General features: G+C 39.8%; 4 protein-coding genes across 5 annotated transcripts; 2 read left to right on the forward strand and 2 right to left on the reverse strand.

Moving 5' to 3' along the window:
* The first annotated feature begins 4402 nt into the window (after positions 1 to 4402).
* znf710b (zinc finger protein 710b) lies at positions 4403 to 32583 on the forward strand. Of its 2 annotated transcripts, none has more exons than XM_085264827.1 (5): positions 4403 to 4552; positions 24723 to 26294; positions 28776 to 28967; positions 29296 to 29467; positions 30777 to 32583. In XM_085264827.1, exons 2-5 carry the CDS (start codon positions 24765 to 24767, stop codon positions 30956 to 30958), a joined length of 2076 nt encoding a protein of 691 aa, XP_085120953.1. In that variant the 5' UTR covers positions 4403 to 4552; positions 24723 to 24764; the 3' UTR covers positions 30959 to 32583. The 2 variants fall into 2 exon arrangements, with proteins under 2 accessions (XP_085120953.1, XP_085120875.1); XM_085264749.1 differs by lacking the exon at positions 4403 to 4552 and adding an exon at positions 22614 to 23304.
* Positions 32584 to 33964: 1381 nt separating this feature from the next.
* On the reverse strand, positions 33965 to 37902 carry LOC146583048 (isocitrate dehydrogenase [NADP], mitochondrial-like). Its single transcript, XM_085264942.1, has 11 exons — positions 37645 to 37902; positions 36785 to 36876; positions 36486 to 36651; positions 36183 to 36343; positions 35944 to 36087; positions 35678 to 35814; positions 35213 to 35364; positions 34965 to 35077; positions 34765 to 34862; positions 34576 to 34668; positions 33965 to 34466 (listed from the first exon to the last, which is right to left on the reverse strand). Exons 1-11 carry the CDS (start codon positions 37763 to 37765, stop codon positions 34382 to 34384), a joined length of 1362 nt encoding a protein of 453 aa, XP_085121068.1. The 5' UTR covers positions 37766 to 37902; the 3' UTR covers positions 33965 to 34381.
* Positions 37903 to 39670: 1768 nt separating this feature from the next.
* tmed3 (transmembrane p24 trafficking protein 3) lies at positions 39671 to 42263 on the reverse strand. Its single transcript, XM_085265113.1, has 3 exons — positions 42009 to 42263; positions 41383 to 41628; positions 39671 to 40496 (listed from the first exon to the last, which is right to left on the reverse strand). Exons 1-3 carry the CDS (start codon positions 42156 to 42158, stop codon positions 40263 to 40265), a joined length of 630 nt encoding a protein of 209 aa, XP_085121239.1. The 5' UTR covers positions 42159 to 42263; the 3' UTR covers positions 39671 to 40262.
* A 1246-nt stretch (positions 42264 to 43509) lies between these two features.
* Positions 43510 to 56817, forward strand: LOC146583050 (retinol dehydrogenase 13). Its single transcript, XM_085265023.1, has 7 exons — positions 43510 to 43747; positions 44036 to 44176; positions 45987 to 46178; positions 47694 to 47855; positions 47931 to 48047; positions 48216 to 48420; positions 48620 to 56817. The coding sequence occupies exons 1-7, from the start codon at positions 43672 to 43674 to the stop codon at positions 48714 to 48716; spliced, it is 990 nt and encodes a 329-aa protein (XP_085121149.1). The 5' UTR covers positions 43510 to 43671; the 3' UTR covers positions 48717 to 56817.
* The last annotated feature ends 12599 nt before the right edge of the window (positions 56818 to 69416 follow it).

Below are 69416 nucleotides of genomic sequence, written 5' to 3' on the forward strand. Positions count from 1 at the left end.
TGAAATGTTCAGCCAGCTGCATATGAAGATATCGCTTTCCTTTCATGTCCTTCTGCATGCTCACACATTTTTAACACCACGCACTCCTGAGCGAGCCTAACTGGAGCCACATAGCCTCAAATAACCTCCAGAGCAGGGTGTCAAACAGGAGGAAGATGCCCCCGTGTTAATTACTGGTCTCTCACCAGGGGGCTAGAAGGACCTCGGCTATATTAAACTTTCTGAGACACTCTGACCCTGCTGCGGCATTCACACTGCTGTCAAAGTTCACATGCATCTCTTACATTTTTGTGGAATGTAGAATAAAACATGTTATTATTATGTGTACTTGGAGACGCCTCTATCATTTTCAGCTGATCAGAAACGCTGAGCTGAGCCTACATACCTGCACAGCTGCAGAGCAAAGAATTCTCTGTGTTTTAAATGTTTCGTGACAACACGGGATTTTTCTTTGAAAGAGCGTCTTACACAACAGCACATGCTTTCTCAGGAGATTTGGCTTGAATTTGAACATGTGAACTTCAGTTGCCCCGACACGCCGCTGCCTGTACATCTCAGGAAAGAAATGGGAGCTCGGAGGACAAATGAAGTAATACTGTTACACCCTAATAAAAACCCACTGTAAGTGAATGGGAAACCAGAGTACTACACTGCCTGGAATGAATAGCAAACACACGGCAGCCCCAAGTTAAAATGCACTTGTGTAACAAATTAAGCACGCTGGGCTCTTTCATTTTTATGAACATCTGTAATTTGTGAAATTAAATGTGTGTGATCGCTACAGTGTTGTTTTCCAGGCTGTACAGTTTAACAAGCGGCAAGAATGATTGGATTTTGTTTTAAATGATTATACAGCAAGGCTCACACTGGTGCTTATTCTAACTGAGTCACAATGATGATGTTAACTTGGTAAGGTTAGCTTAGCCGCCACAACTTCTACTTCCTCTACTTTGTTATTTTCACCATCACAAACTTGTTACACAACTGTCTCAAAGATGATCTCATCATTGGCTCTATGTGAAGTTTTAGAAGAAAATTATACTCGACGCAAAACAAGCCCCAGCTAGCTCAGCCCATAACAAGTAGCATATGGCAAAGTCTGACTGATGCATTTTCCCTTTAAGTCTGCTTCAGATTAATTATTGTGCAACTTGTTTCTAATCTTCAAATCATTGTAATGTTCTTGCGTTAGTTTGGAAATACTATGCAGGATGGACATTAGTTTGTAACATTATATGACAGTCATGAATCTACTTTAAGAGGTGGATTTCCTGGCAGAAAAAAAAGCTGCATTTGTATCTTAGATTTTTGTGTTTGTGGCTGTTTGTGTTTTGTGAGAGGGAGAGAGAGAGAGCTCAGCAAACAGTGGACAGTCCAGAGTGATGAAGCAGATGGTAATCACACAGTCTAGACAGGAGGTAGGCGAGTAGGAGATAGGCCGCACTGTTAAATAACCACCCACAGGTGCAACATTTTAAAGCCTCTTTTTTCCAGCAGACTCTACTGCACAGATTTCTGCAACATAATAAGCAGGCAGTAGCTCATCATGATAAACTAACAGGACAAGACTTGAATATTAATATGTTTGAATAGGGGGAAAATGGTCCTTTATACACCATCTTTTATTTGAACTGCACGCTTTGCTAACAGAAGACAAAAAAGCATATGCTAAAGCAAGGCTGTGAGAGAACCTCAGATGGCCAGCGTGTAGCAAGTATGAGTTATAACACCCCCACATTGTCTGTTGTTTGCTCCGGTACTGTTCGCTACCTGTGGGAAAAAGAGCGGATTTTCCCTCTGACATAGTGTGCAGTGCTCTTACCCTAGAGTCTTTTACATAGAAATCAATAAAAACTCATCTCACTCCGCTGACACGGTTTTAACCAAAGTTTTGAGACCACTGACCTGCAAACATTTAAAATTCGCAGCGCATCTGTATTCACGAACCTGTGAATAATGAAGGGCACAGCGGCATCTTTATGTAAAAGATCATATTCTGTCAATAAGACTGGATAATCACAGACTGCAGGGGCCTGCCTGCGCAGCCTTCTGCATAGACTGATAGCACAGAACAACAGGACTGGAGGCCACATCTGCACACTGCACACGAAACATCAGTCATTTCCTGATTGTCAGCAGCAAATTAACTTGGTCAAATGAAGATGACTTTCTTTCATGTTGTAAAATGTAAAGGAAGCGCTATTTCCCACTGGACAGACGATGATGTGTCTGTCATAAAGTGCTGTTACAGTGGACCTGCCTTGGCCTGTGTTGACACTTCATAAAGATTAACACTGATGTAGTTATTCACACATTAACAGCAGTGAATTAAGGAATCTTAATCAAATAACATGTGAAGCACTTAGACACAGAAAAAAACATGCTGTCACAAGAGCTCAGTGGAGTGCTTGTGCCCTCTAGTGTCAGTGTTGTATGTTTTCTCACAGCGAAACATTTCATGAATTTGTCACACTTTTTTAAAAACTAGAAAAGGCCTATTTTTGCCTTATGCAACACCTACTGAGATCATGTTTTAAATAACTTACCTTTTAAATTTATAACTCAAGTCTTAAGATTTTTAATTTTATTTCACGTGTGATTTAATTACATCAAGCACCTACAGTAGAAGGAAAACATTTCTAGAATAGTGTCAATATGATTGTCTGTCTCTGTGTTGACCCTTCAACTAGCTGGTTACCTGTCAAGGGTGTGCCCCCCCCTGTCCTATGGCACTGTAGCACCTAGGACAGGCTTCAGCTCCTGTACTATCATATCTGATATCATATCTCACAGTACAATAATATTGAATGGGTTGCATTGTTGTATTTTGTCATGTTTCTCAGGTCTTTGTCTGAATTTCTACGAACATTATTGCTAAGGATTGTCTTATTGCATTGGAGTCACACTGGGTTAAATATGTACACTTGGGTTTTAAGGGGTATTTATTATTTTCTTCTTTTTTTTGGGTTGTATGGAAGCCCCAAACGCAATTTCATTGTTCTTGACAATGACAATAAATAAATAAATACTAAATACTATGGATGGATGCTTTTGAAATCCCAGGAAAATATTCCAAATTATTATTAAATAATAAATTATTATTGTTTGTGCCAAACCTTGCAGTAACACAAATGGCCACTTGAGGCTGACACGAAAAACTACGCGAGTCACTTTACACTTTCCAATTTAACAACCTGCAATTTTAAAAGGGGTCCCTCTACTTTTTCCCTTTGTGTAGTTACCTGTATAAAATAAATGAATCTATGGTAATGAACCATTAGAGCTGTGGCCACTAGTGACAGATCAAATACACTGTTCAGTTATTTATTTATTTTTACATGCTTTTCCCCCCTCCTGGCCAAAATAACCATCCCATTTAATATCACAGCGAAACACAGATTCACCTTGCTAACCAAGTGAACTAACCAGTAATTACATTATTGGAATTTCAATTCAAATATGGTCCTATTTTTACATCCTATTTAAAAAGTAAGCAAACAAAGAAGTATGGTCACCTTAAATACCAAACTGGAGGCTTAATGTTAGTCCCAAAGCTATGGCTGCTGTCATGGTTGGACAGTGAGAAAAAATTATGACGCTACATTGACTTTGCCCACTGGGTCCATCTGAAACGTATAAAGACTAAAATGTACAACAATGGACTTATCGTTTTATTCTGTGTGAGCAAAATGAGTAGCTAAGGCAGTACAATCATCAGAGAAGTGTTTACAGGGTTCCTGTCAGAGAGGTGTTATCCCACAGGCTCCGGACCGGATACTTTTTTTGCAACTAGCGTATCGCCCCTTGGTGGCTATAATAATATTGCTGGTTTAAGGCACCAGCGTTGACTTACCTTTAGACCTAGGAGTTTATTATAGGTGTGGAAGGTCTGAGCTCATTTTATATACAGTCTATGTTCACTGCATACTTACTTCTGTTCCATATATACACATTTTCAACAGTAAATATTTGCATGCGGTAACAGTTCTGTTTAAAAAATCTTTACATCTAGAGGGTTAGGGTTATCTTTAAAGTGCCCGTGCATCATGGGCGATGCACTCCTGTGTTTGGGATGCAGACATAGTGCCACCTGGTGGACTTTGTTAAGCTCATACAATTGTGTCCAGCACAGTTTAAAAACTGTAAATAAATATGAAAAATAAAACTACCCAGTAAAACAGGTTAGTCCTAATAAGGGTTAGCCAAAAATATGTATTCTGAAATTCTGAAGTTAACATCTCACGTCTTTTGTAGCCTCTGTATATTATTGTAAAGGGTGTAAAAAAACAGCGCAGAAGTATTAATTCATGAAAGGTGCAAAAACATATGATGCTCACTGCGTGGTGATTAACTGTACCTATTAAAGTAGCTGAGCCAGAGTCCGCTGTGGCGTTGAGGAGGAGCTCAGTTGTTTATTCATTCACGTCAGCCCCTCTTCCCTTCCCTTCCCTCCTTCCTGCTACACACAACGGGGACCCACCGTTGTAACTGTTTTTCCCATATTAAAATTAACCACAGCCACGTCGCCACCATAAACCGATTTTGGAATCAGGTGAGTTGCGCTTTTATCTTCCTTTGGAGATTACAATTGGAACAGAAATGTATATGTGGCGCTGGCGCGTTGACTTGTCCGGCCCGGCGAGGCGGAGGAGGAGTATTTCAACCGTAACTTATTAAATTCCTCCTGACCAGGCTCGAAAATGTATGCGCGTTATGTGCGGCGATTTCACCGTCTGTGCGCTTTAGGCGACTGTCTTTCGGTGCGGCTTTTCACGCCGTGCCGAAAACAACCGCGCGATGTAGGTCAACAACTACAGCCAAAATGTCGTCTTTTCTTTTTTTACTTCCACATTCTCTCATGCCACAAACAGATGGCGTCGAGAGAGGGGGATGGAGAGAATGGGGAAAGAGGCGCATAAAGGAGTAGGGGCGACACCAGGCCACATTAGCCATCACTAATCTAGACCATGCACATGCAACATAACCCACCCCGTTCGTGCCAAAGACGTCTTGCAGGCCTGTCTTCAACAAAGTTTTTGCCGTTAAGTTGTCGGGTCTTTCTTTTTAAAGATGCGGTGGAAGTTCTTTTTTGGACCTGGGGATGATGGTTTATTTTCAGTAGGCTGAAGTGTCGGCAGTGCCAGCGTTAAGATAAGGCTGGCCACTTTCAGCTCTGGTGTATGTAACGCATAGTCGAGGCCACATTTTGGTCACAACCCTGCGCAAAGGGGGATATTTCGACACCGCAAAGCACCGGGAAGATGCACTGCAGTAACCTGTAGCCAAAGCGGCTTGCTGCTGCTATGGGAAAGACAAGCTACCACCAGTTGGCTGACTCCTCCAAGGGCTGTCAGAGATCAATGATAGGCCACACAGGTATCCTCCACTGCACTAATGAGGTCAGTGCATCTAACACTGGCTTGTCAAGGGATGTGAAGGTACTGTAGGGCTGTCCCATTTGTGGCACTCTGTGCCATTAAATGTAATGAAATGCAAAGCCAAAGCCAGTAATCGTACTGCTGACCCCTTGCATACCTGCCATGCAGTGTCTAATCATGTAATGAGGACGGTGCACTGCATGCAGCAAGGCAGCTGCATACTGTGCATACCAGTTGGCAGCTCAGGGCCTATAGATGTTCTCTGAGTCACTGCACTTCAGTGGCTGGCAGTAATTAAAAACATATCCTCCCATTGCGGTCTAAGGGTCATCTAATTGATGGTCATTTAGAGGGAAATATTTAAATGACTCAGCAGCGTTCACTAAGGTATCACTGCTGTGCAGATCCTAATTCATGCTGCAGAACTTGCCATTAGCCTCTTTCAAAGTGATGAATGAGTGTCCTGAAATCATGCTTTGACTTAAATGACTCAATCATCCCAGTGCCCACGGGAGAACAGGGCGTCAACCGCCGCCGTTCACCTCAGGCTTCTGTACTGTTACTGTAGCCATTTCGGCTGAGCATCTTCAGTCAGTTTTGTCTTTCTGTTGTTTCTGCACGAGCGTTAGGTGATGTAGGTTCAATGTTTTCAGGTCGAGGAGTCCACTTCCATTGTTGTCTTTCAAAGAGTTTATCTGTTGGCTCCTGTTGTACTTTTTCCTGAACTGTCAAGCCACTATAGTGGATGGCCAGTCATGGCCACATCGATTTCAGTGCTCTGCCTCCCTGAATGCAGTTTTGAGGCTCTTTGACTTCCCCAGTTTGATCATAACAACTCCCATCTTTTTGTGCAGTAAGGCTTTTCAGCCAAATAATTTTTCTTGCAAAGTTATTATCTATTATCTCTGAGCTGGCAGCACACAATTGTTTTGTTTGTTTTTCCTATTTTAATCCCATATCTTAAACTTATAATATGCATACCCCCAAAATGTCAACATCAACAAAAATCACAAGCAAGCAATCAACTTTTACCCGTAGAACTTAGGTCAAGTTTTAGTGTACTGATTTCACCAGTCACAAAATTGTAGCTCGTATTGTTTTCAGTGTGTGTGTGTGTGTGTGTGTGTGTGTGTGTGTGTGTGTGTGTGTGTTTGGCCAGGTGTTTCTTTGTCCATCTGGATGTAAGTGGTCAGATTTTGTCAAAATGATGTCAGTATGCACGATGGAGTCAAAATTTTAGAGGTGTGGTCAAACTAATTAGTACTGAGTGCTCATATCATAATGCAGTAATTAGAACACATTGACGAGCATTGTTACTGGTGTGATCCCATTCCATTGGGTTACGCAGTGATGAATTTCCCCAAGTTTGGATCGATAATGTGTTACTGCACTGCACTGCACTGCCGCTGCTGGTTTTCACAATCTGTATGTTACTCAGGGGATCATAAGCCGTTCGTTTATGGATCATCATCAGCAGGGTGATGGTTGAATCTAGTCCGGCCGGGCCAAACAGCAGTCTTATTCCCCATAATCCAGAAAAAAGACAAATCCAGTCATCTTATCAGAAAATTAGATGCTTCTCTGGCAAATTAAGATAAATGAAAAATAGGCTTTTTCTATTTTCTCCTTCCGCTCTTTATCACGCTTTGGGAATACAGCTGTGGTAAAAGGTTTAGAATAGCTGATGATGGTGTCAGCACATTGCAGCGCTTCGCTGTGCTGCAGGCAGGGTTAAAAAAAAAATGTTTCTCAAAGCACAAAGGCCTAATGTGTGGGGCCTGTTGGTAACAGCTGAACGACCTCCAATGTGCATTGCCTGCTTGTTTGTATGTCCTGCATGAGTGCAGTGTTTAGGCCTGTTTCACCACTACAATGCCCAGATCTTCTGGAAGAAAGCTTTTTATTTTGTAATTGTTAAAAATAAAACCAGATTTAGGGTAACTGCATTACCAAAGCAAGCTGACAAGTCATCTTTTAGGGCATAACTCATAACACAATTCATAACTTTGCATTACCAGACTGGTTGAAGTTTTGGCACGCTTGTGTTTAAATATTACACTTTAATGCAAGACGGTTGTGGTACCTAATCTGTCTGTTTTTCTCATGATTGTGAACGGACCAAAAACCAGTGCTGTCAACTGTTATTTTCACCAGAAACTTTGCTACACAACAGACAGAGAAAGGGGTCTGGATTTAACCCTCGACTCGTCTGTGCCAGAATAATTTTTTCCTCGTGCAAGTGGCATGGCTCGAGGGATCGCAGCATCAGTTTGTTAATTCAGCCTGAAATTTCTCTTGAATAATTGCATGGAATGCCGTGATTTATTTATTTATTTCTTTTTTTTTTTTTAACACATCCAGAATAGGGCTGTGCGATATGACCAAAATCTCATATCCCGATATAAGAATTCTATCGTCCCGATAACGACATAAATCACAAAAACGTAACATTTTCTGTAAATTCTGTGAATCTCGGGCAGCTCGACTTGCGGGAAGTGTTTCCAGCTGCGCGTCATGTACCTGGAGTCGAGTGTTTTAACCAATGCATGAAACTATACATTTTTAGACATAAGTTGTAACGGCCGCCGTTTTCTTTGTGAGTATTTATTACACGGCGTGCTGCGGGGAAAACACCTGTTATGACGTTTGAGTCTAAGGTTTATTTTTTAGCACCTGGCGGCTCTTTTTTTTAATTCTCATCCGTAAATAATCTGCTCTTTCAGTTTATTTTGAAAAGTCTCAACAGGATCTTGAGCTTTATTGTGAAAGGTTTATGTGGAACATAAACAAGCGGACACGCGATGCTGTTACCCTCGTTGTTGCTAACCACAACGCATAAAAACAGGCGCTTGTCCTTCAGTAGTGTGGTTATATTAAATATAAGAGAAAGAGATAACTTTAAGAAATTAATATAACCACTACAGTGACCATCAAAACGGTGAAAAAATATTGCCCTAAACAGTTTATTTTGCGACACCACGAAACAAACCATAGCGTAAAATGAAACGATAGACGTTTTTATATCGTCATCCGATATATATCGTTATATCAAACAGCCCTAATCCAGAATCTCTTAAAGTTTAATCCTACTGCAAAAAACTTTTCCTGTTGGTTGTTCCCTAGATTCATCTTGAGAAATACTGGATGCATTGCTAAGATAATATGGTACAAATATTTCTGTTTCCCTCAGGATGGATGTTACTGTGGTAATCTACTAACTTCTCATATACGACTATACTCAGGTCAAATTTTTAATGCCCTTCACTGCCTTAGTTTATAAACAGATTCCTGCAAAATGCTACTGTGCTAAAAATAAATGGAGAAGTTGAGTGTTTTCTACTAGTATGCCTGTTTAACATCACTGTGCCGATGTGCAGAGCCAGTAGCCCGGTTGAGGCTCTTGGTCTTATTAGAGGAACAGTAACTGTCTTAAGCTGATAAATGTGTTAAAACTTGGAAAAACAACAAAAGATACGGGCAATTTTAATGCAGAATATTTTTATCAAGATAATGCCTGTTTTATGGAGTGCCCTCTGAAGGAGTTTTTAATAGAAAGCTCCAGTATGTAATGCTTATTAGGTGCAAGTCATGCCTGTCAGTTTTGGTCTCGCTGCTGGTCTGGCTAAATGCTGTTCTTGCCAGCCTTTGCTGTGAAGTTGCTAAGAGTTGTCTGGTGAGTCTGTTTGGGCCTGCCAGTATACCCCCAATCATGCCAAATTCCCTGCATGAAAAAGATTAGCAGTGCTGAAGTTATTTTGCTGTACTAGGATAACATGCTATTATACAATCCGTTAATTATTTTATGGTTGAATTCGTTTTGCACTAGTAAGTCTTTCCTCCTCTTTTTTTTTTTTCTCTCCGCTTTCATTCTGATTGCATCCTGATTATTAGCCAGACATGAGCAGACCCATAATCATCCAGGCTGATGCTGCGCACAATCTGCAACTATATTCAGTGTTAGTGTTTACCATTCGGGTCTCTGCAAGCTTCTATTCGGTTTGCTAACCACCGCTCTTCAGCAATGCAGAGTGGTGGCCTAGTTCATGCCCTTTCAATGTAATTTTAGCTGTGTGTGAGTGTGCATGCATTGTGAACGCCGTCTATGTTTCCTGCTCCCTCATGCGCTTTTCTCTCTTTGTTCACTCCGTCTGTACGTCTTTAGTGATAGAACTGTAGTCATGACACACTAGCACAGCACTCTGGTCAGTGATGCTGTACTTTTACCTTTGGTGATGTATGTTTAGCTTCGCTGCACCTCTGGATGATGGTGTTGGCCTCAAGGGAGCTGGAGACAATACAGCCATTTTACAGTGTGGGTGTGATTGACACTTTGTGTTGCTCAGCCATTAGTGCAGATAAGTGGTTCAAACTGAGGAAATGTAGCTGGAGAACTGGATCCGAGAAGACAAGTTAAATGTCTTGTGGATTATGAAGAATGTTAGGCCTGCTGGGTTTAGTTTTTGTGGAGAAGACAAATTATTCACAAGTGCAAATCGAGCATAAATGTTACCATATTTTTTTTTCTCTACCTACTTGTTTATGGTGTTTATGGTAATTAATCAATTTTCTTAAAAGGAATTACAAATGAGTGCGTGACTCACACAAAAAGTGTGCAAGATGCTGTGGTTTATAAAGATAATTAATAATTCACCAATTTCCTGTCATTATTGATACTGTGTAAAGAGGTGAGTACTTGATAATGCAACAGTTCAACATAGAACTGCAGACATAAGCCATGATATTGCCTGGTCACAAAACAGTTGGAGTCAAATGTGTTCTCAATATTGGAAATGCTGTTTGGTTTAGGTGAGAGTGCACCAGAGAAAAACCTGCTGTTTCATATGGACACAACTGGATATCACAGTGGAATGTAATGGGGACCTGGCAGGTTAATGTCTGATTTGCCTGCATCTGTTACTTATGTTCTCACATGCAACTACTGTACACATGCACACACACAGACACATGCCTGGGGTTGAATAGAGTGTGTTTGTGTGAGTGAAGAGTCTCTAGACGGCTGCAGCTAAGTTTCTTTTCCTTGTTTTGATGTCCTCATCTGTTTCTTCAGGCAAAAGTCTCTGAAGCAAGGCCACAGCAGGAATCACATTTTCACTAAATCCTTAAAAAGTGCTAGAGGATATAGCATCTTTTCCAGAAGTATTTAGTGCCGAGTGGCAAAACTGTTGGAGCTCATTTATGAGATTCCTGTATTATCCACGAGTGACAGTGGCGGGGCCATCAAGAGCCTTGTATCGGGTAGGATGAATGTTAGCAGTCTGAAAATTGTTTGGATTCAGCAAAGCATAAAGTTTGAGACAAGAGGAAAGATGAAAAATGGCCTTTAAATTATTCTGATTTTATTTTTACAGACTCTAGGTGTCTCACTCGGTGTTTTTTGTGCTTTCTTGCTGCTGGTATTGGTAAACGTCCTGAACTCTGTGACATATTAATTCAAAAAATGTTTAACCAAAGCTCTTCCATTAAAGATATAATGTTTCACTCCTCATGACAAATTGGCAGAAAATTTGGACTGTGCTTCACTTTTCCCATCACTGCTTCCCCTAAAATATTTCTACACTCCCGACATCGCTCTTCCTTCAAATACCTGTTCATTTTTTGAAGTAATTTTGATTTGATTTTTCCTATGGGAGTAAAGGATAGGATAATTATAAGCCACAAGGCTTCAGCCTATTCCTTTTTTGGTTACTGTTTGATTGAGTACTTTTATGTAAAATGATAATCTGTTGTTGTTGACTGAAATAAATATTTCACAATATTAAAAAAAAAATGTTAGGGTGAAGCCTGAAAGTACACGAGGAAAGTGTTGGTGCATCCCTGCTAAAGACTAAACTCATCTGCCGCTCCCCGGGGTAATGAACAGTTTGAAAGCTTCATGTCTGATGGATTAGTTTCATGTATGTCCTGATGTATGTGGTGATATGTGCAGTGTTGTGCAAATCTCAGATGTTTGGGTTTTGATCAGTCATGTGCTGTCGTCAGGGAAGCGATTATCAGGGCCCAAAATTAATTCTGCAGCATGGCAGTAAGCCAGACGTACCCCCACAGCGAAAAAGATCCATCTTCAGGAACAAGAAGAACAAGTAGCTCTGCAGCAGATGCAACATCACAGTGTCAGTCTGGGATTGCATGAAGAGTGAAGACGGTGCGACCAGAGAACTGAGGCAACAATCTGCTTCCCAGGCACCTTAATAACTTCCACTCAAATGCACCAACTGTAGTAGAAAAACTGCTGCTGGCAAAGAGTGGTTGATTTGGGGGTTTTCAGTTTGTTGGACATTGTATGGGTAATAAATGCAATTTATTCATAGCATGATTTTTTTGTGACTAAACATTTGCACAACGCTGTATATCTTCACACTTACAAACATATTTCTGTCCCCTCGGTTGCCAGGTATCTCAAGACAGTGACTGGGACAGACAATGACTCTAACAGATGAATGTAATAATAATAATAATAATAATGACGATGATGATAAATTATTAAAAAAAATCGGATTACAGTTCCAAAATGTGCTGTTTAAGTCTCCGTTTTGGCAAGACCTTCTGAAGTGTCCTTGAGCAAATCGCTCAATCTCAGTCTCTTTTGTGGGGGCGCTGTTGTATCGGTAGCAGAAATTCACCTGGTGAGGAACAAGAGAAGAGAATTGACTTGAGGTTATCCATAGATTTTTACTTTCTTTATATTCCATTTTGTACTTTCACTCATGTCTGAGTGGGACGGCTGGATCCTGATCGCCATGCTGCTGTGTGTTAAAGGAAATCTGTAGCAGAGATGTTGGACAAAGATGACAAGGAAGTGATGAAAAAGGGGGGGAATGGCAGAGAGAGGGGTGTATCCATAGAAACATGAAGAACGCGTGATTTAGAGGGAGGGGAGGAGAAAGGAGGGATGTAGTTTGAAAGTGTTACAGCTACAAAACACTGGAACAAAATGGTAGGCCTGCAGCAGCATTTATCTAGCAGCTGAACTGATTGTGTTTTCCCTCACACTTAAGCTGGAAGTGCTGAATTATTTCACTGTTGTTAATTAAATTTGTAGGACAAAGGTGAAGTATAAAATGTAACAATAATGCTGATCTTTGCATGCGGGTTTATGTACCGGTTTTTCTGTCCATATGTAATATATAAACAGACAAGCAAACACGGCCACGTTTTTCTCCCTATATCACGTTTTTCTTTATTCCAGGGAACTTTTGGGTTAAAGGATCTTTGCTTGGGGTCGGTACAGTTTGACCTCTCGCAAATGGTGCAGGACGTCAGCGCTCACTACTTCTATCCTGCCATTTTAAAATGGATTTGTCAGGTTCTGTGCGGTGCTGTCGTTTAATGTGCTGCATGTGTGCGCCTGTCAGACTGCTGATTAAACGTGAGGTTGAGGTTGATGCCGATATTTGTTTGTGTGGGTTAATACTAACGTTAACCTGTGAGGTCAAATGTTCGATGCTGCTGTCACTGTGTTTCAAACATGTCTAAAATGTCCTTTTAGGAGCTGCAGGCTTCTTAAATATGTCACAAAAGATGACACATTGCATCTCACGACTCATTTGAAATTGATGCTGGGAGATGAACACCAGCACGAAGTGAGAAATTGATGACCTCAAATGACGTAAACATACAGCTTAAACCACCTCTGCTAACCAGCAATAGTATGATTTCTTCATTATGTCAGCGTAGGATTTTTAGATATAATAATAATAATAATAATAATAATAATAATAATAATAATAATAATAAAACTCCTTTCATTAAAACAAACAAAAAAAAAAAGTGTGGCTTCTGTATGAAGTACATTGCAACGGATTTACTTGTATAAGATCAGTGAGCAAGGACCAGCAACATAGTGTGTTGTCTTTGCAGGGTGCCAAGAACTGCAGTTCTGTGAGATGCCATGGGCGTCTAAAAGATGCACACAATGTGTCCTCTAGTTTGATGCCCATGGTGATATTGGAAAGCAACAGTTCAAGTTCAAGTGATGGTGCTGGAGCTTAGGAGTTTTTTTCATTTTGCTCTTTGTTTCTTTACATTGGCTCTCACTGGTTGGTTAGGTTTAAACACCAAAGCTAAGTGGTTACGTTTGGGAAAAGATTCTGGTCTGTGTTCTGTTTGCATATCAAATGAATAATGTTTATCTGGTGCTTTTTAGATGTTTTGGCAAGTGTCCCTTTTTAAGTGTTCCTATTTGATGTTGAGAATGAGACCCATGTTACTATTGTGAAAAATCAAGGTTTTGGAACCTTTTTATTTTTGAACTAATACTGATACCAGTGACACTTTTATATAACTAAAATTTTAAATAACTCAGTACTTCTCCTTGAAGTTTTTTTTTGTTTTTTTGTTTTTTTTAATTATTTACGTGATTTTCCACACCAGACCAGCTGCCTCGGTCGCTGTCTAATTGTGTCTGCCATGTTGATTTTATAGTGTTTACGTGCTACGATTTATTTATTTATTTAATTTTTTTTTAATGGTTATGTCAGACTATTATTAAATCCAAACAGATAATTCAAATTCCTCTTGTTCTAAAAGTTCTACTTTATTTTTCTACACTTCCCTGTGAAGACAAAAACACACAAACAACAAAAAGATGGTCAAACAGATATTCATACTCCGTGTACCTTACTGCCTTAATATCACTTCAGTTTATAATGTTAGCACATAGCAATTATTATTCCTGGATAAACACTTGTGCTGAAGAATGTAATGCAAAAGGTAGAGGTTCATAATTCTCTCAGGTTAGACGTGATGCACAGCCTTGGTTTTAATGTGATCTACACTTTTGGTGATTTTATTTTTAATTTTTTTTATTCAACAAAACAAACATTTGCAGCATTTAAAAAAAAAAAAAAAAATTTCTTTGCATTATTTCTTAAGTCAGGCAGTTTCATGGTATATCACACTATTATTAATGTTATTTTGGCAAAAGTGAACTTTTTTTTTTGGTAGGTTTACACTATTATTTTTCTTTTAGGACAATACAGAAAATGTAACATTTTAATGTCATAAAAAAGAAATGAAACCTTAAAAAAACACGCTTGTTTGAGTTGGCAGTTTCTAAGACCATGAACCTCAGTGGTTTGCATGCATTATATAGCTATAATTGCTAGACAGAATATGGGAACGGCTAAGGAAGACCTCACTCTGCACAGCTTGTGTGTCTATCTACTAAATATTGTCACACATCGTTAATACCTTCCTTGTCTCTTATCCATTCTTTCTGTGGGTTAGTTGCCCCCTCCCTCCTTAACTTTGAATCTTTCCCTCTCCCTTAATTGTTGGTAAAAATAGCATGTGACTTTTGAATTCTGCCATCTGTTGGACTGAACATCAGTTTTAGATTCACTTGTGTACCATTTTCCTTCAAATATGAAAATGATTTTGAGTTTTCCACCTGTTGAATAAACGTAAGTTGGCTGCTTGTATGAATCTTCTGTCATGGCCCCCGTCTTAAGTTTAGTTCAGCTCTGCTTTTCCTTCATCCAAAAAACCCAAAACTGCATTACTGAAAACCAGTAAAATGTGTGGCTTTACATTTTAGGTGGGGGGAAGCTATAGAACAGAGCCAGCTGTAGCACTTCTCACAGCATTGAGCAATCCATCCATGTCAATTATGCTCTCGTTCTGATACCCCCACCCCCATTCCAAATAAATTAACACTCCTGGCAGCAACTTTCACAGCTACATCAGGCACAAAATAAGGCATGCTTCTTATTAAATATGGTGCATTTAGCAGTAAATTGCCTGCCACAATATTTGAAAATCATGTATTATTTATTTAAATACTCTCCTCCCCAAACTTTGCATTCTCATAACTGTGACAGTCGTTTCAGTGCATTTGGGCATCACTACACCTATGCATACAATCAAAGCAATAAGCAGTCCACTCATGGTGACAAAAATTTGGCTATAGATCCAGTCCTTATGACGCTACATGCTGTCATGGGGTACAAGGTAGGCTACACCACAGACAGGTCGCCAGTCTGTCACGGGGCTTAGGGTTGGATATGACACTCCCATCCATCCATAAAGCCACTTTCTGTTTCCTCGTGTGTTGACTAAACGCTTGTTAGTGTGTCTACAGGAGAGCTGTGAAGTGTAGCTTTGTAACAAACTCAATTTTTGGACACAGATTATTCTGTTATCAGGAAAATTGTAGTTATTAGCCTATGTTGTCTGTTCCTCACCTGGTTACCCGTCGATATGGGTGAGCTTTGATCACAGGTAAATGAGGTCACGTGTCTTTTTTTTTTTAACCATAAAAAACATCTTGTCTTGGTCATAAGTTATTTTGGTTGATCTCTGCTCTTTTCTTCATCTGTTCTTTAATGTTATTGAAAGCAGCAGCAGAGCCCCTCTCAGCTGTTAGCACACCCTCATGCTACATGTCTAGCCAGTCACTTGAGATGTAATTGTTGTTGTGTTGTATTTGGTTTTGTATCATATGATTAGAATTATGTGCAATTCATACAGGTTCCTTTCAGTACCCTTCACAGTGCTCCATTTAATCCACTCACTGATATAACAGTATCTGAGAAATGTATATCATGGATTTGAGTACATTTCGTATACCGCTCCGCAGTACTGCGTAAAGACTTTTTTAGTAAGGGCTGTGAACACATCATGGCATACCTGGATGCAGCTGTTTTTACCCCACAGTGATTAACACAGGTGATAACTGCTGTCGGACTATTGTGCTACTGTGTGTGTTTGTGTGGCCTTGTGAACACCAACATGCCATTCTTTTTCTTCTTTTGCTGCAGCCATGTTTGTGAAACCACAAAACAGAGTGAGATGGGTTTTGTGCTCGTTCTCCCTCACTCGCTCCCTGTTTTTTTTTTCTACCTCTTTTCTGTTTTTCTCTTTCCAGCTCTCTTCCCCTCCCCCTATTTCTGTTCCTCTTTCCTCCTCTCTCTCTCTTTCATTCTCCCTCCCTCCTTGTCTCTCTCTCTCGCTCTCTCTTTTCTTCTCTCGCTCTGGGTTTCCATCATACTTTACCCCTCCCTCTCCTTTTTGCCTCTCTTTCTTTCTCTCTTCCTCTCTCACGTTGCACACTGCCCCTCCCTCTCTCACTCTTTCTCGCTCTCACGTTGCTCCCTGCCCCATCTCTCTCTCCCCCCCCCCCCCCCCCCATCTTTTCTCTGTCTCGCTCTTCTGTCTCTCCCTCTCTTTCTCTTGCCTCTCTTCCTCTCCCTCTACATCCTCCCCTCCCCCACTGGTGCCTCTCATTTTCTCTCTCTCCCCTCTCTCACTCCACCATTTCACTCACTCACTCACTCCCCCTCCCATCCCTGTTCTCTTTATCTCCTCCCCTCCCTCCCCCTTCAATCCCTCTTTCATTCCATGCAATCATCTGTTCTTTCTCTCTCCCTCTGCTTCCTCTATTACGCCCCCATTTTGTCCTCTGCCATTTCCCTCTCTCCCTCTCTCTTTTTCCTCCATGTTCTTTCTCTTTTGTTGTTTACCACACTTCCATGACATTTATGATACAAACTTTATAAAAAAACCATTTTTTTTCTATCACAGAAAAACGAACCCATTAGGCAGGGGAACAATTATATTTCTAGAATAAAACCTACACCTTGAACACAATACTCTCCTTCCCAGTCACACACATTTTGCACATTATCTTCTTATTTCACTCGTCCATCTGTGGTGCCATTTACCGTACTCCTCTTCGCGTAGTTCCTGTAATGACCTGGCCCGAATCTACCATTTTTACCCCAAACACTGTAGTGGTTGCTCTCTTCGGTAGCATTCAACAAGTGGCTTACTTGCTAGACTCCAAAACAACCCCAGCTGCCAGTCATCGTCCTCAATGGAACATAAAGTACATTAACCAGGTGCTTTCCTCACCTATCAGGTTTAGGGTGGCCTCATGAGATGATGTGCTCCTTCAGCACAGCTGGGAGCTGCAGCCATTGATGGTTTGCTGTGGTTTTATGGGACAACTGATCTGTTTTTGTTTATATAGGAGGAGGATATATTTGAGTACGTAGAAGCTATTTTAGTCTGCACCAGTTCTTTTTTTTTGTACATGAACGACATGTAGTGTTTGTCAAAGTTTAGAGGAGGAGTATTATTCTGACCTGGCTAAATCATCAGAATAAAACCTGTTAGAAAGCACATTAAAGACAAATGTTCAAACAATAATCCTGTTTACATAACCTCTCAGACAGTACACGTAGTAGTGGTAACAATAATTTTATTTTGGCACTTTTCAATACACTCAAGGTCATCTTACAGCATGAAATTAACAACAAAAGTAATATTAGGAGAAATTTAAAATCCTGAATGTAAAACATATTAAAAAACAAGCAAACATGATTATAGTTGATATGCTGATCTGAACAGGTAAGTGTTCTGTGATTGAAACTGTCAGAGTCCAGCTGATAGAGGTGAAGCGATGCTGTGTTCCAAAGACGAGGCGAACCTCAGCTTCTGGCACCCGTGGTGTTAAGTCTGATACATGGAACAGTCGGTAGAGTAGCTGAGCTGAGTATATGAAGGAGTGTGAGGATGAAGAAGGTCTGAGAGACACTGGGGTTGTCAAATCATTAAGCACTTTGAAAGTGAGGAGAAGAATCTGTATTGGATGCATTGGCGAATGGGGAGCCAATGAAGCTGGGTGAGATTATGTGTAATGTGATCGGTGGACTTGGTGCAGTTGATGATTCTTGCTGCAGAGTTATGTACCATTTGGAACCAATTAAGCAATTCTTTGGGGAGCCCAGAGAGAATGGCATAGAGGGAATAATCCAAATGAAAGGTGACCAGGGCGTGAACCAGAACTTGTGTGCTGAGTTGAGAAAGAAACAAGTGTAGTTTCGAAATGTTACATAGGTGGAAGAAGGCTGAACCTGAGACATTATTGGAGAGGGAAAAGGCTGAACCTGAGAGGAAGAGTATTTCAAGATGATTCCAAGACTTTTGACACTTTTTGCAAAAGTGTGGACTTAAGAACCACCTATAGAAACAACAAAAAATAGACTTTTGATTTAGGATCATTTCACGTTTACTGATGTCTAGTTTGAGCTGATTGATTATTTTCCCAGTGGTGATGGCCTGTAGGTCATGGCGAGGATAGAAGGGGGAAGAGAGGTGTTGGGTTTTGCAGAAATACAAAGCTGTTTGTCGTCAGCATAAAAATTAAACTGTTTTGTGAGATGGGGGGGGAAAATATTTTCAAGATAAAGAAGATAAATTCATTATTTGCACAGAAAGATACCTGAGGGATACCATGTGTGACAGAGGCTGATGAAAAGCCTTATTTGTTTTTGTAAGTCTTGCCTTGAAAAAATCATTTATGTCAGAAAGTCTCCTTGATTCCAATATTGACCAGTTGTTGGCCAATATTGGAATGCGGAATGTAAAAAGTGGCACTGAGGTCAAAGAGGAGGAGGGTATTAAGAAAGCAGGTTTCTAGTGTGAGGAGATCAGTGGTGATTTTAACAAGCTGCTCCAAATATGTCTAGAATGGAATTGAAATGGCTTGGGTGGGTCTGAAGATGTGATGCCTCTATGCTTTCCAAAACTCAGGAAATGGATGAAAGGCTGGAAATGGCCCTATAGTTATTAAGGTTGTTGGAGTCAGATGATGAGCATGTTAATTTAAGTTTTAAAATCTGCTATGACTTTACAGCTCGTGGCTCAAATCGGTCAACAACTGCTTCACTGGGTGAATGGGTTAAATGCAGAGGAACTATTTCCCTATGGGGGCTAACACATACACATTATTATTATTATATCAGTTTCCTTCTTACTGGATCTTTGGTTCTCTCTCTCTGTTTTTGTTTTGTTGTTTTTTTTAATTAATGAGATTGTCAAAAAATTAATGAAAATCACAATTCGTTTTTACGGTAGGAAAGGTATTGGTTTCACATTGCTTTAGTAAGAACACAGCTGTAGCTAGTGTAGCTACCAGTATTAACTGATTTGACAGCACTGTTATAAGTACATTTGCCAAAGTATCATATCATCGCAGGTAAGATGCATTAAAATTCTTAAAATGCAAACTTGTGGATCCACAGATTTGCAGCAGCAATGTGGAGTTGAGATCACTGCTAGCAAATATAGCCATGGCTCTTCAGTGGCTCTCTGACAGGCTCTGTAGGTCAAAGGCAGGGAGATCTGTCCAGTCCATGTTTGGCTCTGTCCCACCTTGTGTCTTTTATGTGAATATAGCCAGATCCACATCAAGTCTGGATACATTTTAGACAGACACCTGGCAGGATACATGGGAGAAGCCACGTTTGGTCAGATTTCACTTCCTGCTGCCGTTTGATTTTATCTTTAGGAAACTGCGACTGTTGCTGAACAGGAAAAAAAGTGTTCATTCGTTCTTGAGAATACAGCTTGCACATAAGGTTGGAAGATGCAGACTCTGCAACTCTTTCCCAAGTGTTTTGGCATTTCCAAATCTACATACCTTTGTGTTGTATATGTACTGCATCCTTTTTCATTTGTAAGTTTATTTGGCTTCACGGTTTGGTTTCTTATTATTTCAGGTCACAATTTCTCCTTAAGCATGTCTCCCTGCCTCTGACCATCTTGCTTTTAAATGCTTGAACTGTGAACAGGGCCCAAGAGAGTAGGAGTTCTAGCTGAAGCAGAAGTCACACCCCTCTGCATTTTGTAAAACTGCATTCAGAAATCATCCATTTAGTTTGTTCTTCATAGACAAATATGTATCGCTAATACTTTTCTTTGCATATGTAAAGCCAAAGTCAAGTAATTTTAAAGTAACTGATGGTTTTGTTTAAGTTTAAATGAGCAACACAATCTTGCATTAATTCTTACTGTGGAAAAAGTATGCAAAATGTTACATAAAGACTAGACTATATGCCATGATCCTCTCTGCTTGACTTGCGTTGCGTGACTGACAGGAAGTGTGCTGTAGTGTGACCAAAGGGAAAGTTAACTATTTTTGGAAAGTTTTATTTGGTAAATAAAAGCATGAAAATCAGTGAGGCTCAAAGTAGAGGCACCATAATACCTGCTCATTGAAGATTATTCTAAAACATAAATTGAACTTAAGGCAGGGAATGAATAATATGAAATCAGCTTATTATGGCAGCATATAAAAAAGACATACTTGAAGCATATCCACACAATATACCTTTTGCAGTTTACTTAAACAAGGGATAAGGGAAACAAAAATATGGGAAATGATGGATCGTCTGTAACTATTTCTTGTGGACCTTTTATGTTCTTGAGTAATCACAGAAGTGTTAAATTTGTTCATTTACAGAAAATTGTGGGAAGATTTGTTCCCAGTTCCTTTAGAGTCCAAGGTGACATTTTGCAGAGAACCAAAATATGCTGATTTTTATCAGGAACATTGTTGTAGTCTTGTTTCTGATTAATATTGTCTTGATTGCCTAATCAGTTAATAAATTAATCAAACCTAATATGTTTTGGGTTTTTTTCTCAACTTTGCATATTTGTGTCTTCATTAGAGCCTGACTGATATTTTGGTCCCCTGATATTATCAGCTGATATTGGCCTATTATACAGTATATACACTAGCCAGACACTTCATTAGGTACAGCTTGATAGTACCAGGTTTTACCGTCAGAACTGCTATAATTCAACATGGTGCTGTAAACATTCCTCAGAGGTTTTGGTCCAAACTGACATCATGGCGTTAATTGCTGCAGATTTGTCTGCTGCACATACGTGACAGCAATCTCCCATTCCACCACATACCAAAGGTGCTCTGTTGGATTGAGATCTGGTAACTGTGGAGACCGTTTAAGTACAGTGAACTTATTCTCATATTCAAGAAACAAGATTGAGATATTTTGAGATGATTTGAGCTTTGTGACACGTCATGTTATCCTGCTGGAAACAGCCATCAGAAGATGTGTGGTGGTCACAAAGGGATGGGCATGGTAACAGTACTCTTTAATACTGTTTAAATGATAATCGTTGGTAATAAAGGGCCCAAAGTGTATCAAAAAATATCCCCCACACCTTCACGTCACCTGGCCTGAACTGTTGATGCAGGGCAGGATGGATCTGTGCTGTAAATAGCGTTTGTGGATAGTTCAATAATTATCTGAACCAAAAAATCTAGTATTGGTCAGGCATCAGAATTTCTATCAAAGCTAAACTACAGGCATGAAAAGGGGTAACACTTTAGGTTTTCATAAAAAACACAGTAGCTGTACTTGGAGTGAACCCAGTCTCTGTAGACGTGTTCTGCGACAGGGGGGTGATGTGCGATTGATCTGATTGAAGGAAAGATTGTCACTTTTTATGGAAATGAATGTTGTGTACCCACAGTATGTTTTAGAGCAAACACTGCTTTGGCTCAAACACTCATTAATAATGTCTTCCAGTGTCTACAATTACAGTCATCTGTTGATTTATTTTTGGCAGCATCCACTGACTCACTCATGAGATTTTTGCATATTTTAAAATTTAAATAAATTCTTGGAAAAATGATTAAGTGATTGACAGACCCGTTTGTGTCTGTGATCAGAGTTTTATTGACAAAAACAGCGAGGTTGGTACCTTAGGCCCACTATTTACGTGAATCAGTAAAATAACAGATTGGTTGATAATAACACTAATAGTTTTTTGAGTCCTCAGTCTTTGTGGACTAATACACCAGTACAAAGTATTTCCTGCAAAGTGCATACAAGACACTATGCTGAATGTAGGTTTTTATATGTCTGTCGCCCTTTTTCTCATTTCGCTCCATAATTTGCAGCTTTCGCGTTGTCTCGCTTTCATCATTGGCAGGATATGCATGACCATTGTGGACCGTGAGGCCACCGTCTCGCCGCTCAACATCTATCTGATCTCTCCACGCATCCCATTTCACTGAAGGTGCCGTGGTCGTCAGATGACGTGAAAAGAGATGAAAGTTCTTCACACTTGAACTTTGACGTTTCCTCAGGCGTCAATCAGCAGCTCATTTTGTGTGTGTGTGTGTGTGTGTGTGTGTGTGTATGCATGTGCGTGTGATCCATGGGACTGTTTGATGCATAATTTCAAGCAGAATAATATCTCCGTGCTATTCTTTTACTTTTCATTGCTTCTTTTTCTTTTACCGCATTCTGCTCCCATCCCCCCGTCTCCTTTCTTTTTCTCTCTCTCTTTCTGTCTCCCCCCTCCCCTCTCTTTTCCTTGAGTATTCTTTCCTTTCAGTCTCTCCTCCTGCCCCCCCATCCATTTGCTCATCTCCTTGTCAGTCACCTTCCATCTCTTTCTTTCTCTCACCGTCTCTCTTCTTTCTCCTCTCTCATGTAACACGCTCTCATCCGAGACTGTGCACGAAACAATCTTCCAACACTTTCCCATACTCGTAAACCTCACTTGATCAATGAGAGAGTGAAAAGATACAGAGGGGAAGGCGCAGGGATGCATGGATGAAACACAGAGAAGAACTCAGCTGCAGATACAGGAAAAGAGACAGACAGGGATGTGCAGAAACAAAGATGAAGAATGACACACAAAGAAAGAAGAAAGGAGGGCGAGTTGCTTTGGTGGAGCCATAATTTCAGACGGATATGATGCTGATCTTGTTTTTGTTGTTGGTGTGTGCGTCTTTTGACTTTGATGTGACTTAACCTATTGATTACTGGACTGTCAAGGAACCTTGTGCATCAGTGCTGCGCCTGTGTATGCGTGTGTTTTTAAACCTACTGGCCACACGTGCTCATTTGGCTGCAAGAATATTTGGTTTGTTTAGTGTCTGCTCTGTGTTTGCGCTGGTGCGACCAGACTCGCTACCGAAACTGTGCTGAAGACTAAAGAGAAGGAGGCGGAGGGTAGCGTTAGCTCCGCCTCCTCACATCCCTCACGTATAAATAGGAGGCAAACATAGTCTATTCTCACTCAACACTCGCACTGAAGAATGAGATCCTTGAAGCACCTGAAACCTCACAGCAGGAGGAGCGTGGTGAGTTCACTGGCTCTCGCTTGTAGCATGTTAAGTGGTAGTTTGCTGAGGTGGTGGACAACGTGGGTTTGATCCCGGCAAAGCTGAAATGATACAGATAGAAAACTGCCATCAGAGATGCTTTGATTGTATCTGGTTTTCTTTTGTTTATAAAGTTCCTTTCTGTGGAGTCTTTTTTATTCTAAATGAAGAGCTGCCACTTGCATTAACTTATCGCAATCTCTGTTTGAGCTTTTAAAAAAAATCTTTCTCCCAAACTCTTCTTCGGTGTCATCGTTTTGTCTTCTTCACTTTTTGTTTTTATCTTTCATTGAGTGTCTGGCTTTCATTTTGGCATTTTCCTTTCTCCTTCTGTCTCCTGGTTGCTCACTGCCTCTCCCTCCCTCCCTTTCCCTCTGTCTCTACATGTCTTTCTTTTTCTTTCTTCCTCTTGCTCTCTTTTGCCTGCTGCCTCACACTCACCCTCTCACTCTTTCACTCAGCCCTCTCCTCCTCCCCCTCCCTCTCTTATGTGTGTGTCTCTCTCTCAGCCTTCCTCCTTCCCTCCTGCCCACCCCCTCCTTCTCCTTATCTCTCCTTCACTCTCCCTTTACCTTACATTTTCTCCTTTTTTTTCTTTTTTTCCTCTCCCTCCTCCCTTTCACTAGACTCTTGCATGCTCTAAGCTCTCACTCGCTCACTCTTTTTCCTGCTTCTCTCCCTCCCTCCCTCCATCTCTGTCTCTGCTTCTGTTCTCACTCTGCTCTCCAGTGTTTTTGTCTTATCTTGTGCTTTTCTATTCTTTTTTCATTTCTTAATCTTGCTCAGTTTTCATTCTTTTCTTTTCTTTTTTCTTTCTTGCACTTGAATGTGTGTTTGTGTGGAGATCAGTAGGCCATCTAATCCACCACCACACACACACACACACACACACACACACACACACACACACACACACACACACACACATCATGCATGGTTAGCACGTTGGATTAGGATGCTGTCTTTCATAGTTCCTGTCTCTCCAGATCTGAAGGTTTGTTTTTGGACACTGTTCATTCAGGTTGACTACTTGTACTAGGAAGAGTGATTTGGGGATAGATTTGCCTCAGTGGGAGGAAATGTCTGCTTTTGCGCATCCTTTCTAGTGATGTAATAAACAGCTCCTGAAAATCTAAATTGTTCTTACTTTTTCTCCTCTCTGTCAGCAACTAGCTCAAATAATCTGATCAGATGAGTCTCACCACCTTTTTTTCTTCAGTAGCTCATTTTTAATGGAGTGGAGGATGGTGCACAGTAGTTCACATTGAAAACATAACTTCCTGCCTTTATAAAAATTTACACTGAGCTTGATTTTTGTTCCCCTCTACAACACTTGGCAATAAAAAACATTAAAATGCTGATCTCTTTACAAACAGTTTGTCTCTTTCCTGTTCCAGGAGGAGGCGAGCCGGCGCCTGGGTAGATGTGAGCCCAAGGTAATGGCCAGGCTGGTGGACATAGGCACACAGACAGATCCAGTAGTTGTGCTGTCCTTGGCCCAGGCCGCCGTGCTAGGTCTCATCTCCCAGAATGAAGTATTCGGAGCTACCATTGCACCAAACGGCTTCTACACTGGTGAACCAAAAGAGTCCCCTGCACCCCCAGTAGACGGAGTTGACTACGAGTACGCAGACCAACTTATCGGCGCCAACGGAGATTATCTTGGAGAAAACTTGGGAGAAGACGGTCAGATGCAACCAAGCTGCAGCCAGCGGCGGTGGCAGCAGGGGCCGCCTCAGCATCCAGATGGGAAAATGGTGGTCCCCGATCGTCATGGCCTTCAAGCAGGTGACATGTCCTCTTCCCACGTGAAAGGGGAAGGGATGAACTCTGGAATGTCCTCCTGTGTCCACATGCTGAACAATATGGCTCCCAGAGGTGGTCTGGTTCAAGTAGATCCGGCCACCCTGAGAGGCACCAACAAGAACTGTGCAGAATGTGAGCGGGAAGCTACAAACCAGCAGCAAGCCAACACACATGTCCACCCTCCTCCCCCCCAGGTGGCCCACAGGGGACCGGAGCAGGGCCACAGAGGACTGCAGGCCCAGCGCCCGATGGGGGGCCACGGTCGAGGTGGTAGAGAGGATGAAGAAGAGGTAGAACACCAGGGGAACACAATGATGAAACCCACACAGCAGGAGGAAGCTATCAGCAGCTACTTCCAGACCAGTGAAGTGGGAAGCTACGATTCTACAGAGATGGGAATGGGGGGCGAGTATGAAGACAGCAGCCAGAGTATGATGTGGACAGACGGGAGTGCGGCAGGGCAGCATCCCCAGCCTCCACACCCCCAGCCTCCACGTAGACACGGTGGCCGTAGAGTAGACCGGCTAGATATCAACATCCAGATTGATGAATCCTACTGCGTAGACGTGGGAGACGGTTTGAAACGCTGGAAGTGTCGCATGTGTGATAAATCCTACACCTCTAAATATAACCTGGTCACACACATCCTGGGCCACAACGGCATCAAACCGCATGCCTGTCCACATTGCGGAAAGCTTTTCAAGCAGCCCAGTCACCTCCAAACCCATCTGCTAACCCACCAAGGTACGCGGCCTCACAAGTGCACAGTCTGCAAGAAGGGCTTCACCCAGACCAGTCACCTGAAGCGACACATGCTGCAACACACCGACGTAAAGCCCTACAGCTGCCGCTTCTGCCGCCGTGGCTTCGCCTATCCCAGCGAACTGCGAGCGCACGAGGTGAAGCACGAACGAGGCCGCTGCCATGTGTGCTCGCAATGTGGCATGGAGTTCCCCACCTATGCTCACCTCAAACGCCACCAGACCAGCCACCAGGGTCCCCACACCTTCCAGTGCACCGAGTGTAATAAGTCTTTCGCCTACCGTAGCCAGCTCCAGAACCACCTCCTGAAGCACCAGAGCCCGAGGCCTTACACCTGCTCCCAGTGCGGCCTGGAGTTTGTGCAACTCCACCACCTACGTCAGCACTCGCTCACCCATAAGGTATCTGACTGCTCAAGTTGCACACATGCTGTAAATTTTACCTGTAGATCAGTATTCGGCAGAGAGGTTGTTTTTCCTTTGGCTTGTACAAAAATATTGAATGCTTTGATTCTCTTTTTTTTAATAGAGAGTCAAAACAAACTAACATAAAAAAGATAATTTGCATCTGCAGTTCATATATAATTCACCTTAAGCCTTGGGTGTAGTTAACAGATACGAGCATCCACCTATCTGGCATCCTTTGTTGTCTTTGTCAGATTCATCTTGTTACAAAAACACATGATTTTAAGGTCAAAATAGAATCAACGTATCAGTCTAATATAAGGAATTTAGCCCCTGGATTTAGTATGCTTATAAAAAATAACAGCTGGTAGAGGCTCGAGCCCCCACCTGCAACCACGAATTGGATAAGTGCAAGAAAAAAGATGGATGGATGGGAAAAAAGAAACTATTCCATCAACATGGTAATGCTAGACTTTCCTGTGTGGCTTTTTTTTCCATTCATTTGAAATCTTTAATAATGTAGTGCCAACAAGTCACGATGAGGAAATGTATTTTTCTTTTTTATATTGAGTCACTTTGAGTGGTTAATTGCCCAGTGAATAGAATAAACTCCAGGTGGGTCATAGAAACAAGAAGAAAATTGAGTTTCTAGCCTTGAATATTTTTTTTTAATGGCAACAAAACCAAGTCTGAGTTGTTAAGCAAATAGTATCAATTCTCATGTGAAATATGTTTTCGTTGATGCCATTTTCCCTGTGTAAATGCTGGTAAATCTTTGCAAAGGCTTCATCAGCAGTTAGAAACACAGCACTTAATCAAAATGGTGAAAAATCAAAGGAAATTAGAAGCATAGTAGAATTATATGGCAAATGTTGCATTTTTAGAAAGACCTTCAATCTCCTTGTCACGCTTTTTCAACCCTTGCTGTTTCCCACACTTTCACACAGGTGGGGAAGAGAGAGATGAAGGTGCGTCGGATTACCTTGTGCTTGTATTTGTGATCATTCTTGGTTATTCTAAAATCAGTTCCTTTTGAATGAGACTTTTTTTTTCCCGCCCCAACTTTTAGTCATGCCTAGTGGGTGAAGGAATAGAAGATAGCTGACAGATAGAAATCCCACACGGTGACAAATGAAAATGCTGTGTTGCTAGGGACGGGCTCAAATGTGCTTTCTACTGGGGCAACAAAAACCCAAAGCCACGTTCATCATCAAATTGAAAGTGATGAGAGCAGTGAATGTTCTCAGTGGAGAGAGAATATTCTCTTTTGTGGCTTGTTTGAGCTGGTTGTCTGTTCACTGCTCCCCCTGGTGGACAACGTCAGCTCAACCCATTTGCCGTGCAGACAGTGGGCAGACGGACAGTCTGCCAGATTTGTCTGCTTATACAAACACTGTCTCTCGACCCACTAGTGTCCCGTAATACATATTTGTTCCTCGCAATAGCCTTGAATCCGCTCATTCAGTCGCAGGTTTTTGTCTACTGACACTGACTGCAGAGTGGAGTGCAGGAGGCAGCAGCACATTCATTGAGACAGGCCTCAAGGCCTTAGATGACAGTTGTCTGCTCCTGTGACCCACTGCATGTGTTTGAGAACGTTACAGCAGCTGAATAAAGATGATTCAAAGGGCCTTTTTCCTGTATTCTAGTGATCTCCTTTGGTACACCTAAAATGGCTGCCATAGATTTTGATACGGTTGGAGGAATGAGCAATAACTTGCAGGCAGGATTAAAATATTGCCCTGACATTGTATGCAGGATGGTGACTCTTTGGCCACCCTGTTTTACATGCATGTTATACTCTTGCTGTTGTTTTTGTAGGTAAAGTTGTATAATTTAGTTGTTGTTTCAGACAGATACTCTTGGATCTGTATCAGTGAGAGCCGATGTCTTTACTTAGGTCATCTTAAGCACACAGCTCTGTCTGTGAGCACCAAAGCCCCGCCCACCTGCTCTGTGACCCTTCTGTTTACAAGGGCCAGCAAATCGGAAGAAGCGGCTTGTTTCAGACGCTGGCTGTCAGCACCAAAGTCCAGCGTGAGATAAATTTAAATAGTTTTGTATTACGACACATACAAAGCTATTTTATTATAGTCCAAGAATAACATTATTAAGCTGGAATAGCATAGGAGCATAATAGGTTCTCTCTCAGCCACATTAACCTGATATTAAAAGTGTTAAAAAAAATATGCTGACTGCTCAGTAATTTTTCTTTCCTTTGGTAAAAAATGTAAGGAAATTTAGTCACAATGCAGATTTAAAGATAGCCTGGAATGTGAAACTCACACTGAATCTGAAAATATGTGTCTGCGTGCTCAGGTTTGGGTGTGTTATGACTTGGAAAAGCAGTGAGCTTTTAGACCCCACACGTTCAAATTAATCAGTATATCTGCCAACGTCTCACACTCTTGGAAGCAAACAGAACAGCTATTGCTGTATTTGACTGATGGACCTTTGTCTTCTCTTTGCACTCTGCAGGGGATGAAAGGCCACAAGTGTGACGTGTGTTCCCGAGAGTTCACCCTGTCTGCCAACCTGAAGAGGCATATGCTCATCCACAACAGCGTCAGGCCCTTCCAGTGTCACGTTTGCTTCAAGAGCTTCATCCAGAAACAGACCCTCAAGACCCACATGATCGTCCACCTGCCTGTGAAGCCATTCAAATGCAAGGTGCGTATTTTAACTCCAGACTGATAGCAGAGTGTGCAGGGCTGTTTAATTAACTGGCGTGAAATTAGTTGTGATGATGCATTTTTAGTTTCTATCGATTTACTTTAACGTAATAGGATTATGAGGGAGAAGAAAGTGCTCCTAGAAAGCATCTCATAAGCGTCTTATAACCTGATATCAGTACGTTTTCTAAAATTAAATGAGAAGAAAATCCCAGACACGAGAGGCCACTATCGCCAGGCAGGATGCTTTTATCACATCTGGTATAAGTTTTTTCTCTGTTTATATCAGTGCACCTAAATTATTTTTTTTGTATACTTTTTTCCAGGTTTGTGGCAAGTCTTTCAACCGAATGTATAACCTTCTGGGTCACATGCATCTCCATGCTGGCAGTAAGCCCTTCAAGTGTCCTTACTGCACCAGTAAGTTCAACCTGAAAGGAAACCTCAGCAGGCACATGAAGGTCAAACACGGCATGGATGTCTCACCAGAAGGACAAGGTTAGGCTCACTTTTTTTTAACATTAATATCAACCTTACTTTCTATCATATGCATTTACTGTGAAAGGGATGGATCCTTATATTAAAAATGGCCAAACTTTCATATGTCATAGAACAACAAAAATGTTGCACCTTTTTTACAGTTATTTTTGCGCTAATATTGGATAATAATTTACAGATAAGCACATTAGCCAGGTGTTTTATACTGTTTCAAAAGTAGATGTTTGCAGAAGGTTCAGTTAATGACATCAGTGCATGTACAAGTAATCCCATATGAGCCAAAGCTCAGGCTTCGCACAGCTCCCAAGTGCTGTTCCAAACAGTCTTTTTTCCTACTCTTGAATCTGTGTCAGTGAGAGCAGATATCCCTAAAATGGTCATCTCAGGCACACAGCTGTGGCACCTCCTGTTCAGACGTTCTGTTTGCATCAGGCCACAAGTCAGAGGAAAGTTGCCTAAAAGCAAGAAGATCTGAAACGGCTTGTTTCAAATGCGGGGGACACCAAAGCCCAGTATAAGATAAATGAGGATTATTTTAAACTATGAATGCAAAGAAGAAGTAGAAATATGGAGCTGAAAGTGAGCTTTTTCTATCCATCTGCCCAACCACCTATTAATCTTCCATTTATACAAAGTCAGCTCATGGTGGCAGCAGGTTAAGCAGGCATTTTAAATGTCCTCCCTAGCAACACTTTCCAGTTCCTCTTGGCGGGTCCTGAGTCGTTCCCGAGCCAAATGAGGTATATCATTTCTCCACTGAGTTCTGGGTCTACCCTGGGATCTCTTCCCAGTTGGGTGAGACCAAGCAACCTCCAGTGGCTTATTTAATACTTCCTCCACAGTCTGCCTCTAAGGTTAGGGAAGCTCGTTTTAGCCGCATGTATTTGCAACTTTATTTGGTCATCAGCCAGATCATGACCATAGGAGAGGGTTAGAACATGGACCGATCGGTTCAGCCTAAATAGTTAACTTTTGGCCCAACTCTCTGTTCACCATAACAGCCGGGAACATTCCTGCATTACTGGTGTCACCATACCAATCCCGTGCTCAAACTCACACTATGCCCATTTTGTTTTTCTTCTTTTTGCTGTAGACATGTATTATTTGACTAATTTCTGCTTGTTTTGAGTCTAAGACATAAGATTAATTCACTGATGCAATACGTTTGCAAGGTTGAGATCATTACATTGTCCAGGATTAGCTCAGAAGTGCTAAAAACCTCACTTTTCTAATAGATGGGAGTTGGCTGGATGAGCGTCATGCCATGTTGCCAGGCCAATGTCAGTCAATGCCTTTTTGTATTTTCCAGAAGTTCTTCCAGAAATGGACAGCCAGGGGGAATATGAAGGACAGAACTTCACCTTTACAGCACCGGACAGTATGGACAATGGTGGCTCCCAAAACCTCACTAAACTCACTACAGCAAACATGGAGGACATGGAGGAGTATTACAATTTTGGAAAGGATACAAGCAGCTACACTACACCTTGAGTGGCGATGGACCAGAAAACTTTTTTCCTTTTTTTGTTTCTGAAGGCAGAAGGAAATTACAGAATTGTTGTTGAGACTTTGGGAGACTCTGGGAAAAGGGGTTTTCATTTAGTTTTGGCCTCCTTCCAGAAGCGCCAGACTTGGCGGACTATGATGGGAGGCCAGGGAGGAGGAGGAGTGCTTCAAAGGAGACGTTTCAACTCTGTTGCTTATAACCGAGACACTGAAACAGTTGACACGGTGTGAAGCTCTTCTTTTGGGATAACTACGCTTACCGGCTCAGACTCTCACTGGTGGACAGTGAAATCTGTATGTTGTGTGTATGTATCAGTTATTTGAAGAGGAAAAAAAAGAAAAAAGTTGCAGTTGCAGAGCCATTGGTTACATTTAATGTGATAGAAATTTGTTTGCCATTTTTGTCATTCACAACCAATGTATACCCTCATATTTTTGACTGAAAGTGCCAGATAGACATTTTGCAACTAAGCTTCCACAGTGTCAGCTATTTACTCACTGTATATCGAAGTTTTGATACATAGTCACAACATATTCATAGGTTTGAATGCTCTTAGTTAACAACTCCTAATTGTAGTTGCCCGTTCCTGCCTATTCCTCATTTGAAAGTTCAGACAGGTCTATCTTTAAGTGCATTTGTACTTTTTGCACATGACATTGTAGCCTTTTTTGTTTTCTTTAAAAAAAAAAAAAATCTTAGTAGGGCACCGACTACCAAAGTTGCTACTGTCTCATGTCGGCTACAACCAGAAAACAAAACTGCCGGCATGTAAAGCCCTCTCACTGTACAAATGATTCTGCAACATGCAGTGTGTTTACCCATCTTTTTTTGTTTCACATGGTTTAGCTTTGCATTAATAATCTATCCCGTGTAGTGAATATACTGCTCTAGGTTTTGAATTACCGAGTGAACAGAACAAAAAGCACTTTTTCATCAAAACCTGTCATTTTTTCTGTGAAGGCGGTCTTCAGTAAGAGTGAATTCATTTGCCTCAAGGAAGAAGAGCTGGGGATGGAAGATAAAATCTTCCGACCCCTTATAAAGGCAATATTATTAAACATAGTTATGCTTTTTCAATCTTGTTTTGTTTTTTCTAAACTGCTGTTTACCTAAAATGGATATTTCATGGTTGTCAGTTCAAATACGAGTTGCAGAATGAGCAGTTTGAGCAGAGAATCAGCAGTTTGGGTTTTTATTTGTTGTTTGTAGTTTCAGCACTCTTAAATCCAGGGCTGGGTCCACTTTACTTTTAATTCAATTTATTCAGAAATATTTTCCCCATCATGGGGAAAGTAGCATGAAAAACAAGAGATGACACAAACCGAACCTGTGAATTTAAAAGATGAAAATAAATTATTTGGAAGTCGTGCTTGCTTAGATTTTGAAATGATTGAATTAAAAGTGGACTGACACTGGTCCTGCCACTCAGAAATTCTGTTTAGGGGAAGATGGATAACTCCCCCTGTCCTGCCATGCAGGTCAGCCTTGATATGCACACTAAGCCAGAGGAATGGTCTACTAGTTCTTTTTTTGAGATGAGAAATATTAAACTGAGACCTCATGGAAATTGACCATGAATTATTTAATAAAGGTTCTCTAGTTTAAGTGATGAAGACTGGTGTTTTAATCCATCACTATCTGGGGGATAATCCTTATGATCTTTTAGAGATACACCCACTTTGTGTACGACCTCAAATTTGACATTGTTTTATCATTATATCTCCAACATTTAGTTGGATTGCCACGAAAGTTGGTACGCGATACATTTTGGGTCAATATTACTGTGATTTGTTGCTGAAGAACAAGCACATTTGAATATTGATGGAGCATTTTAATTTTCTTGGTCTGCTGCATGGATGCTTTTGGCTTGGGACCAGAGAGCACATTTTGGGTTAAACCTGAGGTCTTTAACTCCCAGTAGAGCTTATGGACTGGTCAGCTGCTTCATGGGTGCTTTAAACTTCCATAAGAGCAAGATTGATCAATTTTGCTCAGAGATATAGCTCTTTTATTGCTGACGATGAAGTTAAGTTTTGGTTTTTTGTTTTTTTTAAGACTTTCAATGGGAAGTTTTAAAGAGAAGTGAGATTAATCTAAATGTCAATAATCAAGAATTGTGTTCATTTTCTTTCTTTCTGCCTTGTAACAATTGGGGTAGAAAGAGCAAGAATCTACCATATTTTCTGAATAGTGTTTAGATCTGTTAATGTCTGACAACACTTTAAATACCAAAAATATTTTTGAATATGTCTGAATGCTCATGTTTCTTTAAATTTAGCAGTTTTAGATGAACAACCAGGCCTGGGATAAATCATTTCCTTCCTTAGGGATACATATAGATTCTTATACAGGATGAAAAGAGCAATGGTGAACACAAAGGAGGACAACCATGGCTGGGAGGTTAATTCAGGTAATGTGATTGGCGGTCTACCTGACATGAAATTGGACATGGAATTTTCCACTGCAGCAAACCTCAATTATTCTGTATTACAAACAGGAACAAACGCTAAACGCAGTCTGCAGGTGCACTTTAGCCAAGGATCAGTTTAAGATTGGAACAGTGAACCAGTTAACCCAGTTTTCTTTTCCTTAAAGAAATATTCATAATAAGCAGCAACATAATGCATAGACGTTACAGCAACCGACTGGATGACTGTGACCATGTCGACATCTGCTGGTCATACACCGTGGCTGCCAGCACAGCTAAAAGCTTTGCCAAAACTCCCATCAGGCTTGGCCCCCTGCTGGTACAACACTACTCGGCATTATGCACTGCGGGGTGCATATGATGGCTACAAAATGAGCATACAGCACCGCATGAATGCACTGCTGGACAGGAGCTCATGAGCAAGTGCATGAAATTAAAATGTGCAATAGAAATGCATGTGGTGGCTTTTCCTCAAATGATTCTGTACAGTCTGTGCTGAGAAGTGTTTTTTTTCTGTCCCAGGATAAAAGCACCGGCCTGACAAATGAACATGAAAAAGGCAACTCCGCACACACGAAGTGTAATTAAATGACAATTTCTTTTTATAGTCATGCTGATTAAGTACAATGTGACGTTAACATAATGATATCCAAATTTTGCTATTCCCTGAAGGTATGCTCTAATTTAATGAGAAAGCCTGAAACATCTTTAAACTGTCCATAATAAATGAATATTACCATTAATAATTAATTATAAAATTTACTAATTTGTACAAATGTGGCAATAGGAAAAGGCAAACAAAACAAATATACAAATTTTAAATAAAGGCATGTATTGCGGAGCAGCTTCAAAACTGGATACAAAGATTCATACAAACAAGAGGGTAAAATGTTATTTTATACAAATCTAGAAACAGTTTTTGCCTGGTTTTTTTTTTGCTACATTAACAAAAATCTTCATATTGTCTTCTAAATGTTATTCAGTTGCCGAGAGCTTTATCGAGGTTGGTCTTTATGGCATCAAGGAAGTCTGTCGTGTTGACATAGTGTTCATTTAGCTTGCAGCTACAATGGAGAGGGTAGAGAGTGATTAGTTGACATAAAGTGTGTATTTATGTCTAAATATTAGAAAAAAATTCTACAATATGAATTATAAATGAAAATGTGATCTCACTTGGCCAAGCCATGGATGCAACCTGCAAGATCCTTGGTCATTATACCATTTTCCACCGTATCCACGCAGACTTTTTCCAAAGTTTGGCAGAACCTGGAATTTGTAGTGCAATAGCAGTTAAAATGATATAAAACTGTATAAATATATAATATATGTCAAATGAGTAGATGACACTAATAAGATATGTACTTTATCAAATCAGGATTCTCATCCAGTTTGCCTCTGTGCTCCAGCCCTCTGGTCCAAGCAAATATGCTTGCGATGGGGTTGGTACTGGTTGGTTTTCCCTGTAGAGCAATGTTAGCATTGGTCATTTAACTCCCTGTAACCCATAACCTAACATATAGTCAAAGCTCTGAGTCTTTTCAGATTGATTCAGTGGCCCTTACTATCTGGTGTTCACGGTAGTGCCTGGTGACAGTGCCATGTGCGGCCTCAGCCTCGATGGTTTTACCGTCGGGACACACAAGCACTGATGTCATGAGACCCAGAGAACCAAAGCCTGGTACAAACAGAAACATGGAATTAGAAGGAAATCACATCAGCATGAAATCACGAAAACATGAACATCACGTCCAAATAATGCAACATTGGGAGCTCTGCAAACATACTCATTATCTAACCGTAGTCTACTTACCCTGAGCCAGAATGTCTGACTGCACATCTCCATCATAATTCTTGCAAGCCCAAACAAATCCTCCAGAGGACTTCAGGACCTGGGCCACCATGTCGTCAATGAGACGGTGCTCATACCAGATCTTCAGCTTGTCAAACTGCGGCTTGTAGTTTCTAAAGGAAAACAAAGAAATTCAGTGGCTTTGTAGATGTTAAACAACCAATAATAAAACATTTTGATGGCTCAGTGAATAATGTTTTCCTCTAGCATCAGAAACAGCACCAGGTCTAATACTCTACTGCTGTGTGTCTTACCCCAGCTGGTTACCCCAGCGACATGTACTGCACATTTCAGCTTATGGCCATGATGAATCTGATGAATGGCACAAGCTGAAACATGGGGGTTTCAATGAAATTAAGAACCTCCAAAGCAGGTGTAGCTTTCTCAGATACCTCTGCTCTGCTCTCTTTTTAATGTACATCTTACTTCTCAAAGATGTCCTGGAAGATGTCTTTAAAGCGGCCATCGTAGGCCTTGAGGATCGTGTTCTTGGTGCTCATGTATAGGGGCCACTTCTTCTGGATGGCATACTGGAAGCAGCTGTGAGCAAATCCACTGATGGACTGAGCAAAGAAAACATAGCACTTGCTTGATCAATAGCATCATAGAACATTAAATTAAAAACAAGGAGAGTACCCCAAAGTATCTTATCTTTCTCATGTAACCAAACCTATAAAGAAAGTTACTATTACCTCATCCGTGTTGTACATCCCCATCCCACAACCTCCTGCTGGGAAGTCATACACCTCCCACTCCTGCTTTGTGCTTCCATCAGCTGGGGTAAAAACAATCTTAAACTTGCCAGGCTGGTTAATGACAAAGTCTGTGGCCCTGTACTGTAAGACAGTCAGACACTGGTATGTGAGTCTGCACTGCTTTAAGTCTGGACAGAAAGAGAAGATGCACATTTGTCTTGTTGTTTTTTGTTTACCTGATCTCCAAAAGCATGCCTGCCAATTGTTATGGGTTGTGTCCATCCAGGAACAAGACGGGGAATGTTTTTGCAAAGGATTGGCTCACGGAAAACTGTGCCGCCTAAGATGTTCCTGATGGTCCCGTTGGGACTCTTCCACATCTTCTTTAGTTTAAACTCTGAGGAGAAAATATAATAAACACATATAATAAGCACAAGAAGGTATTAATTTGTGTAAATATAATAGAATTAAAATGCACTCAAATGCCTCTAATTCTAATGAATCTGTACAAAGTTAAAACAAGTCTGAGTCTAACTTACCCTCAACTCTGGCCTCATCAGGGGTGATGGTGGCACATTTGACAGCCACGTTGTATTTCATAGTCGCCAGAGCAGAATCTATGGTGACCTGGTCATTCGTCTGGTCTCTGTAGGGCAGACCCAGGTCGAAATACTTCAGCTCAACATCCACATTGGGCAGGATGAGCTGTGCAAGATGTCAATGTGTAAATTGCCTGAGGATAATTTGGCACAGAAACCACAAAAATGCATACATGCAGAGTTACGAGGAAACATTTTGATTCCTTGACACGTCAAGTGTCACCTAGTGTTTGATTTACCTTCTCTTTAATGAACTCCCATATGATGCGAGTCATCTCATCACCATCCATTTCCACGACTGGCTGGTCCACTTTAATACGTTTTGTTGCATCTAAAAAAAAAAAAAAAAAAAAAAAATTAAAGTTACATTACTGTTGTATTAAAGCCGTAAGAGTCTGAAAATGACAGGGGAAACGAAAGGTTAAGTTTGCACACTTGTGTAAATAAAAGGTCAAATTGTTTTCGATGTTAGGAGTTTATTCACAGCTTTGTATTATACTTCTTAATTGACTCCAAGTCTTCCAATTCGTGTCACTTTTGGGGAGCCAGCCATTGAGCTCTGAATATCTCTGAGCCGACTAGGCTTACTTTTATCATCTGAGACACCTGCATATCATTTTTACATTCCTGGCAGCTGGGTTTCACTGAGGCAGTGACCTTCGGATTATAAGAGTGCTCCGATATCATTTATTACCTGTCAAGCCCTTTTTGTACCTGACAACATGTGGACTAAAGTAGCAAAGCAGGCTGGCACCAAACTTACTTACATACATTATTTCTCCTTTTTATTCTTTTCACGTTAGAATACAAACTCTTTAGATTTTATTCAGCATGACCACACTGGCTTTTCTTTATGTTATTACCTTATTTATTTGTCATTTTGTAAAAATGAAACACCTCTGAATCACTTTTTGTGTAATCTTACAATGTATGACTCACCCATGGATACTTGCCAAACAGCAACAACGACTCACCTGTTTCTATCATTTCCAGTCACTCGCTATAACTTATGACTCTGCCACACTGTGCATCTAATGTAACCACATTAATGTTATGAGCAGTTCATTCTGAGTCATTGTGTTGTCGACGGTAAACTTACAGTTTCTCTGTTGCAGTCTGTGATGGCAGACGGCGGCCGGTGAGACCACTGCGGGGTTTTGCGACAGCGCAGCGGCGGCACTCCTCGACACCGTAGTCAGAGCTTTAAGGTATCCCGCCATGTATACTAGTGGTTACTTAGGGTCAGCAACTGGTCCACTGGGACTATAGCTTCTTCCTAATGAATGGACGTAAGGCCTGTAGAACCCGCTAAACTGATGACGCTGGACGTCGGCGCTAATAACTTCCACCCACGTCAGCTTGGAGAAAGACCGCTTCGCCCCGATTGGCCAGTGGAGCCGGCACAGGTTCAAGTTCACTTCAACTCTTCTTCCTTTTCCTCATTTGAAACACAGTAGTAGAATGCAGTATACACGCTCCATGTGTATGTAATGTGGGGGTTTTCCACATTAAAAGCCCCAACGTAATCCGCATAAACAGCTAATGTACAGTGTAAACATCTGTCTTCTAATTTCTTTGAATGCAGAACTTCTTTAAAGAATAATAATGACAAAGAACTTAGAAAAAATAGAAGAAAAAAAACAAAACATAGTAAATATAAAAAGATAAATAATATAAATTTGTTCCAGGTTAAAAATTCATCTGCTAGATACTAAGAAGTGGTTTCTCTGTGTTTTAGATTTATTCACTATCAAACTACTGTTGATGTCTCTGTGTCTCAGTCATCCAGGTCATCGTAGTCTAAGGAGCTTGGAAAGAAAAGCGTCTGTGATTAGGTAGAGGATCATTAGGGGGTCCATTGTCCCTCTTGGGGGGATACTCCCACAGGGCTTAACTCTGGGACTCTCCAGCATGTGACCTTAGAACTGAAGAAGCTTCTCTGATGAGAGGTGAAACGTCTTCAAACAACTTAAAGAAGTCCAGACACTGTTCTTTTCCAAGCTCCTTAGACTACTGTTGATACCACAAATGCTCCTAAATTTTAAAGTAATCACTAACAAACTTTTTAAAAAAAACCCCAGGGAGATCAAGTGTCTCTGTAATGCCTCTGGCAACTTTTTACTGAGTTTGAATCCACTTCAAACTACAATCAAACTACTTGGATTCACTGCAAATAATTGTCCTCAGTGATCACCTTTATTACATGCTTAAACACTTCTTTCCTGATGTTACTGCCCCCCAACATCGGCTGCCCAATAAAAAGAGTATGAGGGCTCACTGACTGATTTGATAAGTTTGAAAAATTATGTAAATCATATGTTATGTCTTCTGACTTATTTTCGCAGTAACTTCCACAGGACATTTACTGCCAAAGAGCACACAGGGGATTTGACATTATAGCCAAACACCCTACAGAGACACCTTGTGTTGGGTTTTCCTTTAATTTGCCACATTTCTATATAGCATTATGCACAGTGAAAGTCAAATGTTCAAGTCAAGCTGCAATAAGCAAAATACATTTTTAATGTGGCAGGACATTAGGATTAGAGTTTCCAATGGAGCTTCTTGAAAACATGGAGACCTAAAGTATTAAAGACTGTTAGAATAGCTTTAAGTACAATCTATAGTTTCCTTAATCTCTAAATTTTTAAAATTAAATAACATCGCGTATCATTGGATTTGAAAAAATATCACAACACTCGGTGCCAAACTTTAATTTGACAATGTCTAAAAACTTTCTGGCATGATTACTCTCATAATTGGCTGAAAGTAACCCTCTTTCAGGTTAATGAAGATGTTTCACCTCTCATCTGAAAATGCTCTGGTCAGAACTGAAGAAGCCTCTAAGATGAGAGGTGAGAAACAAGAACCCAAAAAAGACATCCAGTTACCTTCGACTCAAGTGCTTGAGACTATCATGACCTGGATGACTGAGAACCTACACAGCCGTATTTAAAAAAAAATAATAATAATTTGTCTTCAAATCGAATTGAAATGTCAAAGAAACTATTTGTGCAAAAAATGATATCTGGTTGATACTTGGTGACTTTCCAGTGAAGAAAATGTAAAACATATAAATGAGAATCCAAAACAACAAACAAACAAAAAAACAGTAGTTGCGTGTATATGTATAAGGTTATATGTATTTAAATTAAAACAGTAAACTTCAACTTGGTTGGCATGAGGAAAAAACAAATGCCTAAGCCACTCCGTATGAAACAGACAAGACATGAGAGAAACGGAGCTCTCATAGCTCATAATGATTTTGCACACATAAATTAAGGTAACAATACATATAACAGATGTTATACAACAAATAAAACTCAAATTTAAACACAATTCCTCTTTGGTTTTTATGTGTGATACTACTACAGATGACAGAAATCCACAAAGCTGCTTTTATAAGTGAAACTAGGCTACTTAATAGGCAGATCAAAATAAACATGCCATCTCGTCCACCTCTATAAAAATAAAGTCTCTAAAGGCTGAAAGATGTCAACTGCATTTTAAACACAGACGTGAGTGGGGTTTCTTTTCAGTAGAAAGTTGTTGAATGAAAACAACTTGTGTAAAACCTGAATTCAAGTTTTGCCCGACAGGAATGTGAAAACTCCTTGATCTATCCATTTACCATTGGCTTTGATGAAAATACTAACAATATGTGTTCACATTAGCAAGCTTCCACTTGAGTTTCTTATGGCACACTGAGACCTTGGTTTAAGTGGTAGCTGCCACAGAGCCTTTCTTGTCAGAGAAGAAGCTCTTAAGCATCATGACTTGACCGATGCCGATGACAAACAACAGGACGGTTTCTCCGATGGACCAGTAGGTGACGCGCTCCAGCAGGTGCTCTGCTTTTGTGCGATCCTGCGCCTCTCTCAGCCTGTACCATGTCTGCGAGTCAGCCACCACCTTCAGGATCTCATGAATGGCGACGCAAGACGACTCCAACTGATAACAGAAAGATTAATGGAAATTCATCAATATGTACAGTAGAAGGTGGATCGCACAGATCAGAGTCACATAAACTCACTATACATTTGACCCTAGAGGTCTCAGTACTTGAATTAAAGAGTAGTAACACTATGCTATCCTATAGTCTGATATGAAATGCACAGTCACAACTCTTAACAATAAACACTCAACCTCTTTATTTATTTTATATATAATTTTATATTTATTTTACTTTATTATATTTAAGATATCTGTTATGTCATACTATATTCTACTGACCTACATACCATTCTACTTATTTAGGTTATTTTTGATACATTTCTTGAGATTAACAACAAATGCTGGTTTTAAGTTGCATCAAAGGAATTTCCAAACTCTTTTGAGAAATAAAGTATGGCTTATCAGATGTTACACTCTGTGTTTTGAGAAGCAGCAATGCTGTCAAACTGTTGACATTTCCTCTTTTGGGTGATCTGTGTAATTCCAGGAACGGAGAGTGCATTTAAATACAATATTTCCTTGTGAGCTTAATGTGAATAACTCTTGCACCACCTTGTGGACATTATATAAACACCTTTAAAGCAGCAAAAATACTATACCAATTTTAGATTACTTGTTATCACCTTACTAAGCATAACTGATATGTCTGTACTCATTTTTCATGTCAAAATACATCCTGTTTTTTCTGATTCAAATCATGATACAAACGTCTGTGATATGACATTGCAGTTCTGTCTTCTCAAGGCATGCTTGTCTAATTGAAGGCAGCAATGTTTAAACAGTGATAAGGTAATAAATTAGCTATCAAGTAATCCAGCATGTTCTTAAAAACAAACAAACAAACTGCACCTGACACACTGAAAGCACCGTGTTCATTACTGACCTGAGTCAGAGCTGTGGTTCTTTTCATGCTGTCCAGAATGGGTTCCTCATTCCCATGGCGGAAGTCCAGATACACTACTTTGTGTGTAAAAGTGGAGAATTCATTGCTGAAGCAAACCTTGTAGACTCCCTTCATAGTTGTGGTGTGAGAGAAGCTGTCATACTGCTTCTTCTTCTCATTATACAAGGCATTGTCATGAGGATCTGTGACGAAGCAGTCCACATCATAGTTGCCCCCTGAAATAACCTAAGAGAAAATAAAACATATATAGAAGGAAAGAAAGTTGCAACGTTGCGTCGCTGTTAAATATATTGAAGTTATTGGATGTGGCTGTGTGTGTGTGTGCCAGCTGTTCCTCTGGGAATTATTGGGCTTCTCTTTAAAAGTCTTTATCTTGAAACGGAAAATAATCTGAGATAACATATGTTTTCAATTGATTGAAAAAAAACGGAGCCAAATTTAAGTAAATCAAAATATGCATTCTGCACTATTTTACGATTAATAGACAATTATAAATTTGTTCTTGATTTCTGGAAGCCGGAGAAAAAAACTTCAGCCTAAAAATTAGTCTGACAGCATCTGCTAAGTGCACACACTGACGTGATGGAGCTCTCAGAGGAACTTACTTGAAAGTCTATGTCAAACTTCACGTCTTTCTCCAGCTCCTCGTAGAAACACTGCTTGTCATTGTCAGGCAGTTCAAATGTGATCTCAGTCCCAGACACCACACATGCACCACACAACAGCAGCAAACAGGTGAGTGACAAATACAACATCGCGACAACAAAGAGAAGGTGCAGGCAGACAGACTATTCTTCACTATTCAACAATGATGTTAACAGTTTGTAGTTCTGACGTGGCGCGAGCATGAAGAACTTCCGGGACACTGTTGTTTAGTTTTTTTATTTGAAAAAAAAAAAAAAATCCAACTTCTTCCAAACGTAATATAAAGACAGACAAGACCCAATTTAAGCTTTTAACGCAATTTAAAATATTTTAACACAAGTTTAGACCCACAAAGCGAAGAAATACGCTTAACCAGCTGTACAGAGATTTTAACCAATAACAGAGCATTACAACAGGTTTCCCCCTTTCAAAATAAGGGCACGGGATTAACAAAAGAAGCTGGAAACGAACAGACAAACGAATTTTAATAAATAAGGGAAGTCAAGTGAATTTTGAGTTCCAAAGTAGATTAATTTGCATGCAAAATTATTACTATATATTATTACTTGCACCAGTAAAGGTTTTTAGTAAAATTATATTTTCATGGCACAAATGTACTTAATCAGTAGTTAAATCATTCACTAGTGTTCAAAGGTTCTAAGATGACTACCAGTTTAATTTCATCTGTTTCTACTAATGACAGTGTTACGTCAAATTATTAATTAAAATTGTATAAATCTGTTTTACATGGTGTTTTAATTTGAAAATCCCTGTGAGAGATGTCTGACGAGGCAAGCAGTATTTCTATACCTTATGCTATAGTGGGAGTAACTCACTGCAAACAGATGCTCATAATTCAGTACACGGTGTATCCTGAGCACATAATAGTACTATTACTACCATTACAAACAAACAAACAAAAATAAATCATAACAAAGTAATACACAACCAAGGTTCTACTTTGCAATGCATATTTAAAAATGTATTTTACCTGACATTTAGAGCATGCCTGCACAAGCTGAATGGCTGCTTTAAGTAAACTCTTTAGTACATGAGTCAGCAAGCTGCCGCATTACGCCCTATTGTCTCTTGATGGGTGTGTTTTGCGTGGCATTCTATTACACAAGCACGCTGCACAGAACTCCTATGGTCTGATCTTTGATATATATTACCAGATACATTTCCCCACAATGCCAAAACAAATATTCACTGTACTTGAAAGCTTAAACAAACCCCAAACCAAAACCAAATAACACACAACCAACAAAAACAAACAAACAAACAAAAAAAAAAACAAGTATGTCGTACATGACAGCAAGGAAATACACATATTTAAACCAATGACTGTTTTCTACAGTCATTGATTTAAATCATTGATTTAAACCAATGATTGATTTAAACGGAAGCTTATTCTGAAAAATCTCCTTTAAGTTCCACCACGCCCTCCACTTCCGGCTAGTTTATCGTTACAAATACGAAACGGGAAAACACGTATTTGTCGTTTTCGCCGTTGTTTGTGGTAGCTGACGTAAAGTTCCTTCCACAAAAACAGATCGTTAACTGCAAGTCTGCAGCAATATTAAAATTTCAGCTTCTTATATAAGTTCCAGAATTGCTTAAACAATGCAAAACTACGCAGAGGCTGTTAAGGACTTCACCGAGAGACATGCAACTTGCCTCACGGTTGTCTTTGTTGCAGGTAAGCCTAATTCTTTATTAAATGCATACTGTTTAAGCTTTGTTAACTTGCACATTTAGTAGGATTTCTGATACGGTAATGAAAGGAGATCAGGTAAGCACTTTGTTCTGTCATGACAGATTATTGCTGTTGCTCGTAGGTGTGAAATTGTAGAAATATATAACAGTATGTAGCTGCTTGATTTAGCTTAGAATAAACATAAGAGTAAAAGGTAGTAAAAGGTCGAATGGAAAGTCTTCGGAACATTCTCTTACACCCTGTTCATAGCATAAATATCTTTTTTGTCAGGGGTAGGCGTGCTGGCCTTCCGCAGATGGATGGCAGGAGGAGTGTGTCGGAGCAAGGCCAGGCTGGAAGGGAAAACGGTCCTCATCACTGGAGCCAACACTGGTATTGGGAAAGAGACAGCCCTGGACATGGCCCAGAGAGGTAAGACCCTCCATGTTTGTTTGTTAAAGAAAAGTACAGAAAAACAAAAACATATGCAAAGGCTGTGTCTCACGTCCTGTACATGGGTGTAGGTCAGGGGTGTCAAATCCTCAGGGCCAGAATTGGTTTGACTTCTTTGGTGAAGGATGGCATAAATTTTAACCTTAACTCTAAACTGCATCATCATAGGTTTTACAGCCTATGATGTCATGCTACACTAGAACAATGAATTAATTTATATACAGTTATATGACAGAAAAGTTCATATTTTTCAAAGTCTGCTCTAGAATTTTTATTTTTTTTAAGAGTGGGTCCACAGTAAGAAAACAAAGAAAACAGACAATTTTCTGTTATTTAACAAAAACCTTCTGCACAATGAGCTACCAGAAGTTTTTCTGTATTTTCGCAACTTATTTCAGTTTAAGCTGGATTTCTATTGTGTAGAAAAAAGACACACTGTTATAATTGCGCTACTTTTTCTCATATTAAAATAGCACCAGGATTAAATATGCAGATAAACATCTGTACAGTGTCAGACAGAGGAGATTCACTGGTCTAAACCACTTAAGTGGAATGTATGTGGCCCGTGGTGTAAAATGAGTTTGAAATCCTTGGTTTTTATATCAGCCGTCTGGAACCATGAATTCTGCTTTCCGGCCATCAATCTGTCCCTGAAGCTCAAGGTCACTTGGGTTATACAGCAGAGCATTGATGCAGAACACATCAGAAAGTCTACTTCTGAATGGCTTCAAAAAATAAAGTAATAAAAAGATAAGGTTTTAGAGTGCCCTAGTCAAAATCCAGACTTAAATATGATTAATATAGTTTGACATTACCTTAAACACGCCATTCATGCACGAAAACGCTCCATATAAAATAAGAGTTTGCCCTTATATTTGGATATTGACTCCTAAGGCTGGAGAAACTGATCAGGAGGGCTAGCTCTGTGGTCGGCATGAAGCTGGACACTCTGGTGACAGTGGCAGAGAAAAGGACATTAAAGAAACTGATGGACATTATGGACAATGCCAGACATCCTCTGCACACGGCCATTAACAACCAGAAGAGTCTGTTCAGTGACAGGTTGCTTCTCCCAAAGACAAGAACTAACAGACTTAAAAACTCCTTTGTCCCACACGCCATCAGACTGTTTAACTCCTCCCTGGAGGGGAGAGGGAGGGGAAACAGGAGGACAAAGGAGGGGGGAACAACTAAGCTGTAGTGCCTCTTCACCTCACTGTGCAATACCTTTTGTGCAATACTTTTGTAAATAGTCAACGGTGCAATAGACTCAATACTTGAAATGTGCAATTCACTTGTATTTTTATTTTTATTCCTATTTATTCTATTTATCCCCTTCGTATATTTTATTTATATTGTCTCTGTATTTATATATATATATATATATATATTCCGAGGGATTAATAAAGTTCTATCTAATCTAATCTCTAATCTAAGAGTTACTTAACTTAAAATTAATAGAAGGGTTTTGCTGACATTTTTATTTTATTTTATTTTTTACATTTTTTAAATTAAATGAAGCACTGCCAAAAATGATTTAATTAAATCTCTATATAGTTGCGTAAAAAGAAACCATATCTACAGTCCTGTTTTGGACATTTGGTACTTAATGAAGAATATTATATAATAACCATTCAGTAACAACCAAGAAATGATAGAATATTAAATAAGTATCAATGACAGTAGGTAAAAATAAATCTGTAACCTCAACTAGTACTTTGGTTGCACATCCTCTGGTGTTTACATGTAAATATGAGTTGCTTTTGTATGTTTTTTCTTTTTCTCCAAGGGGCCAGAGTGATCCTGGCCTGCAGGGACATGACTAAAGCCCGTATTGCAGCAGATGAGATCCGTCAGAAGAGTGGGAATGGCAATGTGGTGGTAAAGAAGCTTGATCTGGCCTCACTACAGTCTGTCAGAGACTTAGCCAAAGATGTGGAAAAGAATGAGGAGCGCTTAGACATCCTCATTAACAATGCAGGTATTGCAGCAGTTCTACCTGGTTTTTTTAATGTCTCTGTAAAGCACTTTAAATCACCTTGCTGTTGAAATGTGCTACATAAATAAACTTGCCTTGCCTTACCTTAGTCCAGACCTTCCCAAAGTGTGGGGCCCGCCCCCTAGGGGGCGTGCAGAGCCATGGCAGGGGGGGCGTGGTATGAAAAGGAAAAAAATAAAATGCTTGGTCACTGCTATCATGGGGCGCCCACAGAAAAGCAAAGCAGGAGATGAAGCATAGCTGAATATGTTTCTAAACCAACTTCATTCTAAGCCAAAGGCTAGAAAATCTGGTGAAGCGTATCTGCCCTTTGGTTTCACCTGCACAAGTGTCGAGGTAGGTCTCCCCTGCAGAACTGGTTTTCCCTTCGTCGGGAGCAGCGCTGGGCTCTTCAAATCACGGACAAACAGTATCCCACATTCTTGATTTTTAGTTCACAAACACTTGTTGTAATGACTAACTACTCCTGACATTTTGTAGACGTTAGCTCTTTATACAGTAAAGTTACAGTGAGATACAAATAATATCAGGCTGATCCTGCCACGATTTGTCCCCCGGTTCAAATCACGGACAAACAGTATCCTACAGCTGTTTATGTTTTTAAACCTATTTTGCACAGAGAGGCATTTTTTTGAAAAATGTATTGATAGCAATGTTGAATATTATTACACAGGAAAAAAACAACTACAGTAAAATAATCACACCGCGACGCCTCTGTCTTTGTAAATGGAGGGACAGTAACTGCGTGTAAACCTGCAGATAGTCAGATTAACAGAAACAGTATTTTGTCTCTATCTGCCATTCTGGAATTCATCTCATGTAAACAATAACATGGCGCACAGCGTGACGTGAAAAAGGCACATACCTTTGACGTTGCGTGACGAACTCTGTATTCCTCGTCCACACGTAAACGCAAAAAAAGGTTTTTAAAAAATCTCAGCTTTCGGTGATTTGAAACGCCGTTTACGTGTGGACGAAACAGCTGCGTTTTCAAAAATACCCGTGTAGGTGCGGACGTAGCGTAAAAGAGTTAGTAGTTTATTTCATTACTACCTGTCATTTATTGCAGATTACTTGTATTTGCTTAATTGTTTACTAAATGTTTGAGGTGTGAAATAAACCGCAATGGAGCAAAATATGGGTGTGTGTGGTTGGAGGATGTGTTGGTAACATTTTTCATGTAAAACAAAGGGGGGCCCAGCAAAAAAAGTTTGGGAACCACTGCCTTAGTCAGTTAGTAGAAGTTAAATGTTGTCATCATTTTTATATTGTTAAGCACTTTGTGCAGCATCGGCTGTTTGAAATGTGCTATATAAATAAATTTGACCTTGATCTTTATGGGATCCTCATACAGATTTTTAGGAGGGTAGAATAAGTTATTTGGGGTTGAAAGATACTGACAGACACTGAGAAATTAGTTATTTGTATGTTTTTATTTTTTATAATTTTCTTGTTTTGTTTTGTTTTTTCAATTTTTTTTTCAATTTTTCTTTTTAGGTATTATGATGTGTCCTAAGTGGAAGACTGAAGACGGCTTTGAAATGCAATTTGGCGTCAACCACCTGGGACATTTTCTTCTCACCAACTGTCTCCTTGACCTGCTGAAGAAGTCAGCACCAAGTCGCATTGTGATCGTCTCCAGCCTGGCGCATGAGAGAGGTAAAATCTTGGTGCTAAAGTCAAACAACCAAAGATTTTTCTTTGTCACACCTGTTTAAAATAAATTTCTTGCAGGTCAGATACACTTTGATGACATTAACGTTGATAAAGACTACACCCCCCAGAAGAGCTACCGACAAAGCAAGCTGGCCAACGTTCTCTTTGGCAAAGAACTGGCTACAAGACTGAACGGTAGTGTGACAGGAGTTCAGACACATGTATAATATACAGTATGTTACAAATAACCATTTTACCTCTTGTTTTCTATCTTTGTATCTTGAGTTAATGAGCATTGTTACCATGATTTTTACACTAGTGCGGTGTTTGACGCACGCCTGTTTCTGATGGACCTCTCATTAGGCAGCGGTGTAACCGTCTACAGTCTTCATCCGGGGGTCATCCGCACAGAGTTAGGCCGCCATCTATTTAATTCATTTCCTATGTGGAAGATAATGCTAGCAAAGGTCTTCATGAAGTTGGTCAAAAATCCCTGGGAAGGAGCCCAGACCACCATCTACTGTGCTGTGGACGAGAGCCTGGCAAACTCCAGTGGCCTCTACTACAGGCAAGTACATCTGACTGGAGAAAAATGATGTTCTCACAGTAGAAAAAGAAATGCTCTTATCCTACCAATTAATTATTCTAATATTAACAGAGGCTGAGATAAACAACAATAGAGTAAAAGGTTTTTAATACAAGCAGTTTGCAACCACACTGTATGACACTCTTCATGATTTATCTCTTTTCTTCATTCCACCGTACAGCGACTGTGCTCCCAAAAAGCCAGCACCACAGGCCCTGAATGATGCTGCAGCCAAGAAGCTGTGGGACCTCAGTGCTTCCATGGTTGGTCTGTCTTAAGCACAGCAGCCTGCCATCCCTTTATCAGCCCTGCTGTTTTTTGGCATTTCAGCGACCCTGTTTATATGGGCAAATAAAGTGCTAATCTTTACAGCCTTGCCACATCACAATACACAATTTGATGTGCAATAAGATTTCTTTCCTGCTCAAATTTTATAGAGTTTGCAGAACCAGATTTTGCACTATTTACTCTACTCAGTATGCACTTATTAAAATCATTGGTGTTGCTTAGTCTTTATTTTATATATACTCTGTATACTTTGCATACTTTATCATTTACACAGGTACCCCAGTGTGTACCTGTGCATTACAGCTATATCATTATGAGAACAAGGCGATAATTACTTATTATTCTGCCATTTGGGCTTATTTTGACAGCATGTTCTCATATATAACATTTGCTTTTATTCATGGCATTTAACAATTACTGACACATTGTAAAAGGATTTTGTTTATTTTTTTTGGTGTGGTTGATTTTCTATTGGGTAAACAAGAAAACCGAGAGGTAGAATGTGTTGAAGCAGGGCTGAACCAAAGGAAGTGACCTTAAGCGCTAGCAGCCGTGGGAAGATTGTTTTACTTGACAGGAGAGAGTTGTCTACCAGGTGTAGAGAGAGAGAGTAGATGCCTGAGGGGCAGAGAGCTAGTTGGATACACCCAGTACTGGAAGTCCAAAACACTCGTCAACTCACTGAGAGCCCTCCTGTGTGTGTGTGTGTGTGTGTGTGTGTGTGTGTGTGTGTGCGTTTACAAGAAAATTGTGATGTTGTGTACTTTTTGTTCTCTAAGTTGAGAGTTAACTTAAAGACTGAAGGTAACATAAATAAGTGTAAAGCAAGAAACCACCAGCTGTTAAAATCTTTTGGCAATAAATCTGGCGACAAGTGTCAACACGTGCAATGACTCAACACTTTCAATGCATTTATACATTTTCTTTTTTATTTATGGGAAGTTATGGCTGTAAAGTATCTGCAATATTTGAAGCTTGTAGGTCATACAAACCAAAAATTGCGCAGCCATTTATCAGCACATTTGGCAATGATGAAAACAGCGAATAAGACCCCATTCTGATATAAATGACTCTCTCGTTCATAGATTTTAAGAGTTAAAAGACGAGGAAAAGAAGCGGAAAATTCTCGGGTGTTTGGAGGGATCTGTCATTTGATACGAACAATTCAAACTGCTTTTTAAAAGTAAAAGTCACAAGATTTAGTGACGTGAATGTAATTCCTTTGACCATCCTGAATATTTGAGTTTGCAAACTGTAAGACATCGCATACGTTTTTTTTCTGTATCAACGCCTTTAAACCCACACTTCTTTCTCCTATAGTTCTTATGCAGTATGATCCTTATGTCAGGCCCACTCAGCTGTAATTAAAGTGTAAAAATGTTTGTGGGTGTGAAAGTCATGTCAGTACTCTGGCACGCATCACATTCAAGTTACTCACCTAGTTTTTTTTTTTTTTTTTTTTTTTCACATTCAGCAGTTATGTCATTTTCCATGTACAGTCAATGGATTATGCTAGTCATGCTGTGTCATGTCAGGCTGAGACCCTGTTGCTTTCTAAACTTTGTGTCATGGAAACCAAGCTTTCAGTATTGTAACTCAACTGTTCTTGTGTTAAGTCTTACAGCAGAGCCCCAAACACGCAAGTCTTTTTTTTTTAATAAGTCACTCTAGACAGATCACAAATTTGCAAGGTTACATAAGTGTCATTGTAGATAGTTATACATTCGCACAAACCCCATTCCTTGTTTTAAAGCCACATTTTAAAACGTGAAACTCTATCCATTCTAACGACTCCCAACATGTTTAAAATGCAAACATAAATCAGAAAGCACAGAAACTAGCATTCAGCATGTTTCACCAGTAATAAACTCAATGACTGAATTACCCCACAGGCTCTGTGGCTCAGATGTTACCTCTTCAGTATCTGTAGGTAATGTCATGCACATGCCCTTATCAGTTCTCCGTCCAACGGATACAGAATCTATAGCTGGGCTGGAAAAGTGATAAGGAGATGTGAGTGACCACAGTACCAGAAAAGCATCTGTTTAATCTGTTAAACTATGACGAAGTACCTATTTCTTAGGACAAAATGACTCCAAAGAGTGTTGAAAGTTTGTGTAGTTTTCAAGTTGCATAAACCTGGCATCCATTTCCTCGAAATCCCGACCCTGAAGGTGGTGTTCTCGAGATTTGGAGCAGAAGATTTCTGATGTTTCACTCCCATTGTTGAGCCGTGGAGGAAGTCGGTCTGCCGAGGAAAAGAAGTCCCTCTCTGTCTTTCTTTATTTTGTCTGCCGGCTTCTCAGATCCTCACTCAGCAAAGGACTTGTTAAGTCTTAACCAGTCAAAGTGGGGTCCTGTAGCAGTGGCCTTTCACTGTTTGACTGCTGACAAACTTTAAAGGACACACCCCACTGATGAGTTTTATTTCACCGCAGCCCCGCCTGGCTTGGAGGATTTCTAGTCTGCCATTGGTTCGTTTTCAGAACTTACCATACCTGCCCCCTGGCTCCTGAGGACAGAAGCCAAATAGTTCTTCCAATTGTCAATCATGGTCGATATCAGCCAGTGGGATGAGAGAGACCAAACTTGGTGGGTGTGTTTCCCACAGGTGTGGCTGAGAAACACATTCCAATATGTACATACCTGTCAGCTCCTCTGGTATTCAGCTGCTCCTAGAAAGTGAGACCTCTGTTGACCACTGGCTCTCCCCTTTCCTCCTCCTGGGGCCCATGCAGAGGTAGAAGGAAATAGCTCTCATTTCAGTTGCACACATAAGCAATTTTATATCCATGCTGTTTGTCTACTCAATTCTTTCTGTAAGTGTGCGCCACTTCCTTTAATATGATGGGATCCCATACGAGATGCCAATAGGAAAAAAAATTGCTTGGCTTATGCCTTGAAGGCTTTTTTCAGTATAAACACATGTGAGAAATATTTCAAAAGTGGTTTTTCAGTGGAGAAACAATATGGCATATCATGGTATATCAAGGCAGCTTTAGGTTCCTATGAACCAGACTATCCTGACATTTTTTATTATTATTAGTCCTTTATTTATCCAGGTAAAAAATTGAGATTAAAAATCTCATTTTCAAGAGAGACCTGGCATCATGGCAACAAAAGTCAAAATACACATACCACATAAGTATATAACATTTAAAACAAATACAATATCACATAACAACATGTGTAAAATATACAATAACCACCTTGATATGTGGTGTCAGCTAGCACACAGGTGTAGGTGCTGGCATGCACTACCCCCCCCCCAGCAAAGAACATCCTTTTGCTTCCTCTGGAGATCATAAAGGCTTGCTGAGAGTGTTTTTGGAGTGGAGATTTTTTGTTGTTTGCCCTTCTGGTATGCAGGTTCCCCTTGTTCCATAATCAAGCTCTCTCTCCTGCACCTCCTTTGAGAAAGGAGAAATGAAGGGACACAGAGTTTTTCTTCCTCTATGAGACCACAGAGGTAAACCATGTGGGCCTGAGGCAGGTGCAGGATTGCAGGTTTATAGCATTTGAGGGCCTAAAGCAGAGCAGCCTATGCCGCGACTACCTTTGGACGAGTCTGTGCATGCGTTGAGCTAAACCAGAGCAGTTATCGTGGCTACGGTTTACTGTCGCCAGTCATTATGCTTAAAGAGAACCTGCAGATTTCTCATCATTGCACTGTTTGCTGTTTTTACTAAAATCCTTTAACCCAGGAGCAACCCTGCTACCCACTTTGATGAAGATGATTCAATACATGGAAATATTAAAATCTCACAAAAAAGAGTTATAGTGATATTATCAATATATTCCCCCCAAAATTCTCATCTTTCTTTGAGTTATAAGGGAATTCTGTTTGCGCCATGTGCCAGCTGACTTCACGGGTTCTCAAGTTCACAGGCACGATTCATACATACTGAAGTATGCTAATACAGTTATTTAAAAAAAACGACTCCACAGGTTAAACCAGTGTCCCTGATGCCAATTGCCATAAAAGCTGAAACCACCAACAGCTTAAATGAGCAAAAATATAATAAATATTAACAATAATAATAATGCCCAGTTTTTGTGTTTTTTCTGGGGTGTATTCCATAACTTACTTGCAGTGTAGGGGTTAGACCACAGCCAGCTTTAAAAAAGATGAAACTATGCCTCATGTACTGCAGAGATTTTGGCACTGAAATGCTAGTGGAATGATGTGGAACTACAATGCTGTGAAATGTGATTTTAATGGAGGTGTTCAGTTGTCTCTCAAGGGTAGAAAATGCTGCTAACATGAACACATTTGTTGCATAACACAATGTAGTTGAGTATTTGAATTTTAGGCTCTGGTTCAGGGCTGGACTGCATTATGTAGTAAGGCTTTATTTTAATTCTTTGTATTTATTTAATCCCTATCCTTTCTTTGGAGTCCTGAAAACCCAGTGGCTTGGAAATAAACGCTCAAAACGATTCTTTAATCAACATGACACTTTGTGATTTTTCCCAATTTCTAAGATTCGTTCACAAGCGTGACTTCAAAGTGATAAAACATTTCTAATGGTTAAATACAACTGATGTTTTTTTTAATATGCACGTTACTCGTAATGGGCGTTGACAGTTGTCTTTACACAGCACCACCCTCCAAAATCCCAAATAAGCCAACTGGAATTTCTATTTTTGGAGTTTTATTGCAGATTCTTTATCAAAAATCTAACAGGACCTCTCTGGTGTTGAATTGACCTAAAACACATTTATGGGAAAGGTTAATATACTCTTTCAGTGGCTTTCAGTGATTCTTTGTTATTATTAAAATGCTTTTTGTACTTTGCAACTTTGTCCCAAAGGTATAAAATTAGAGAATCACAACTGTGTCAACTTAGTCTGTGTTAATTGACCATGTGCATTTTGTGCCCACATGACCCTGTAGTACTGAAATTGCATTGTTAGCGTGACATTCATGCTTATATTTGTGGGACTAGACAAAAAGGGCATATCAGGATCAGGGGTGTCTGTAAGAATTCCAGGGTCCAGGCTAGAGGGAGGATTTTCAGAGGGTTGTGAGGGGTTGTTGGGCCCGGAGGCTGTGTCCTGTCACAGGGGATAACAGCATTGTTGAGTGAGCACATAGACAGCAGGGCAGGTGCTGAGTCAGCTGTCTGCCTGATTTAGCATACGCTGTGCTGCTCTGGATGTTTCAACGTACGATTCCCACCGGCTTCTCGAGTCAGGAGATACAACCCCCACAAATCTCCTCAAAAATCAAATATTGTTTAACATATTATACAAAGGACATCAGTTTAAATAAAAAAGAAATATAAAACCAAGCAACCTAAAATATTCTAAAGTTAAATTGACTGGTAAAGTCAACTTTATCTGTAGTATTTTGAAATCAATTGCATGTTCTGAACACATTTTATCTGTAAAAAATGTTTGAGGTGTCATAAAGGTTTAGTAAATATAAAACTGCTTTAAAATGTGTCACTAAAAGGGGGAAAAATACTGGAAAAGCATCTTTTGACTTTACTTAGTAGTATAGTATTCTTCCCCTCAGTGTTATGCAGCTGTTTTCTGCCTGATTTCACATCCTGCTTTTGATATTTTGTGATGTCTTAGCATACCATCAGGGGAGGAAGAGCTGTAGCCATCTCTGCCTGCATTGTTATCGATTATTTAGTTGACTTGCTCTTGCCAGTGTGAAAGTCTGGTGCTAAGCAAACAGGCATCAACCTCTCTTTATTCAGTTCCGGGATGTTGTGGGAACATCTGAAAACCAGAGCCACTCATGTGTACCAGAGGAGATCTGCTAAAACATCTTCTGTCCCTCACTGGGATTAGTGGGCACAGATTCCTGGCCCCTCTGCTCCGAGGTTCCCGCCAGTGCGCTTATCGCTGTACTCTTATGCTTGCAGAAGTGTATCATTAAAATCAGAGTAAAATATGTAAATAATGAACATGTTTAGATGAAATTCATGATAGTAGGGCCAAGATAGATATCTAAATCTGATGCCCGTCTTTCTAAAAATACACTAATCTAATGTAAGTCTCTCGGGTCACTACAACAGTGCTTGTTTGACAACACTATTATAAATTACATAGACAGAAGGTGAAACCTCCTCACTCACTCATATTTTGGAAGTGTTATTTTATGACCTTACACTAACACCAATGATTTGAGTATTAAAAAATTGTTAATTTGGAAAAATGGCTACCAAAAACAAACTCATGCACTGTAAACATTTAAATTAATATCTAGCCACACAAGATCATTTCCTTTGGTTTCAGAACTCTGCATCAGCCATGAAATGTCGTCCATGTATCACACGCAATCTTAGCCCTGGCCAGGCAGTGAGGAGAAGTACCCCATGGTGTGTGAAATCACGCCCTGGATGGACTCCGGTCACTGCAGAAGGTTTTCCACCAGATTGAAACAAACAAACAACCAGATTATTTATCCTGAAATTCTAATCCCTGTGTAACTGTTGCTGTTGAGTTTAGATCAAAGGGCTTAAATGAGTTATTCTGATGAGCTCTTTTGTACAACCTCTTTATGAAGGAGTAGGCCTGTTTTGTTTTTGGGTTTTTTTCACAGCAAGAAAGGCACAGGTGCGTTTTATTAACCGGTAATGGCCAAATTCCATTTCGCTGGTTTTGTCTTTTGTACCCTTGTATCGAGTTATTGTTAATCAGCCATTGTTGGCAGGTCTGGGGGACTTCCTGCATTATTCTGTTATTAATCAAAATACCCATAACACTTTATTTAAAAATCCTGAACAAATGTTTATTTTATTCCAATTTTGAACAATACACACCACATATATGGTTAAAATAACAAAATTACCTCTGTTGAGACCCTAACCAAGATATGGCTGGAGAAAACCATGTTTAGTTTGAAGAAAAATAAATGAAGTGTGGTTTCTGATCACTGTTGATATTCACTTGTTTAAAATTTACAATTTATGTTAACAATTCAGAGCCATTTAACAAATGCCCTATTTGTGCAAAATTGATGTCCTCACGTAATGGCCCTGGTTGCATCATATTGGCAGCGATGTGGGGTGGTTCATTTCCACGCACAAGATGGCCAATCAGTTTCACCGTTTTTTGACATCAGTTGATGTCCACATTTCTCCAGTTACTGACTGGTGACTTATGTCCTTGTTTTGGAATGACCAGTGGTCCTCCTCCTCTTCATCATCTTCCAAATCTTTAATCTCAGAGAATATTTTTGCCATTTTTATAAGCAGCCACACGAGCAAAGCTATAAATTTGTTGTATCCCACCTACAATTTGCTGGTTGGATAGAGTGTGAGAACCTATAGAGGCTTTCTAAAAGACAGAGGGTAGAACATGTACGGGGGGAGGTTACAGTGTGAAGATGTGCTATTATACTTGCTCTCAGAAAACGAGACAAAGCATAGAGTCATATCTTAAGAAATCCTAATAAACATACAACAGTACACAACGGGTAAAAGTTGGTGTTTTTACAAATCATGTTAAATAATATATATATATTTTTTGATTAACCTAAGTTTACAGTTCTTTTCTTTTTTTCAGCTTATTTGCATTTTAGTATTTGTCAGTATTTATAAATGTCATTCTGATGTTATTGCTATTGTTATTATTTTTGGTTTGGTTTCATTTTGTTGTATTTGCTGTGTTTTGTTTTGTGTTGTTGAAAAACTGATAAATTTAATACATTTTAAAAATTATGTAAAAGAGTGCTACACAAGCACTTGACACATCTGTCGTGAAAAAAGGTCATTTGTTAGTTACAAATGTCTGAAAACTTTAAGCATTTAAAAATATATAATTTATTTTTTTTGTGTATGTGACTATTCTATATTTTCATATATGATGTAACTCAGTTCAAAGTATAGACCACTATACAATACAGTTCAGAGTGAAACCTTTGTCTTCACAGTAAGTTTTGCCTTGTAGTTTCCATACAAAGTTCAACTTCAAGGTTTGTTAAAAGCAGAGAAGCGCTTCCAAGCATCTTTTCATCAAACATCAGGTTCGCAGGGCTACGATGACAATCTTTATGTTTGTGAGGAAGTGATACAGCTAAAACTGTTGAGATAGCTTTTTAAATAAAAAGAGATTTCCTCAATGGAAAAGAAATTGAGTCTCAGATTAAAGTATTTGGAGTTTGTTTTTTTGTTGTTATTTTTTTTAACTTATTGAGTATGTTGTTTGCCAAATTTTCAATTGTCATTTCTCTTCAAAAAAAACATTAAAACCCATAAAAACCATATTTCTAATAATATGGTTTTACGAGATAATACGAGATTTTTTTGTTTGTTTGTTTGTTTAGACTGTCAGTGAGAGAAGCTGAAGGAGCCACATCTCCATTTCTCAATGCTGCCCTCTACTGTGAAACTTTAGAACAAACCAAAAATACCCGCCCTAGAGCCAAATACCCCAGGACTCTTTCCATGGAGGTCGGTCTGTCTGTCTGTCTGTCTGTCTGTCTATCTATCTATCTATCTATCTATCTATCTATCTATCTATCTATCTATCTATCTAGTCAACATCAGAATTAAGGCAGGTCTGAAGGCAAAAGGGAGTCAAGTACTATCAAGATGTACCTAATATCCTGTGAGTGAACATATGCACTGCATTTGCCTTGATTTGCCCACATATGCAATACCTATTTATACAGTACATAGTCATTATAATGTGTTTTTTGTGTTACAGTTTCATGTAATCTGTTTCTGCAGAGTTGTTAGAAAACCTAAAATTCAAAATTAACAAATTAACAAGCAACTCCATGAAAAGATATCATCTTCAAACTATTAATCTCATTTTCTGGTCATCCCCTGAACACGTTATTAAAACTAATACCATAAAACTCATAGCAACAAACACCACAGTAGTGGCTCTACTGACGAGCGGAACTGGCCAACCTCATCGGGACCTGAAGAGATGAGAGACAACAGTGTGGAGCTTCCAGAGCTGCTTCTGTTGTTGTGCTGTGCTACACCCCTGCTGTTCACTGGAGGGTGAAATGTGATCATGGAGGGCTGCCAGCACGCATCAGGACCAGGCAATTGAAATGGCAAACCCAGCGAACTGATATCTAACGTGTCTCTATACATTCACTGTCAGGGTCTAAACGCTAGAGGGCGCACTGCACCTAATCTGACATTGTAGGGTATTACAGTGAAAACAGTCATAACAGGCAAAATACTACACAGCCTAGCATTTTTAGAGAAAAGCATCTATGGTTTGAAAAAAATGTTGTTGTTTTTTTTAAATTTTACAGTAGCACATATATCATAAATGACTTTCCACTATAAGTACATTTGGTGTTATTTCCAGAAACATATTTCATTTACTGAATTTTGTCTGTTTCTGTCCTCATTACAGGGACTCTCAGTCACATTACTTGAATTCTAAAAATCCCAGCTTTTCATCTTACAATAAACTCAACAATTTTCTTTAAAAAAAAAAAAAACTATGGTAGCTTTTTGCACAGGCACTAAACGCAGTATTTACAGATATGTCTTGGATCAAACTATTTAAAATAAGAGTCAGAAATTAAAATCTAAATGCAATAAATTTATATTATAGTGTTTTATCGAGGAGAGATGGAGTCACTTGGATGGCAAAACTGAAAAGACTATTTATTTTCTGTTTTTATAAAAAGGAGCACAAGCAAAATTCCACTCACTTCACTATTTTCACTTCCCTGCCTTGAATCGGTTTTCTGCTTCCTTTCCTCTCAGCACCTCGTGTCTCTTGTTCTCTTTGTTGAAGGCTGTCCTTGTCTGCCTCTTGTCCTCTTGTACCTCATCCACTCTCCTGGTCTCAGTGGGACGACGGAGGGTCTGTGAGTCTTCCTGAGGTTTTAAACCTTTGTATAAAAGTTATGTTCACATGCTCTTTGACAAATGAATTCGAATTTGTGGCTTCATAAATAAAACACACTTGATTCAACAGGCTATTTTTTTAAGCTGGCTGACAAGCTGCACTGCTGCACTTTATTCAGTGTGCTAGTGTGTAAAGTAAACAGAAAACCTTAAGTTAGTGTTTCAGTGTATTAGAATCACATAGACACTGCTGTGTTGTCTTCAGGTACAACAGACAACTTCCTAGTTGTGTGACTGTGTCAGTGATAACATTACAATTACTACTGCTGATATGCCCTAATCAATAATAAACAGTTTATTTATTGCAGACTGCTTGTGTCTTACTGTTTCTTAGTAACTATCAAAGCTAAGACAGTAAAAAATGAATTCATAGTTCCCATAGTTCACCTGCTTTGTTGACAATTATGTTGCCAACTGTTGATAAAATCATTCAAGTTCTAAGTAAGTATTATTTTAGGTACTTATTTGTAAAATAAATAAATAAATAAATAACAGTAATTTAAAAATAAAAATCACCACACTTTCTGGCCTGTTATCTTAATACTTATCCTTTTCTTTCCTAGTGATGTCCATGAAGCTTGAAAGCAGATTAAATCACTGCTGTGTTGAAATATATCATTTTAGGATGCATAACCAGGTTTTTTAATGAACTCTTAATTTGTTACACAGTTTAATACAGTGATTATGCAAATATGTAAACGCAGGTATTGATTATATTTGATTCATACTTATGTGAGCAAGACCAACATCAGATTACACACTTTGGGCCATTTTTAAAATTGGCCCAATATTTAACACAAAATATTTAATATAGTGACATCTTTAAATATCACTGTTGCCTATAACCCCACTTGACTTTATAGTGTAATTTATATAACTTGTGTTATGTGGCAGAAAGTAGTGACCTCTAGTGGTAAGATGGTGAATCACAAAACAATAGGTGAGTTCAGGACAAACCACAGCTTAGTTTTAAGTACATTTTTAAGGCCATGGCTCTAACCTGCAGAACTGATGATGTGACATTTCTTGCGTGTTTTGAGGCCTTCTTTTAGTCTCTGATGTGACACAAATGGCCTGTTTTCTTCACCAGATCAACTACTTCACTAACAGCAAACTCACTCTATGATATTAGAAGAATTGGAGGTTCAGAGTTCTTCCTCTACTCAATGAACAGAGTGAATAACATACGATGCTTTAAATAGCTTATAAAGTTCAGTCTCACAATAAAAAAAGAGCCTAAAGGAAGAGAGTGATATGAAACATTAATTCCAGCATGCCCTCAAAAGTAATCTAATTATAGATCCATATTAGTTACCTCATGCATTGTTTAAAACAACTAGTTTAACGACCGCTCCAAAGTCCTGTCTATTATTGAACAGAAAAGGTTTAATAGGTGATTTAAAAAAAATCTTTTGAGGATTTTAATCATCATTTATGCTTGCTGTTGTTTTCTAGAGCATGATCACTCAGGTAAAACTCAGAGCTATTGATGTTCAACCCCAGGCTATGGCGAGGAGGGATATAAAACAAACCGCACAGGTCGGACTGTGTATTCTTCGAGTTGTGTCGACCCTCAGTACTGTGCCTATTTCAGTGTATCAGTATGTTCGTGCTCTGTTGTGCACTGCGGGCAGTGAGAGGCTGTTCTGCAGCAGTTTTGAAACTAAGCGAGGCATACTCTTGGAGGTTTATTAGTCCCCCCCCCCCTCCTCTATTTCTCTCGCTCTCTCTCCTCGGGGCATGGCAAAGGCAACTGTGGAGAGACATTGCCACAAATAGACTCTCTAAATATGGAGGGCTTCAGTCAAGAGAAAATGCATGATCGAATTTTGGGCCTCTTCACCAAACAGCTTCTATAAAAGGAACAAGACAGAAGAGAGGTTGAACGGTTGATGACACTTTCTGCTGGAATATGTGTGTTTGAGTGTTTAGCTCGCTGTGGGTATGTGTGTGCTTGCACCTGTGTGCAGCTTTGTACATTTGCTTCAGTGACAACTTTTTGTTTGTTCATCTTTTTATCATCGCTGCCCTGCTGCATCAGTGCGATGGGGCATCGATTCAATCTACCTTTGAGTTATTTTTAATTATCACTAACACTTTTGCCCTGTCAGACAGTGTCATTTGGTTTAGTTTACAGTATGTGCAAAGCATTACACCACCTCAACACAGAACATTATTACGGTATGGATCAATGTCAAAGTACAGTCAGTAATTTTATATCAGAAAACTGAAAGAAACTAGTATTTTTAAGCAGGTGTACTTCAAAAAATAACTTTTGCAGACATCTAACCTTGAAGAACCATAGTACCAGCTTGTTTGCCAGTATTTACTTAATAACACTTTAAGCAGTGAGGATGTGTTATCATTTTTCTAGAGTTGTGTTTTACGGAGCCCCGCAGGGGACATGGGAGAAAAAAAAATTAAGACGGACTTTTGCGAGATCTCGCAAAAGTTTTGCGAGATCCCGAGTTAGTTTTGCGAGATCTCGCAAAAGTCCGTTTTAATTTTTTTTCTCCCATGTCCCCTGCGGGGCTCCGTAGTGTTTCCCCTCACCTATTAAAAAAAACATACAAATCTGGTCTCTTTCTAAATGCTCTACTAACCATTGCAAGTTGGTGTACTCTGTTTACTGTTGCAGTGATTTTTCTAAAGCCAAAAATGACGAGCTAAAACACAAGAAAACTCTCACTGTACAACCAAATACATTCAGTTGTGTATTTTTTCCCCCCAAAGGTTCTAACAAGTGCTAATTCTGTTTTACTCAATGAAACAGAATATTTGTTTATTATCTTGAACATTTTTTGTTGATTAAGTCACCTCCAATTAGGGATATAATATAATCTATATTTTGTACCTGTCTATTAATATTGTAGCGTCCTGTGTATGCACCCAGAGCGTTTATGTGAAAAGAAAATTTTCATATGACTGTATGCACTCCTGTAAAATCTCGTGTGAATCATGGGGTTTACTTAATTTTTCACATGACTGCAGGTTTGCTGTAGGTAAGTATTATGCACACTCTACTGTGTTGTGTTCTTATTTGATAATATCATTTCATTTACAGTTTTATTTTCTGGTGGTGCTTCAATTACCTCTCAGTTGTGTAGTTGTGGAATTAATCACAAGTGATTACAAGCTCCAGAATTAAGCTTACCACTTGTCACGGAAGGATAAAGCTCCATAGGCGCCCATGTTAAAATGTCCAACTTTACTTTAAAAAATATGTTTGCAGCCTGGTACAATGAACGATTTTGACCTTTGTGGATTGTTTCCCGTTCTGGCAACTCTGTGGAGAGTGAACATTTTTAATATTCATTCACCACATACTTGAGTTGAGGGTAGGTACTTTGATTGACAGGTGTCAATACGCAGCAGTTGTAACACACTGGTGTCTCCTAGGCCTCCCCTGGCTAACTGAAAGTATTGAACTTGACCAACTACCTGTTGGTCTCTTTCTAATGTAATTATCTGAATAATATGACTTGATTGTTCTGATTATTCAAGAGGTTTGTGCTTCAGTTTTGGTAAGCAAATGTTTAATGAGTTAGTTACTTAGTACTAATTAGCACAGGTGTGTTTATCCTTTAGTTCCATGTAGAGTACAGATGCAGATGACCAAGATTGTTAGTGTTAGCTAAAAAGCTAGCTTAGCACTCCATAGCACTTAGCACTCTGATCCATATGTGTTAGCTACTAGCTCTAGAAAAACAACATGCTAGGCCAACTTTTTGGTGGTTTTGTCACAATTTGATGCTGTGTGGCAGGCAGGAAGTAGGACCCAAATGCAGGACTAATGAGATGCAGAGGGATGAACTGAGGAAGGCAGCTTTATTGCGCTGAGAAAACATTCCATAAAAAATAAAAATAAAAATAAAAAATAGAGAAAACCAAACCAAATCTTGAACATGAAACTAGAAAACAAGGTAACGGGAAACAGTAGATTAAGAACAAAGAAAACCTGCAGCACAGCAAAAACAGCACTGAGAGGGTGTGGTACAACACAACAAATGGCAAGGGAAAACACAGGGCTTAAATACACAAGGGAGTAATGCGGGAATGGGAAACAGGAGGGAAACACAGCTGGGACTAATTAGACATAATGAGAAAAGGGGAAGCAAAACTAGATACACTTACAAAGGAAATGGGACCATCAAAGTAAAACAGGAAACACAAGACAGTAACAAAGATGCAGACTAGACACTGAGAAAAAGAGACACGACTGCCTGAGGAGACACAGGGAAGATGGAGCACAGATCACAGGAACAGAAACCAAGAGACTAGAAATGATAAATAATGAATTCAAAGTCTATATAATAATTCAAAATACAAAACACTGGGTCAGCGACCTAGGACCATGACAGGTTTACAGTGATTTGTATAAGAAGCACTTATATGTGGCAAGGTTATAATTCAAAAAAGGAGCTTATTAATCATTTTTATAAACGACCTCTGTCATATACAAATAGTTACTATAATATAAGAATTCCGATGGCAGTTAATTAGGAACTTTGATGTGTTTTGGAGCAGAAGGACATTAAGCAGCTAGATATTTTGACCCGAACGGACACGTGTGCTGAACTGAATAAGCAGCCACTTCCACATGCTGTTATGCATCACCGTGCTTCAGTGCCCTGCACTTGACCTTGTGCTCTCACTCTGTGTTTTACACACTGTTGGAACTGTGGAGCTTAAATGCCATGTCTCTAAGTATCTTCTTAACTGGTTAACTAACAAACACGGTTTTCACAAGAAAGCATTGAAACTCTGGAAAAAAATGTTCTACCACATATTTTATCTGGTCCAAAATATAATCAGCTAAAGATGTTTCAACGCTGACTATATTTTAATAATGAGCACATTCCTTCATGAGTCAGAATCCTCCATCCCACTGCCAGGACTATGTGTTTGTGCATCTATGTGGGTGATGGTGGATGGTGTCTGGAAGGGCAAGTGCACAAATGCGTGCATGTTCAGTAGCACACGAGAGCCCTATGCATGTGTCCTTGCAGCAACGTGCCATGGCAGATGCTGCCTCAAGCTGCAGCAGTGTCTCAAGTGATGATCTGTCTGTTGACCTTCAGTAACATTTGAGGATGTGGAAGCTTTCTTGTCAAGGACGGTGCACTCTTCGGGCTGATTGCCTTTCATTAATATGCCTCACCTTCAGATGTGCTATATGGCATTTGCATGACATTAGCATTTATCTTTGGGCCAGCCATTCTGCGCTGCAGCATTCGGAGCTTCTGTGAATGACACCTGTTAGACTGAGACCCAGATGCCTTTCTGGCAGGGTCACACTGTGCAGGTTTGCAGAGGGTGGATGAGGGTGGAAGAGAGAAGACAGACCATACTGAGGGCTGTCTTTTAGGACTGGTTGTTTTTGACATTTGTTAAAAGATAAAATTATTAAGGTTTGGTTTGTTTCTTCCTGGTTTGGCTCTATTTTCTAGGATGTCAGATTTAAATGATCTTGGTTTACCTGCACCAAGCAAAGATGTTTTCTTTTATTTGTCTGTCTGTCTGTCTGTCTGTCTGTCTGTCTGTCTGTTTGTTTGTTTGTTTGTTTGTTTACACCACATTGGGCGTTATGCTATCAGCTGTGCTGACAGTGTTTCAGAGCTGCGCAGTATTTTCAGGTGTCTGTCTGCTGGTCAGAAAGTCTCAGTCCAAGTTTCTGTCAGTTAAAACCTTGTGGGCAAAATGACAGATCCAAATATTCAGATTTGCTCTTTGTTTCAAATTATTCTTGTTCTGAGTCACATCTTTGTCCCATTTCTGTGAAGTCTTTTCTCAGTACTGTTACGCAGTGTGGCATCAGACATCATGACTCATTGTGTAAAACAGTTGAGCAAAAAAGAAAGGTAACATTAACTTTGGGGTGTAACAAAATTCCTTAAGCTTATTCTTTTTCTTTTTCTTTTTTGCACTGAAGAAAAAAAGATGCTCTTGTATGTGTTCATTAACTAATTAACCTCAAACTACAATGCTCAAGAACCAACAGAAAATGTAAACAATAACAATGAGATGAATTCTCTAAAAAATGACATATTTCCTGTTTTTGTAGGTGGTTGTTTGTTTCTGTCTGAGCTCATTCTCTCTGTTAGTCTGAGTGCTGTTCGGCTTGAGGATGGTGCAGCCAGGTGGTGACCCTGCATGCAGTATCTGGCACACAGCAGAGCACGTAGAGATGGAGCCAGATCCCAGAGTCAGAGACCTGCCGACACCGACCAATCTGTCACCAAAGAGGCAACAGTGTCACTGATACAAACACTGTGGAAGGTGAAGGCAAACCTTTGATGTAGTGTCAGAAGAATGGCATATAACGCAAATGTCTTCAATTTACCTTAAAAAGTGTAAAATGATCATTTTCTGTGGCGTTATTTTACTGACTAAGAAAACAAATGGTCAGTAGAACTCACGGCTATGTTTAATAGTTAAAGTCAAAGCATTTCCACATGCACAGTGAAAAGACATCTCAAATGATTGGGACTAAACAAGTGTGTAGTCTTAAGAAAATCACTTATCAGGGAGGCTAATCAGAAAAAGAGGTTTCAGTTTGCTAGGGAGCTTAATGATCGGACTCTGGATCAATGGATAAATTCGGAAAGAGTCATGTGGTCTGATAAGTCTTGTTTTTCACTGTTCCATGGTGATGGGTGCATTAGAGTAAGAAGAGAGGTGGATGAAGTGATGCACCCATCATCCCTAGTGCCTACAAGCCTATAAAAACAGTGTTATGATCTGGGCTTTGGTCAAGGTTGAGCAACATTATGTGCCCAAAAAAATTAGGTCAGTTGCCTACCTCAAAATACTGACTACCCAGGTTTTTCCATCAATGGATTTCTTTCCTTCCCTGATGGCACAGGTATGTTCCAAGATAACAATGTCAGGATTCAGAGGGCTTGAATGGTGAAGTAGTGGTTCAGGGAGCTTGAGCCAAGGTTTGACTCTGAATGGAAATAAACGTTGTGAGATTGCACAAGCTTACTGAAACATCATGGTGAACACAAGCTGCTATCAAAGTTCATATTGAGTAACTATTTTTATATATAATAACAGTATAATCGATTATTCTTATAACTCACCATATTTCAAACCCTGACAATTAAACACAAAAAACGGTAGTTCCTAGATTTAACTGCCTCATTTCATTCTTATGGCAGAACAGCCCTTTTGAAGTTACCATTGTAACCTCACAACAAAAATATCCTCGTTCTGAGCCTGGTCAGAGCCTTTTACATTCAGTATGCTTGTCTTTTCCCCCACCTTTCAAAAATGTGCTAGGGTAATTCTCCCGTCACTGTACACGTTAACCACCACAATAAATCTGGAAAAAGTGTTTTCCTACTTGGATCAACGAAAGGTCTTAATCAATCTAATTATTGGTGCATCACAATTAAATATGGCTTTGCATTATCCATCCATTCTTTTCCGCTTATCCAATTTAGGGTCATGACGGGAGCTGGAGCATATCCCAGTTACTGTAGGGCAAGGCCTGCTGAAAGGTTATTTCAATTTAGAATCACCAGTTAACCCAACCCAACTAAGTGCATGTCTTTGGACTGTGGGAGGAAGTCTGAGTACCCAGAGAGAAACCAAGCAGACATGGGGAGGACATGCAAACTTCACACAGAAAGGCCCACCACCTGGCCTTTCCTTATATACATTATCTCACAAAAGTAAGTGCACCCCTCATATTTTTGTAAATATTTTACTATATCTTTTCATGGGACAACATTAAAGATATGACACTTTGATACAATGTAAAGTAGTCAGTGTACAGATTGCATAACAGTGTAAATTTGCTGTCACCTGAAAATAACTCAACATACAGCCATTAATGTCTACAATTGCCGGAAACTAAAGCGAGTACACCCCCAAGTGAAAATGTCCAAACTGTGCCCAAAATGTCAATATTTTGTGTGGTCACCATGTTTTTTTTCCAACACTGCCTTAACTCTGTTGGGCATGGAGTTCACTAGAGCTTCACAGGGTGACACTGCAATCCTTTCCCACTTCTCCATGATGATATCATGGAGCTGGTGGATGTTGGAGACCTTGCGCTCCTCCACCTTCCATTTGAGGATGCCCCGCAGATGCTCAATAGGGTTTAAGTCTGCAGACATGCTTGGCCAGTCAAGTACCTTTACCCTCAGTTTATTTAGCAAGGCACTGGTCTTTTTGGAGGTGTGTTTGGGGTTGTTGTCATGTTGGAATACTGTCCTGTGGCCCAGTTCCTGTAGGGAGGGGATCATACTCTGCTTGAGTATGTCACAGTACATGTTGGCATTCAGGTTCCCTCAATTAACTGTAGCTCCCCTGCACTCATGCAGCCACAAACAATGACATCCCACCACCATGCTTGACTGTAGGCAAGACACACTTGTCTTGGTACTCCTCACCTGGTTGCCGCCACGCACCCTAACACCATCTGTCCTGTTAGTCTGCCCTATGGTCTTGACCACTGTGCTGCAGCTCAGTTTCAGGGTGTTGGCATTATACTTATAGCCTAGGGCCATCCTTATGTAGAGCAATACTTCTTTTTTTCAGATCCTCAGAGAATTCTTTTCCATGATGTGCCATGGGAAACCTCCAGTGACCAGTATGAGAGAGGGTGAGAGCAATAACAGCAAATTCAAACCACCTGTTCCGTATTTGCACCTGAGACCTTGTAACACTAACAAGTCACATGACATGAGGAAGGGAAAATGGCTAATTGGGCACAATTTGGACATTTTCACTTAGGGGTGTACTCCCTTTTGTTGCCAGCTGTTTAGCGAATAATGGCTGTGTGTTGAGTTATTTAGAGGTGACAGCAAATTTACACAGTTGTAGAAGCTTTACACTGACTACTTTACATTGTATCAAAGTGTCATATATTCAATGTTGTCCCATGAAAAGATATAAAAAATATTTACAAAAATGTGAGGGGTGTACTCACTTTTGTGAGATACTCGTACTGTATATAAAATGTATTGGTTACATAAAAAGGCTAAACCAGTTATACAAAATTGAGAAAATCCTGCATAACCTTTGAGAAAGACCTACAGTGGACATTCAGTCAGTAACAGAATAAAGGATGTCGTGCAAGTGGCACATTTATCCCACTGCAAAACCAGCAAAAACAATAGGATGCTGGTGGAGACAAAAATAGAGCTTAAACAAGGGAAGGTACAGAAGTTAGGTGAACAGAATCACAACAACTAAACTGCTAATATTAGTCTGTCAAATGTTTGATTCTATCGCCCCCTCCCCCTTATTTATATATCAGAGTTATACAATTCTCAGTTTTTCTGCACCAGTGACCAAAGAAGACATAATCATGCTCCTGTTTCATTATCTGCACTTTTCATTAACCCCATTTTTATCCCATCTCTGATAATGAACACATCTGACTTGTCTTTTTCACCATCAACCCAGAAACCCAGAAACAATATCTCAAAAAATCCTGTTGCACAATATGTCTCCACCTGTGGATGTCTCCTTTTTGAAAAATGCTTTTCGACTGGATAGAGTTGGTCTGAATCCCATTTAAGACTTTAACTCATCACCTCAGTCTTTCTAGTGTTTTACATTCCCTTTCCATTTTAACCCATCTATTATCAGAAGTGATAAAAATAATCTTTACTATCAGTCCCAGTCGCGGAGGAGAATCACCACCTCATTACCACTCCTGTCTGAGAGGCTGATTATGGGACGGAAGAAGCTCGGCAACAGAGCTGAGCCTGGGGCGTCCTAGCAGGCTTAGTCTGCTAATGGCTGCATGGGGTTGAATTGCAGCTCATCTCATTCCTTACTACTGGATCTCTCTCTTTCCACATTGCTGCCAATCTTCACTGCACCTGTTACCAAAAAGATAAAGAAATGAAATGCTTGAGAAAAGTGGAGTATCCTCTTTCCTGTTCAATAAAAACAGCAGCAACAAGAGCAGCAGAATCTCACTCAATTATCCCCTGTTACCTCCCTGGATCCTTTTAATGATCGCACATAGACACTGCACTGTGATCCCACTGTCAGACACCCTGTGATGAAATAAACCATTGTGTGTGTCCTCGCCCCAATATGCTAATCCAGGATTAATTATGGGCCAACCCTAATGAGTATCTCTCTCGCCCTCTTAGATATGTAAATGCACCAGCAGTGGACAGTGTTGAGAGGCTTTTGTTAACTCAGTGTTTTATAAAAGGGGGCAGAACAGGATGAAGCAAGCCAAGGACAAAGGTTTCATGTTATTTCAAAAGATGGAAAACCCCCCAAAACAAAACAATTTATGTGAATTTGCAGTGATATGGAAAGAGCAGTGCAAGCCCTCAGCAAATCTGGCTTCAATTTTACCTGTGGGAATAAATTCAGGAAGAGCAGAGGCTGTACTGAAATTGTTAAGACACTGGCACATATGATATGGTTATTGTGAGGCTCTTCACCATCAGCAGCTGCCCGGCTTGCTGACATCGTGGATTCTGAACTTTTTAAACACTTAAGCAGGAAATGTGAATGTGGGCAAAGCCAGAGAAACTGTGCTCTCACAACACTTTCATTTTTTTCTCTTTTCAACTTGGAAGATGGGGAACAGACAGACAGATTCACGTAGCAGTTATAGTTTTCTGTTTTTGTAATAAAAACAATATATAAATTGCTTTCTTTGCCATGCAGTTAGGTAAGTAGCTGAGAAGGTTAGAGCAAAATCAGTATCCCTCTTTTCACAGCTTATAACTATTACTTGGAATAAAAGTGCAGTGTATTTTCTTTTAGGGGAAACAGATATGTTCATAAAGTGCAAATCCCTTACACCTGGACTTAAACGCAACACCTGATTGAATATTCCCTGGCATGAGCACTATGCTTATA

The sequence above is a fragment of the Mchenga conophoros genome, linkage group LG1, assembly GCF_057382185.1.
Source record: "Mchenga conophoros isolate Kocher_MC1m ecotype Shallow Benthic linkage group LG1, M_conophoros_male_GT1.1, whole genome shotgun sequence".
NCBI lineage: Eukaryota > Metazoa > Chordata > Actinopteri > Cichliformes > Cichlidae > Mchenga > Mchenga conophoros.

Coding starts and splice junctions, on each gene's coding strand:
- LOC146583050 (XM_085265023.1), top strand. CDS start 43,672: ATGCAAAACTACGCAGAGGCTGTTAAGGACTTCACCGAGAGACATGCA. Junction 44,177..45,986: donor CCTGGACATGGCCCAGAGAG/GTAAGACCCTCC, acceptor TTTTTCTCCAAG/GGGCCAGAGTGATCCTGGCC. Junction 46,179..47,693: donor CATCCTCATTAACAATGCAG/GTATTGCAGCAG, acceptor TTTTCTTTTTAG/GTATTATGATGTGTCCTAAG.
- znf710b (XM_085264749.1), top strand. CDS start 23,260: ATGAGATCCTTGAAGCACCTGAAACCTCACAGCAGGAGGAGCGTG. Junction 23,305..24,722: donor CTCACAGCAGGAGGAGCGTG/GTGAGTTCACTG, acceptor TTCCTGTTCCAG/GAGGAGGCGAGCCGGCGCCT. Junction 26,295..28,775: donor AGCACTCGCTCACCCATAAG/GTATCTGACTGC, acceptor TGCACTCTGCAG/GGGATGAAAGGCCACAAGTG.
- LOC146583048 (XM_085264942.1), bottom strand. CDS start 37,765: ATGGCGGGATACCTTAAAGCTCTGACTACGGTGTCGAGGAGTGCCGCC. Junction 36,344..36,485: donor TGATGAGGCCAGAGTTGAGG/GTAAGTTAGACT, acceptor TTTTCTCCTCAG/AGTTTAAACTAAAGAAGATG. Junction 36,088..36,182: donor GGCATGCTTTTGGAGATCAG/GTAAACAAAAAA, acceptor ACTGTCTTACAG/TACAGGGCCACAGACTTTGT.
- tmed3 (XM_085265113.1), bottom strand. CDS start 42,158: ATGTTGTATTTGTCACTCACCTGTTTGCTGCTGTTGTGTGGTGCATGT. Junction 41,629..42,008: donor AGTTTGACATAGACTTTCAA/GTAAGTTCCTCT, acceptor ATTTTCTCTTAG/GTTATTTCAGGGGGCAACTA. Junction 40,497..41,382: donor GAACCACAGCTCTGACTCAG/GTCAGTAATGAA, acceptor TTCTGTTATCAG/TTGGAGTCGTCTTGCGTCGC.